Source organism: Hyla sarda, unplaced genomic scaffold (assembly GCF_029499605.1).
Source record: "Hyla sarda isolate aHylSar1 unplaced genomic scaffold, aHylSar1.hap1 scaffold_1643, whole genome shotgun sequence".
Taxonomy (NCBI): Eukaryota; Metazoa; Chordata; class Amphibia; order Anura; family Hylidae; genus Hyla; species Hyla sarda.
Genome location: NW_026608281.1, coordinates 17501 through 72500, shown reverse-complemented (window position 1 = coordinate 72500; position 55000 = coordinate 17501). Strand labels below are relative to the sequence as shown.

The window sequence follows — 55000 nt, the reverse complement described above, 5'->3', positions numbered from 1 at the left end:
TATATTTTTTCAAGAACACTTTACTTTTTTTCAGATAGGTTTGGTATCCATATGTGTACACGAATGGACGTTGTGCATGTGTGGATTTCAAACATACGTGGACACGTAATATTCACTTTTAGTATATGTATGTATCATTAATATCACGTCTATTAACACTATTTTCTCATTCACTACACATTTTACATCTATTTCTATACACCAACCTTGATCCGTTGGTCCTTAGACGTATGTAGATACACACACACACTACATCCTCTCTGTAATATTTTTTTTGGGTACAATGTGGAACTTTGATTCCACATTCTACTACTCACTTTTTTCCCCCCTTGCCTTTTGGCATGACGCCTCTGGATACACATCTGTGCATTTATGTACATATGTGTGCCCATTGACATATTCACTGACACACTTTCCTAAATATGTTTTTTTCCCCCTATACACACAATGCGTTTTTGATGCGTTTTTTGTATGATTGATAGGTCTTCCTGTCATCTACAGATGACTTTTTCTGATCTGCCCTGATCTTTGAACGTTATGATATTTTTTTTGCCCCTATATTTATTTTGTACATCACCATTCATTTCTTTAGATATGATCCTGTATTCCCATCCACTCTTTTTACATTGAGATTTGTGAGGTTAGTCTGGTCCCGGTGTTTGGGGCGCTCCCGGGTCTCCGCCAGGTCTCTTGATGCCCTTTTCGGCATCAAAGTGGCAGGTGCGCATGCGCGAGTGTGCGCTCCGGTCACGTGATGACGGGGCGGAACTTGGGATCGTCACATGACCGGGAGCCATATGACCACATGTGAGACGCCGTAATGGCGGCGTCCATACACAGGAGGTGAGTGGTCTGTCCCCATGGCAATATTGTTGTTGTTTTTAATCACTGGAAGACGTAGCTACAGCTGCGTCTTTATTATCTGCACTTTGTATTTTTAATAACAACGATGATCTATTGTATATACGGTGACCATTGTTGTTTCTAAACACACTGTCATCACTCGCACTTTTTACATTATGAATTCTGTATTGATTATGTCTTTTTTACTGTGTGAATTTTATTTGATTATATTGATTGGAGTTTGTAATTAACTTAATATGATACCATATAAAGGTTTGTCTTGCACATTTGTATACCATGCTTGAAAAAGGTGGTGGATATCACTGAAACGTTGCATCTGAACATGGTTTAATAAACACTGCTGTGTTTTTTACTTGATCCCGTGAGTGCTGCTGGACTTATTGCTGGAATATATACACACACATACACTCATATATATATATATATACACACACATACACTCATACATATACACACACACATACACTCATATATATATATATATACACACACATACACTCATACATATACACACACACATACACTCATATATATACACACACACATACACTCATATATATATATATACACACACATACACTCATACATATACACACACATACACTCATATATATATACACACACATACACTCATATATATACACACACATACACTCATATATATATATATATACACACACATACACTCATACATATACACACACACATACACTCATATATATATACACACACATACACTCATATATATACACACACATACACTCATATATATATACACACACATACACTCATATATATACACACACATACACTCATATATATATACACACACATACACTCATATATATATATATATACACACACATACACTCATACATATACACACACACATACACTCATATATATACACACACACATACACTCATATATATACACACACATACACTCATATATATATATATATACACACACATACACTCATACATATACACACACACATACACTCATATATATATACACACACATACACTCATATATATATACACACATACACTCATACATATACACACACACATACACTCATAGATATATACACATATATATATATACACACATACACTCATATATATATACACACACATACACTCATATATATATATATACACACACACATACACTCATATATATATACACACACATACACTCATATATATATATATATACACACACATACACTCATATATATCTACACACACATACACTCATATATATCTACACACACATACACTCATATATATATACACACATACACTCATATATATATACACACACATACACTCATATATATATACACACACATACACTCATATATATAAACACACATACACTCATATATATATACACACACATACACTCATATATATATACACACATACACTCATATATATATACACACATACACTCATATATATACACACATACACTCATATATATATACACACATACACTCATATATATATACACATACACTCATATATATATATACACACATACACTCATATATATACACACATATACACTCATATATATATATACACACATACACTCATAAATATATATACATACACACACATACACTCATATATATATATATATATATATATATATATATATATATATACACACACATACACTCATATATATATACACACACATACACTCATAAATATATATATATACAAACACATACACTCATATATATATATACACACATACACTCATATATATATATACACACATACACTCATATATATATATACACACACATACACTCATATATATATATACACACACACTACATATATATACACACACATACACTCATATATATATATACACACACATACACTCATATATATATATACACACACATACACTCATACATATATATACACACACATACACTCATATATATATACACACATACACTCATATATATATACACACACATACACTCATATATATATATACACACACACACATACACTCATATATATACACACATACACTCATATATATATACACACACATACACTCATATATATATACACACACATACACTCATATATATATACACACATACACTCATATATATATATACACACATACACTCATACATATATATACACACACATACACTCATATATATATACACACATACACTCATATATATATACACACACATACACTCATATATATATACACACATACACTCATATATATATACACACACATACACTCATATATATATATACACACACACACATACACTCATATATATACACACATACACTCATATATATATACACACACATACACTCATATATATATACACACACATACACTCATATATATATACACACATACACTCATATATATATATACACACATACACTCATACATATATATACACACACATACACTCATATATATATACACACATACACTCATATATATATACACACACATACACTCATATATATATACACAAACATACACTCATATATATATACACACATACACTCATATATATATACACACATACACTCATATATATATATATATATATACACACATACACTCATACATATATATACACACACATACACTCATATATATATACACACATACACTCATATATATACACACACATACACTCATATATATATATACACACATACACTCATACATATATATACACACACATACACTCATATATATATATATATACACACATACACTCATATATATATATATATACACACACATACACTCATACATATATATATACACACACATACACTCATGCATATATATATATACACACACATACACTCATACTTATATATATATACACACACACATACACTCATATATATATATATATACACACACATACACTCATATATATATACACACATACACTCATATATATATACACACATACACTCATATATATATACACACACACACATACACTCATATATATATACACACACATACACTCATATATATATACACACATACACTCATATATATATACACACACATACACTCATATATATATACACACACATACACTCATATATATATACACACACATACACTCATATATATATACACACACATACACTCATATATATATACACACACATACACTCATATATATATACACACATACACTCATATATATATACACACACATACACTCATATATATATACACACACATACACTCATATATATATACACACATACATACACTCATATATATATACACACACATACACTCATATATATATACACACATACACTCATATATATATACACACATACACTCATATATATATACACACACATACACTCATATATATATATACATACACATACACTCATACATATATATACACACACATACACTCATATATATATACACACATACACTCATATATATATACACACACATACACTCATATATATATACACACACATACACTCATATATATACACACACATACACTCATATATATATATACACACATACACTCATACATATATATACACACACATACACTCATATATATATATATATACACATACACTCATATATATATATATATACACACACACATACACTCATACATATATATATACACACACATACACTCATACATATATATATATACACACATACACTCATACTTATATATATATATACACACACACATACACTCATATATATATATATACACACACATACACTCATATATATATACACACATACACTCATATATATATACACACACACACATACACTCATATATATATACACACACATACACTCATACATATATATACACACACATACACTCATATATATATACACACATACACTCATATATATATACACACACACATACACTCATATATATATACACACATACACTCATATATATATACACACACATACACTCATATATATATACACACACATACACTCATATATATATATACACACACATACACTCATATACATATACACACATACACTCATATATATATACACACATACACTCATATATATATACACACACATACACTCATACATATATATATACACACACATACACTCATATATATATACACACATACACTCATATATATATACACACATACACTCATATATATATATACACACATACACTCATACATATATATACACACACATACACTCATATATATATACACACATACACTCATATATATATACACACACATACACTCATATATATATACACACATACACTCATACATATATATACACACACATACACTCATATATATATATATATACACACACATACACTCATATATATATATATACACACACATACACTCATACATATATATATACACACACATACACTCATACATATATATATACACACACATACACTCATATATATCTACACACACATACACTCATATATATATATATATATATACACACACACATACACTCATATATATATATACACACACACATACACTCATATATATATATATACACACACATACACTCATATATATATATACACACACATACACTCATACATATATATACACACACATACACTCATATATATATACACACATACACTCATATATATATACACACACATACACTCATATATATATACACACATACACTCATACATATATATACACACATACACTCATATATATATACACACATACACTCATATATATACACACACATACACTCATATATATATATATATACACACACACACTCATATATATATATATATATACACACACATACACTCATACATATATATATATACACACACATACACTCATACATATATATATACACACACATACACTCATACTTATATATATATATACACACACACATACACTTATATATATATATACACACACACATACACTCATATATATATATATACACACACATACACTCATATATATATATATACACACATACACTCATATATATATATACACATACACTCATATATATATACACACACATACACTCATATATATATACACACACACATACACTCATATATATATATATATATACACACACATACACTCATATATATATATATACACACACATACACTCATATATATATATACACACATACACTCATATATATATATATACACATACACTCATATATATATACACACACATACACTCATATATATATACACACACACATACACTCATATATATATATATATATATATATATACACACACATACACTCATATATACACACACACACATACACTCATATATATATACACACACACACATACACTCATATATATATATATACACACACTCTCATATATATATACACACACACACATACACTCATATATATATATATACACACACTCTCATATATATACATACATATACATGCACACACACTGTTCTCACTCTGCCCCTCCCCCATCATACACAGGCTGTTGCCCTTTTAAGAGTGTGGGCCCACTGGTAGGCGTCCCGTGTGACGTCATTGCCCATCCCATTCATATAAACTCCCTGTGGAGCGCGGAGGATTACACTGCAGTCACTCACAGGACATAATAACCGCGCACCGGACCGATCCGCCGGGAATGATCAGGATTGTGGAACCGGAACACGAAGGAAAAGGCGCAATAGTCCCGGAGGAGTAATCATGAGCTGAGGCCAGGTACGAGCCGCCGGACAGTGACGGACACCTCACACCGGGCTCTGACGGACACCTCACACCGGGCACTGACGGACACCTCACACCGGGCACCGACGGACACCTCACACCGGGCACTGACGGACACCTCACACCGGGCACTGACGGACACCTCACACCGGGCACCTCACACCGGGCACTGACGGACACCTCACACCGGGCACTGACGGACACCTCACACCGGGCACCGACGGACACCTCACACCGGGCACCTCACACCGGGCACTGACGGACACCTCACACCGGGCACTGACGGACACCTCACACCGGGCACTGACGGACACCTCACACCGGGCACTGACGGACACCTCACACCGGGCACTGACGGACACCTCACACCGGGCACCGACGGACACCTCACACCGGGCACCTCACACCGGGCACTGACGGACACCTCACACCGGGCACCGACGGACACCTCACACCGGGCACCTCACACCGGGCACTGACGGACACCTCACACCGGACACAGACGGACACCTCACACCGGGCACCTCACACCGGGCACCGACGGACACCTCACACCGGGCACCTCACACCGGGCACTGACGGACACCGGGCACTGACGGACACCTCACACCGGGCACTGACGGACACCTCACACCGGGCACTGACGGACACCTCACACCGGGCACTGACGGACACCGGGCACTGACGGACACCTCACACCGGACACCTCACACCGGGCACCTCACACCGGGCACCTCACACCGGACACAGACGGACACCTCACACCGGACACCTCACACCGGACACCTCACACCGGACACCTCACACCGGACACCTCACACCGGACACCTCACACCGGACACCTCACACCGGACACCTCACACCGGACACTGCCGGACACCTCACACCGGACACCTCACACCGGACACTGCCGGACACCTCACACCGGACACCTCACACCGGACACAGACGGACACCTCACACCGGACACCTCACACCGGACACCTCACACCGGACACCTCACACCGGACACCTCACACCGGACACCTCACACCGGACACCTCACACCGGACACCTCACACCGGACACAGACGGACACCTCACACCGGACACCTCACACCGGGCACTGCCGGACACCTCACACCGGGCACCTCACACCGGGCACCGACGGACACCTCACACCGGGCACCGACGGACACCTCACACCGGGCACCGACGGACACCTCACACTGGGCACCGACGGACACCTCACACCGGGCACCTCACACCGGACACCTCACACCGGACACCTCACACCGGGCACCTCACACCGGGCACCGACGGACACCTCACACCGGGCACCGACGGACACCTCACACCGGGCACCGACGGACATGTGTCTGACAGGAAAATAAAGCCCCGCTGTGCGGTCAGTAGCCTTATTGTACATTGGGATCTGAGCAGATCAGTTGTAGCGGAGCTGAATTTGTCATTGAAGTCTTTCCTTAAGACGGTAGGTTCACCTGTAATACTAGAGGTATAAATATATACCACACTGCTGACTGTATACGGAGGAGGAATGGTGGTTGTGGCGGTGGTGGTAGTACATGCGGACCCCCTATAGGAGACATCTACCCCCTGTATATAGTCTTCATATATATATATATATATATATATATATATATATATATATATATATATATATATATATATATATATATATATATATATATATATATATATATATATATATAGTACGTGAGGACCCCCTATAGGAGACATCTACCCCCTGTATATAGTATATTTAGTCTTCTCATATATACTGTACGTGAGGACCCCCTATAGGGAACACAATGTAATCCCTATATGTGCACTATATATAATATACAGGTAACACAATGTAACCCCCTATATGTGCACTATATATAATATACAGGTAACACAATGTAATCCCTATATGTGCACTATATATAATATACAGGTAACACAATGTAATCCCTATATGTGCACTATATATAATATACAGGTAACACAATGTAATCCCTATATGTGCACTATATATATAATATACAGGTAACACAATGTAACCCCCTATATGTGCACTATAATATACAGGTAACACAATGTAACCCCCTATATGTGCACTATATATAATATACAGGTAACACAATGTAATCCCTATATGTGCACTATATATAATATACAGGTAACACAATGTAATCCCTATATGTGCACTATATATATAATATACAGGTAACACAATGTAACCCCCTATATGTGCACTATATATAATATACAGGTAACACAATGTAACCCCCTATATGTGCACTATATATAATATACAGGTAACACAATGTAACCCCTATATGTGCACTATATATATAATATACAGGTAACACAATGTAACCCCCTATATGTGCACTATATATAATATACAGGTAACACAATGTAACCCCCTATATGTGCACTATATATAATATACAGGTAACACAATGTAACCCCTATATGTGCACTATATATAATATACAGGTAACACAATGTAACCCCTATATGTGCACTATATATATAATATACAGGTAACACAATGTAACCCCCTATATGTGCACTATATATAATATACAGGTAACACAATGTAACCCCCTATATGTGCACTATATATAATATACAGGTAACACAATGTAACCCCTATATGTGCACTATATATATAATATACAGGTAACACAATGTAACCCCCTATATGTGCACTATATATAATATACAGGTAACACAATGTAACCCCCTATATGTGCACTATATATATATATATATATATACAGGTAACACAATGTAATCCCCTATATGTGCACTATATATAATATACAGGTAACACAATGTAATCCCTATATGTGCACTATATATAATATACAGGTAACACAATGTAACCCCCTATATGTGCACTATATATAATATACAGGTAACACAATGTAATCCCTATATGTGCACTATATATAATATACAGGTAACACAATGTAACCCCCTATATGTGCACTATATATAATATACAGGTAACACAATGTAATCCCTATATGTGCACTATATATATAATATACAGGTAACACAATGTAATCCCTATATGTGCACTATATATATAATATACAGGTAACAATGTAATCCCCTATATGTGCACTATATATAATATACAGGGAACACAATGTAACCCCCTATATGTGCACTATATATAATATACAGGTAACACAATGTAATCCCTATATGTGCACTATATATATAATATACAGGTAACACAATGTAATCCCTATATGTGCACTATATATATAATATACAGGTAACACAATGTAATCCCCTATATGTGCACTATATATAATATACAGGTAACACAATGTAATCCCTATATGTGCACTATATATATAATATACAGGTAACACAATGTAATCCCTATATGTGCACTATATATAATATACAGGTAACACAATGTAATCCCCTATATGTGCACTATATATAATATACAGGTAACACAATATAATCCCTATATGTGCACTATATATATAATATACAGGTAACACAATGAAATCCCCTATATGTGCACTATATATAATATACAGGTAACACAATGTAATCCCTATATGTGCACTATATATAATATACAGGTAACACAATGTAATCCCTATATGTGCACTATATATAATATACAGGTAACACAATGTAATCCCCTATATGTGCACTATATATAATATACAGGTAACACAATGAAATCCCCTATATGTGCACTATATATAATATACAGGTAACACAATGTAATCCCTATATGTGCACTATATATAATATACAGGTAACACAATGTAATCCCTATATGTGCACTATATATAATATACAGGTAATACAATGTAATCCCTATATGTGCACTATATATATAATATACAGGTAACAATGTAATCCCCTATATGTGCACTATATATAATATACAGGTAACACAATGTAATCCCTATATGTGCACTATATATATAATATACAGGTAACACAATGTAACCCCCTATATGTGCACTATATATATATATAATATACAGGTAACACAATGTAATCCCTATATGTGCACTATATATATAATATACAGGTAACACAATGTAATCCCCTATATGTGCACTATATATAATATACAGGTAACACAATGTAATCCCTATATGTGCACTATATATAATATACAGGTAACACAATGTAATCCCTATATGTGCACTATATATAATATACAGGTAACACAATGTAACCCCTTATATGTGCACTATATATATAATATACAGGTAACACAATGTAACCCCCTATATGTGCACTATATATAATATACAGGTAACACAATGTAACCCCCTATATGTGCACTATATATAATATACAGGTAACACAATGTAATCCCCTATATGTGCACTATATATAATATACAGGTAACACAATGTAATCCCCTATATGTGCACTATATATAATATACAGGGAACACAATGTAATCCCTATATGTGCACTATATATAATATACAGGTAATACAATGTAATCCCTATATGTGCACTATATATATAATATACAGGTAACAATGTAATCCCCTATATGTGCACTATATATAATATACAGGTAACACAATGTAATCCCTATATGTGCACTATATATATAATATACAGGTAACACAATGTAATCCCCTATATGTGCACTATATATAATATACAGGTAACACAATGTAATCCCTATATGTGCACTATATATAATATACAGGTAACACAATGTAATCCCTATATGTGCACTATATATAATATACAGGTAACACAATGTAACCCCCTATATGTGCACTATATATATATATAATATACAGGTAACACAATGTAATCCCCTATATGTGCACTATATATAATATACAGGTAACACAATGTAATCCCCTATATGTGCACTATATATATATATATATATATATATATATAATATACTGGTAACACAATGTAACCCCCTATATGTGCACTATATATAATATACAGGTAACACAATGTAATCCCTATATGTGCACTATATATAATATACAGGTAATACAATGTAATCCCTATATGTGCACTATATATATAATATACAGGTAACAATGTAATCCCCTATATGTGCACTATATATAATATACAGGTAACACAATGTAATCCCTATATGTGCACTATATATAATATACAGGTAACACAATGTAATCCCTATATGTGCACTATATATATAATATACAGGTAACACAATGTAATCCCTATATGTGCACTATATATATAATATACAGGTAACACAATGTAATCCCCTATATGTGCACTATATATAATATACAGGTAACACAATGTAATCCCTATATGTGCACTATATATAATATACAGGTAACACAATGTAATCCCTATATGTGCACTATATATAATATACAGGTAACACAATGTAACCCCCTATATGTGCACTATATATATATATATATATATAATATACAGGTAACACAATGTAACCCCCTATATGTGCACTATATATAATATACAGGTAACACAATGTAATCCCTATATGTGCACTATATATAATATACAGGTAACACAATGTAATCCCCTATATGTGCACTATATATAATATACAGGTAACACAATGTAATCCCTATATGTGCACTATATATAATATACAGGTAACACAATGTAACCCCCTATATGTGCACTATATATAATATACAGGTAACACAATGTAACCCCTATATGTGCACTATATATAATATACAGGTAACACAATGTAATCCCTATATGTGCACTATATATAATATACTGGTAACACAATGTAATCCCCTATATGTGCACTATATATATAATATACAGGTAACACAATGTAATCCCTATATGTGCACTATATATAATATACAGGTAACACAATGTAATCCCCTATATGTGCACTATATATAATATACAGGTAACACAATGTAATCCCTATATGTGCACTATATATAATATACAGGTAACACAATGTAATCCCTATATGTGCACTATATATAATCTACAGGTAACACAATGTAATCCCTATATGTGCACTATATATAATATACAGGTAACACAATGTAACCCCCTATATGTGCACTATATATAATCTACAGGTAACACAATGTAACCCCCTATATGTGCACTATATATAATATACAGGTAACACAATGTAACCCCCTATATGTGCACTATATATAATATACAGGTAACACAATGTAACCCCCTATATGTGCACTATATATATAATATACAGGTAACACAATGTAATCCCCTATATGTGCACTATATATATATAATATACAGGTAACACAATGTAACCCCCTATATGTGCACTATATATAATATACAGGTAACACAATGTAATCCCCTATATGTGCACTATATATATATAATATACAGGTAACACAATGTAACCCCCTATATGTGCACTATATATAATATACAGGTAACACAATGTAACCCCCTATATGTGCACTATATATAATATACAGGTAACACAATGTAATCCCTATATGTGCACTATATATAATATACAGGTAACACAATGTAATCCCCTATATGTGCACTATATATATAATATACAGGTAACACAATGTAACCCCCTATATGTGCACTATATATAATATACAGGTAACACAATGTAATCCCCTATATGTGCACTATATATATAATATACAGGTAACACAATGTAACCCCCTATATGTGCACTATATATATAATATACAGGTAACACAATGTAACCCCCTATATGTGCACTATATATAATATACAGGTAACACAATGTAACCCCCTATATGTGCACTATATATATAATATACAGGTAACACAATGTAACCCCCTATATGTGCACTATATATATAATATACAGGTAACACAATGTAACCCCCTATATGTGCACTATATATAATATACAGGTAACACAATGTAATCCCTATATGTGCACTATATATAATATACAGGTAACACAATGTAATCCCTATATGTGCACTATATATATATAATATACAGGGAACACAATGTAATCCCCTATATGTGCACTATATATATAATATACAGGTAACACAATGTAATCCCTATATGTGCACTATATATATATAATATACAGGTAACACAATGTAATCCCTATATGTGCACTATATATAATATACAGGTAACACAATGTAATCCCTATATGTGCACTATATATAATATACAGGTAACACAATGTAATCCCTATATGTGCACTATATATAATATACAGGTAACACAATGTAATCCCCTATATGTGCACTATATATAATATACAGGTAACACAATGTAATCCCCTATATGTGCATTATATATATAATATACAGGTAACACAATGTAATCCCCTATATGTGCACTATATATAATATACAGGTAACACAATGTAATCCCTATATGTGCACTATATATAATATACAGGTAACAATGTAACCCCCTATATGTGCACTATATATAATATACAGGTAACATAATGTAATCCCTATATGTGCACTATATATAATATACAGGGAACACAATGTAATCCCCTATATGTGCACTATATATAATATACAGGTAACAATGTAATCCCCTATATGTGCACTATATATATAATATACAGGTAACACAATGTAATCCCTATATGTGCACTATATATAATATACAGGTAACACAATGTAATCCCTATATGTGCACTATATATATAATATACAGGTAACACAATGTAATCCCTATATGTGCACTATATATAATATACAGGTAACACAATGTAATCCCTATATGTGCACTATATATATAATATACAGGTAACACAATGTAATCCCTATATGTGCACTATATATAATATACAGGTAACACAATGTAACCCCCTATATGTGCACTATATATATATAATATACAGGTAACACAATGTAACCCCCTATATGTGCACTATATATAATATACAGGTAACACAATGTAATCCCTATATGTGCACTATATATAATATACAGGTAACACAATGTAATCCCCTATATGTGCACTATATATAATATACAGGTAACACAATGTAACCCCCTATATGTGCACTATATATAATATACAGGTAACACAATGTAATCCCTATATGTGCACTATATATAATATACAGGTAACACAATGTAACCCCTAGATGTGCACTATATATAATATACAGGTAACACAATGTAACCCCCTATATGTGCACTATATATAATATACAGGTAACACAATGTAATCCCTATATGTGCACTATATATAATATACTGGTAACACAATGTAACCCCCTATATGTGCACTATATATAATATACAGGTAACACAATGTAATCCCTATATGTGCACTATATATAATATACAGGTAACACAATGTAATCCATATATGTGCACTATATATATAATATACAGGTAACACAATGTAATCCCCTATATGTGCACTATATATAATATACAGGTAACACAATGTAACCCCCTATATGTGCACTATATATATATATATATATATATATATACAGGTAACACAATGTAATCCCTATATGTGCACTATATATAATATACAGGTAACACAATGTAATCCCCTATATGTGCACTATATATAATATACAGGTAACACAATGTAATCCCTATATGTGCACTATATATAATATACAGGTAACACAATGTAACCCCCTATATGTGCACTATATATAATCTACAGGTAACACAATGTAACCCCCTATATGTGCACTATATATAATATACAGGTAACACAATGTAATCCCTATATGTGCACTATATATAATATACAGGTAACACAATGTAATCCCCTATATGTGCACTATATATAATATACAGGTAACACAATGTAACCCCCTATATGTGCACTATATATAATATACAGGTAACACAATGTAACCCCTATATGTGCACTATATATAATATACAGGTAACACAATGTAACCCCCTATATGTGCACTATATATAATATACAGGTAACACAATGTAATCCCTATATGTGCACTATATATATAATATACAGGTAACACAATGTAACCCCCTATATGTGCACTATATATATAATATACAGGTAACACAATGTAACCCCCTATATGTGCACTATATATAATATACAGGTAACACAATGTAACCCCCTATATGTGCACTATATATAATATACAGGTAACACAATGTAATCCCTATATGTGCACTATATATAATATACAGGTAACACAATGTAATCCCCTATATGTGCACTATATATATAATATACAGGTAACACAATGTAACCCCCTATATGTGCACTATATATATAATATACAGGTAACACAATGTAACCCCCTATATGTGCACTATATATATAATATACAGGTAACACAATGTAACCCCCTATATGTGCACTATATTTAATATACAGGTAACACAATGTAACCCCCTATATGTGCACTATATATATAATATACAGGTAACACAATGTAACCCCCTATATGTGCACTATATATAATATACAGGTAACACAATGTAACCCCCTATATGTGCACTATATATAATATACAGGTAACACAATGTAATCCCTATATGTGCACTATATATAATATACAGGTAACACAATGTAATCCCTATATGTGCACTATATATATATAATATACAGGGAACACAATGTAATCCCCTATATGTGCACTATATATATAATATACAGGTAACACAATGTAATCCCTATATGTGCACTATATATATAATATACAGGTAACACAATGTAATCCCTATATGTGCACTATATATAATATACAGGTAACACAATGTAATCCCTATATGTGCACTATATATAATATACAGGTAACACAATGTAATCCCTATATGTGCACTATATATAATATACAGGTAACACAATGTAATCCCCTATATGTGCACTATATATAATATACAGGTAACACAATGTAATCCCTATATGTGCACTATATATAATATACAGGTAACACAATGTAATCCCTATATGTGCACTATATATAATATACAGGTAACACAATGTAACCCCCTATATGTGCACTATATATATATATATATATATAATATACAGGTAACACAATGTAACCCCCTATATGTGCACTATATATAATATACAGGTAACACAATGTAATCCCTATATGTGCACTATATATAATATACAGGTAACACAATGTAATCCCTATATGTGCACTATATATATAATATACAGGTAACACAATGTAATCCCTATATGTGCACTATATATATAATATACAGGTAACACAATGTAATCCCTATATGTGCACTATATATATAATATACAGGTAACACAATGTAATCCCCTATATGTGCACTATATATAATATACAGGTAACACAATGTAATCCCTATATGTGCACTATATATAATATACAGGTAACACAATGTAATCCCTATATGTGCACTATATATAATATACAGGTAACACAATGTAACCCCTATATGTGCACTATATATATATATAATATACAGGTAACACAATGTAATCCCTATATGTGCACTATATATATATATATATATATATATATATATATATATATATATAATATACAGGTAACACAATGTAACCCCCTATATGTGCACTATATATAATATACAGGTAACACAATGTAATCCCTATATGTGCACTATATATATTATACTGGTAACACAATGTAATCCCCTATATGTGCACTATATATATAATATACAGGTAACACAATGTAATCCCTATATGTGCACTATATATATATAATATACAGGTAACACAATGTAACCCCTATATGTGCACTATATATATATATATATTATACAGGTAACACAATGTAACCCCTATATGTGCACTATAATATACAGGTAACACAATGTAACCCCCTATATGTGCACTATATATAATATACAGGTAACACAATGTAACCCCCTATATGTGCACTATATATAATATACAGGTAACACAATGTAATCCCTATATGTGCACTATATATAATCTACAGGTAACACAATGTAACCCCCTATATGTGCACTATATATAATATACAGGTAACACAATGTAACCCCCTATATGTGCACTATATATAATATACAGGTAACACAATGTAACCCCCTATATGTGCACTGTATATAATATACAGGTAACACAATGTAATCCCTATATGTGCACTATATATAATATACAGGTAACACAATGTAATCCCTATATGTGCACTATATATATAATATACAGGTAACACAATGTAATCCCTATATGTGCACTATAATATACAGGTAACACAATGTAACCCCCTATATGTGCACTATAATATACAGGTAACACAATGTAACCCCTATATGTGCACTATATATAATATACAGGTAACACAATGTAACCCCCTATATGTGCACTATATATAATATACAGGTAACACAATGTAACCCCCTATATGTGCACTATATATAATATACAGGTAACACAATGTAACCCCCTATATGTGCACTATATATAATATACAGGTAAGACAATGTAACCCCCTATATGTGCACTATATATAATATACAGGTAACACCGCCGTACGAGCTCAAAGTAACTTTATCTGTAAATAAATTGTAAGTTTAATGAATTCCACATGTCGAGTAGATTTGGGGCTGTGTCCCTTTAAGGGGCGTGTCCCTATTGGAGGAGCACCGGCCACACAGGTAGGACAGGAACGGTTGCGAAGCAACTGTCAGGGGTGAAGGAAGGTGAGGCCGGTTCTCTCCTTGTTTATTTCAGGACGATCCTACAGTAATCGGCATCGCAAACATACGAGCCGGACTCTGACCCTGAGCGGCGCCGTATACACCCATACTATCTGCCCCTTATGGTAAAGAGTCTGGTGCCATTAACCCTTTGTAGTCATGACTGCAGCTGCCAGTAACAATACCTGCACCCAATACTGTGACTTTTTGTCCCCAGTCATGTTGGGGATCAGGGGATATCGGCTCCGTCATGTTGGGGATCAGATGATATTGGCTCCGTCATGTTGGGGTATTAGATGATATCGGCTCCGTCATGTTGGGGATCAGATGATATCGGCTCCGTCATGTTGGGGATCAGATGATATCGGCTCCGTCATGTTGGGGATCAGGGGATATCGGCTCCGTCATGTTGGGGGATCAGATGATATCGGCTCCGTCATGTTGGGGATCAGATGATATCGGCTCCGTCATGTTGGGGATCAGGGGATATCGGCTCCGTCATGTTGGGGATCAGATGATATTGGCTCCGTCATGTTGGGGTATCAGGGGATATCGGCTCCGTCATGTTGGGGTATCGGGATATCGGCTCCGTCATGTTGGGGTATCAGGGGATATCGGCTCCGTCATGTTGGGGTATCAGATGATATCGGCTCCGTCATGTTGGGGTATCGGGATATCGGCTCCGTCATGTTGGGTATCAGGGGATATCGGCTCCGTCATGTTGGGGATCAGGGGATATCTGCTCCGTCATGTTGGGGTATCAGATGATATCGGCTCCGTCATGTTGGGTATCAGGGGATATCTGCTCCGTCATGTTGGGGTATCAGATGATAGCGGCTCCGTCATGTTGGGTATCAGGGGATATCTGCTCCGTCATGTTGGGGATCAGGGGATATCGGCTCCGTCATGTTGGGGTATCAGATGATATCGGCTCCGTCATGTTGGGGTATCAGATGATATCGGCTCCGTCATGTTGGGGTATCAGATGATATCGGCTCCGTCATGTTGGGGATCAGGGGATATCGGCTCCGTCATGTTGGGGATCAGGGGATATCGGCTCCGTCATGTTGGGGTATCAGATGATATCGGCTCCGTCATGTTGGGTATCAGGGGATATCGGCTCCGTCATGTTGGGGATCAGGGGATATCGGCTCCGTCATGTTGGGGATCAGGGGATATCGGCTCCGTCATGTTGGGGGATCAGGGGATATCGGCTCCGTCATGTTGGGGGATCAGGGGATATCGGCTCCGTCATGTTGGGGATCAGGGGATATCGGCTCCGTCATGTTGTCTTCAGATTACTTCATTCAGTAAATAGTGATGGAACGTGCAGAGGTTTTGAATAGTACGGTAATCTGATTCTTTATCAATAGCTTCACAACACTGCGGGGGCTTATTATTGCTGCGGGGGCTTATTATTGCTGCGGCAAATCATGTTACTACAGAACGTGACTGCGGAGCATGTGACTTTGGCGCATATGACTTTGGTGCATGTGACTGCGGGGGCTTATTATTGCTGCGGGGGCTTATTACTGCAGTATAGTCCTATAGTCACCTGTTGGTCCATCATGGCCCAAGATGAGGGATATAGAAGGATTTATAAGCTGAACCACGTATATAGTGCCTATGGAAAGAGATTGTGGAACTCATTGTCATTATAAAATAGAAGATCAGATCTTTGCTGTAATGTAGGGAGACTGGACCTACAGTAGGGGTCATGTATGGCGGCGCTATATATATATATATATATATATATATATATATATATATATATATATATATATATATATATATATATATACTCTATCTTCTCCAGTCTGGCCATTGGTCGTCATAAATGGAGCAGATACAGTAAGTTACATGATGGTACCAGACGTTATAAAGTAAGTCAATGTTTCCCAACCAGGGTGTCTCCAGCCTTTGGCTGTCCGGGCATGCTAGGAGATGTAGTTTTGCAACAGCTGGAGACACCCTGGTTGGGAAACATAGTTGTGAGTAGATTAGGAAGGATGTAATAATGAAGTAGAAACTTTGTATCTCTCGCCCCATTATAACCCGTCTGGGTCTCAAATTGAGATATTATATGGGCCTGGTAATGTGTGGCTACTGCGATTGTATTATATTGTCTTATATGATTTATACTATAGTATACTGTATTGTCTTATGATTTATACTATAGTATACTGTATTGTCTTGTATGATTTATACTATAGTATATTGTATTGTCTTGTATGATTTATACTATAGTATACTGTATTGTCTTATGATTTATACTATAGTATATTGTATTGTCTTGTATGATTTATACTATAGTATACTGTATTGTCTTGTATGATTTATACTATAGTATATTGTATTGTCTTGTATGATTTATACTATAGTATATTGTATTGTCTTATGATTTATACTATAGTATACTGTATTGTCTTGTATGATTTATACTATAGTATACTGTATTGTCTTGTATGATTTATACTATAGTATACTGTATTGTCTTGTATGATTTATACTATAGTATATTGTATTGTCTTATGATTTATACTATAGTATACTGTATTGTCTTATGATTTATACTATAGTATACTGTATTGTCTTATGATTTATACTATAGTATACTGTATTGTCTTGTATGATTTATACTATAGTATACTGTATTGTCTTGTATGATTTATACTATAGTATATTGTATTGTCTTATATGATTTATACTATAGTATACTGTATTGTCTTATATGATTTATACTATAGTATACTGTATTGTCTTATGATTTATACTATAGTATACTGTATTGTCTTGTATGATTTATACTATAGTATACTGTATTGTCTTGTATGATTTATACTATAGTATACTGTATTGTCTTGTATGATTTATACTATAGTATACTGTATTGTCTTGTATGATTTATACTATAGTATACTGTATTGTCTTGTATGATTTATACTATAGTATACTGTATTGTCTTGTATGATTTATACTATAGTATACTGTATTGTCTTGTATGATTTATACTATAGTATACTGTATTGTCTTGTATGATTTATACTATAGTATACTGTATTGCTGTTACATTTGTTTTAGGTTTTCCTAGATGTAACCGGTGACATTATAGATAGAATGATGCAAGTTGTAGATCTATAGTTTTGTTTATAGGCCATAACTAGAACCCCAATAACGTGTACCCAATCAGTGCTCACAAATACATAAGGTCATTATAAATCCATATACTTTATTAAACTCACAAAGTTAAAACAAACATAGAAAAGTACAGAATGCGTAAAATAAGAGGCACTGGATCACTATAGAAAGGCAGGTATAAGTCTGTGTGTGATATAATATACCGGAATAATCACCTGAATAAATGGCAATAAGGGTTAAGAATACAGGTAAACCGCAGTATAAGACTGTGTCAAATGGGAGAGAACATAGCCCAATGCCCAAGCAAACTATCAAGAATGCCAGACCATACCTACCAACCCAAACGATCGTTTCGCTTCTAAAATGCTTCCTCAGGGGGTGTATTCCGGTATATTATATCACACACAGACTTATACCTGCCTTTCTATAGTGATCCAGTGCCTCTTATTTTACGCATTCTGTACTTTTCTATGTATGTTTTAACTTTGTGAGTTTAATAAAGTATATGGATTTATAATGACCTTATGTATTTGTGTGCACTGATTGGTACACGTTATTGGGGTTCTAATTTAGAAAGTGTTCTCGCACTTTTTATAGCAAGTTGGTTTTTCTCCTTTTCGGTGTTAATTATAGGCCATAACCCCAAAGGTTCGGTTTGGTAGGTGAGATGTTTATTGGTACAAAACTGACCAGTGGCTTCAGGGACTGACCGTGCTCCACAGATCAGTGGCTCCTGGGACTGAGTGGTGGCTCCTGGATTATACAATAGCCTTTTATTATCCGCAATCTGATGTCACTATTGGATTTCCTCCTGTCACATAACATGGTGGTTAAATATAAGCGATGGCTTCACTTATTGACTCCTGAAGAAACCGTCTGTGAGGAGGAGACCATGTTTCTTGCAGAGATTTGGACTCCCAGAGCACGGTTCAGGTTTGGGGATATAAGCGTCGGGTCTCTTCTTATCTGCTGTGGGAATAAATGATGATTTTTTATTATTGTAAAAGCCACAAAAAAAAATTAATTTCCACAGATGCACAGAACTGATTCCCGTTATGTATGGCAGCATATTAAATACATGTTATGTTAGGGCCCGCTTCCTATCACATTATAGGATAACAATGGGGTTTCACAGACCCCAGAAAAAAAAACACTGTTGGGGACCAACATGGCCCTTGTCACCTCAGGGAACAGTTATGGGGGTCACTTATCCCTGCCACATAAGAGAACAGTGGTGGAAACCCAGAGCCCCCCCTACCAGACAAGAGAACCGTAACGGGGTGACATATCACCCCACCTGCCCCATTTAAAAAAAAAAAAAAAAACAATGGTAGAGAACTACCGTCTCTGTACCAGATAAGAGAACAGTAATGGGTTCTCACATCACCCCTGCCACATAAGAGAACAATGGTAGAAACCCAGAGGCCCCCCCCCCCCAACCAGGCGAGAACAGTAATGTGGTCACATATAATGCCGCCACATAGGACAAACAGTAGGTACCCACAGGCTCCCTTCTAGATAAGAGAATAGTGGCGGGGACACATGTAATAGTGGCGGGGTCCCACACAACCCTAAGCACACATAAGAACCGCAATGGGGTCCTGCAGACTCTATAGCTAGGAGTAATGTTCCTACCACAAATATGTTAAAAATCAGGATAATATGAACAGTGACTTGTGTAAGGATGACATCTTGCCGCAGTGTGTTACATTAGACATGTTTTGTGGTTTCAGCAGCGTTTGGGACCTTCATGTTCCCCCCATTCTTCCTGGTGACTCTCACATCACTATTCTATGTCTTCTACCAGAACCGGCTGCAAATAGGTCACATAACTCTGACAGCACAAACAAGTTTGCAGGAGGATTCGTGCCTCACGGAGTCTATTGTGTCATTGTTTGCTATCTTCACCTCCATTACATCCAAATAGTCTAAATAACCTCTTGCTCATTCACTTAGTACAGTATTTCCTCCCCATTAGTCATAAAAATACTACAGCAAGTCCTGGGTGTGTAGGACAGGGTGATATAGGCGAGCTAAAAATACGCTGTGAGGACGGCGGGCAGGTGAAGACTGAGATGTCTGCATATTTATATATATATATATATATATATATTATATTATATTATACTGTATATACCTGAGAGGAGAACAAGTGATGGGCAGTGAAGGAGACGTCTCTGCCACCATCTATATATACTGTATATACCTGAGAGGAGAGCAAGTGATGGGCAGGTGAAGGAGACGTCTCTGCCACCATCTATATATACTTTATATACCTGAGAGGAGAACAAGTGATGGGCAGGTGAAGACTGAGACGTCTCTGCCACCATCTATATATACTGTATATACCTGAGAGGAGAACAAGTGATGGGCAGGTGAAGACTGGGACGTCTCTGCCACCATCTATATATACTTTATATACCTGAGAGGAGAACAAGTGATGGGCAGGTGAAGACTGGGACGTCTCTGCCACCATCTATATATACCTGAGAGGAGAACAAGTGATGGGCAGGTGAAGACTGGGACGTCTCTGCCACCATCTATATATACTTTATATACCTGAGAGGAGAACAAGTGATGGGCAGGTGAAGACTGGGACGTCTCTGCCACCATCTATATATACCTGAGAGGAGAACAAGTGATGGGCAGGTGAAGACTGGGACGTCTCTGCCACCATCTATATATACTGTATATACCTGAGAGGAGAACAAGTGATGGGCAGGGGAAGGAGACGTCTCTGCCACCATCTATATATACTGTATATACCTGAGAGGAGAACATGTGACTATTTAGCAGCCTATAGAGATAATGATGGACGCCCCATAGTCTCTATATATCTTGGCTGTGGAGAGCGTTGCGGCCCTATAGTCGGCCTTGTATATGAGGTGGGTGATCTTCCTCTTCTTCGGCCAAGTACATTGCGTTCCCAAAGAAAATGTCATGTTTTGACTTTTCAGCATCTGAAGACAAGAGCCAAGAGCCCGGTCTGCAGAACAACAAAAAAGACGCGTCCGATCCCTCGCTGTCCCTGATTCTGGACCCTTCTGCCGTCCGTCCCGTAAGCAGAGCGTCGCTCTTTTAACTCCTAACGTTGAATGAAATTTTGACTTAACTTGACTAAGTATTGTTGACACCAAAAAGAGAACCATACCACAAATTAAACAGAAAGGTAATAGAATGTAAAAAATAAACTTTATTAATGCAATTTAATAATAAAAAATAGATCGTAGAATTAAAACAAAGAAAGTAGTAGCAATAAATAGGCACTAGTGGACATTCAAAGATATAGGACAATGGTAGGACCCAAATACATCAAAATATACAAGTATAGGGAGTAAATGCCACAGTAGCTGGTAGGATACAAGAATAATACCTGCCAAAAGTAAACAGTAAAGGGTGCAAAACCATACCTACACCTGAACCCCAACGATCGTTTCGCTATTATGCCACTTCTTCAGGGGATGATGATAAATAATATGGATATTTTATGTAATTCAGGAAATCTTCCATTGGCCTCACTTCCCACGTTCCTAATCTGTTCCCTTCATCTCCAGTTCCCACACTTTTCCTATATAATGATCCCCCAGGAGTTATAGGATCATCGGCGAAGTGATTCACAGATGGTGCGGATGAATTTCACATAAAACTGCAAAAAAATCAGACCAAATAAAAATGTGTTATGTCCACTACTGACTAATAAGTGACTAAACAGAACGTGGGTTAGAAAACAAAGCGCGTCCTGGTGTAGATGGGGGTCTGGTCCTGGTGTAGATGGGGGTCCGGTCCTTGTGTAGACGGGGGGGGGGGGTCCGGTCCTGGTCTAGATTGGGGGTCCGGTCCTATGTACGGAGGGGGTCTGGAGATGTGTTCAGTCGTGTTTGTAGGGGGTGGTTTGTGTGTCTGGGGGGGGGGGGGATCTGCATGTGTTCTGAAGGGGGTGGTTTGTGTGTGTCTGGTGGGGGGGGGGGTCTGGATGTGTCTGGGGGGGTAGTGTGTGTGAGGGGAGGGGGTCTGGATGTGTGTGAGGGGAGGGGGTCTGGATGTGTTTGTTGGGGGGGGGGGGGGGTCTGGGTGCACGTGTGTGTGTGTGTGTGTGGGGGGGGGGGGGTCTGGATGTGTTCAGTCGTGTTTGTAGGGGGTGGTTTGTGTGTCTGGGGGGGAGGTCTGGATGTGTGTGTTGGGGGGTAGTGTGTGTTTGTGTGTGGGGGGGGGGGGGGGTCTGGATGTGTTCAGTCGTGTTTGTAGGGGGTGGTTTGTGTGTCTGGGGGGGGGGGGGGGGGAAGTCTGGATGTGTGTGTTGGGGGGTCTGGATGTGTTCAGTCGTGTTTGTAGGGGGTGGTTTGTGTCTGGGGGGGGGGGGGTCTGGATGTGTTTGCTGAGGGGTAGTGTGTGTCTGGGGGGGGGGGGGGTTCTGGATGTGTCCCCAATTGCAGATTGTGTGTATGTAGGGAGGTTGGTGCCAACTCTGTATTACACTGTGATGCACTAAGGATGTAGGTGCCAACCGAGGCCACGCGTAGATGAAGTGTCAGAGTTTTCGAGAATGTTCCTCGCTTTCCATTGGGCGCTTTGGTTAATAAAAACCTTCTGGTCATTATGTCGGCGTTTATCTGCATTTGTATGTCTGAGAGGAGTTTGTCAGTGTCCAAGAATCCTCTCCCTTGACTTTAATAGCTGTGGAACAAAAATTGGGCACTTCCATGGGTCCTAACATTGCCCGCTAATTACTCAAATCTATCATGGCTGGGAATGAGATCATCGTTTTCCAAACTGTGCGTCTCCAGTTAACTACAACTCCCAGACTGCAATCTCCATTGACTTCAATAGATGTGGAACAAAAATTGGGCACCACCATGGGTCTTAAACTCACCCTAACCAATACCAGATTACTGTTGTACCTCCAGCTGTTACAAAACTACAACTCCCAGCATGCCTCGACAGCCGAAGGCATATGGTTAGGAAAACACTGAATTGTATAAGTGATGGTGAATTTATTCATGCTTGGAGGGGGAGAAGAAGGGTTCCCAAATATATAGTACATGCCCCAGAAAATAATAATTTAACCTAAAATAAACTTGAAGCCCGCGCTCAGCATATCCGTCCATATTGGAGTGTCTTGTAGATGTGTAGTTTCTCCTTTAAGAGCCGCCTGTAATGAGAGGGAGATTAGGAAGGGCAGAGCATGATAATGATATGTGTCACAGGTATACGCCTCTCCTCCTTAAATTCACTACTGTCTTTCATTAATAACATGGCAGTGAGCGAAGGTGAGACCTTCTAATTACAGATCCCGCCCTTCATCATGGCCGGGTGACGGGAAGGAGCTTAGCAGACGTGTCGGGAATAATGCAAACTAGACACTTCGGCTTCTGGGATTTTACAGTGTCTGGGGGGGGGGGGGGGGCACAATGTTGTTGTGGGGGCAGGTAGGGGCACAATGTTGTGGGGTCCATCACCCTCCAAGGAACAGGTAGAGGTTGGGGAACACCATACAATAGGCCTGTATTAGGACCCTCAGCACCTTCCACCTCCAGAGTCCAGAGTGACCATCCAAGGCCGGGACCCTTGTTTCTAAGGGCCACATTACATCTGCATGGCTGCCCCTATGTAATACACCACATTGGATATTGTTCATCTCCCTACTTAATAGTTCAGTCCAACGTTTCCTACTTAGTAGTTGAGTCCCAAATCCCTTACTTAAAGGGGTTCTCCACTGCTAGGCATCCTATCCCCTATCTAAATGTCTATGGGCCGCTACACCCCCTCCCATAGACATGAATGGTGGGGGCATCACTAAAGGGTGTGGCGGGACGTCTTTACCACTGCAGTTGGACCCCGGGGTTCAGTTCAGGAGATCAAGGGGGCTCCCAGCAGAGGGACCCCCTGCGATCAGACATCTTATCTCCCTATCCTTTTGTATAGGGGATATGATGTCTAGCAGCCGAGTATCCCTTTAATAGTTCGGTCTAGAGTCCACTACTTAATAGTAGAGTCCATTGACTGAGACCCCAAGTCATCATTATGTGTGAGGAGACGGGCAGTAAGTGTTTGATTCCTCTGCAGCGCCACCACAGGGGAAACGAAGCATTACACGTTGTCCAATCCCAAAGAAAAGTCGGAGACGGCACTAATACTACTATCTTCCAATATGTGGCAAATATAGCAGTTACTTATCAAACAGTTGGATGTATGTAAATAGGAGGGAGCTATGATGTCTGGAGGTGCTCTACGTATATTACACTGGTTACAACTGTAGCAAACCTAGAAGGATACGGGGCACTCACACTGCGACTCTCGTGCGGGGGCTAGCGGCTGATACATGATCTCAGTCCCGGTCTTCCATGGCGGGGCGGTGACGGGTGTAACGAGAGGAGCCTCAGACGCCGGCCACAGACTGTATCGTGCCCACTGGCGCTTCATCAGGCCACATTGTCCATTTCACATCAATGGGTCGTCCGTGTAACGCAGGACGGGGCGGGTCCTCCAGAGATGGAGACGCTCTTTGTAGTCAATCTGATTAGGATCCCAACCTGAATCTATTAACTTATAAATAATCAGGTGTATGATCCTCTAACAATTCCTGTGTATATATAGAAGGTTGTATTACACTGAGCTGGGACGTAACTATAGGGGGCGCAGAGGAATCGGTGGTATGTGGCCCCAAAGTCACCTCTGCTACATGAGAAAACAGCCATATTATAAATGTCCCATGGTAGATATGGGGCCCTGAAGCCCCTGTGTTTGGTGTTTTTATAGATATGGGGCCCTGAAGCCCCTGTGTTTGGTGTTTTCTGGTAGATATGGGGCCCTGAAGCCCCTGTGTTTGGTGTTTTCTGGTAGATATTGGGGCCCTGAAGCCCCTGTGTTTGGTGTTTTTATAGATATGGGGCCCTGAAGCCCCTGTGTTTAGTGTTTTCTGGTAGATATGGGGCCCTGAAGCCCCTGTGTTTGGTGTTTTTATAGATATGGGGCCCTGAAGCCCCTGTGTTTGGTGTTTTCTGGTAGATATGGGGCCCTGAAGCCCCTGTGTTTGGTGTTTTCTGGTAGATATTGGGGCCCTGAAGCCCCTGTGTTTGGTGTTTTTATAGATATGGGGCCCTGAAGCCCCTGTGTTTAGTGTTTTCTGGTAGATATGGGGCCCTGAAGCCCCTGTGTTTGGTGTTTTTATAGATATGGGGCCCTGAAGCCCCTGTGTTTAGTGTTTTCTGGTAGATATGGGGCCCTGAAGCCCCTGTGTTTGGTGTTTTCTGGTAGATATTGGGGCCCTGAAGCCCCTGTGTTTGGTGTTTTCTGGTAGATATTGGGGCCCTGAAGCCCCTGTGTTTGGTGTTTTCTGGTAGATATGGGGCCCTGAAGCCCCTGTGTTTGGTGTTTTCTGGTAGATATTGGGGCCCTGAAGCCCCTGTGTTTGGTGTTTTCTGGTAGATATGGGGCCCTGAAGCCCCTGTGTTTGGTGTTTTCTGGTAGATATTGGGGCCCTGAAGCCCCTGTGTTTGGTGTTTTCTGGTAGATATTGGGGCCCTGAAGCCCCTGTGTTTGGTGTTTTCTGGTAGATATGGGGCCCTGAAGCCCCTGTGTTTGGTGTTTTCTGGTAGATATTGGGGCCCTGAAGCCCCTGTGTTTGGTGTTTTCTGGTAGATATGGGGCCCTGAAGCCCCTGTGTTTGGTGTTTTCTGGTAGATATGGGGCCCTGAAGCCCCTGTGTTTGGTGTTTCGCAGTATCTCCCCCCCCATTCAATACTGAACACAAGAGCGCGGCTGTGTCGTCTATTTACTACCATTACACAAGTATTCTGCTGCCCCTGGCAACCGGAGAGACCCCTCCATTCATGGCGGCCCCCCAGGGTATCAGGCTGATATTGATTGGTCGCCTTTGACATTGTATTGTTTACGTTATTTGACCTGTATTATGGATTTTCGGGGCCGGATAGACTTTTTGTACCATTCATGGTGGTGATCACCTCAGAGACGCATCTTTATTTTTCTTCCCACGATTCCCCCTGTTGACTTGTCACAGTATATAATTACTTTGTACCCCCCCCCCCCCCTGTTCTTTCCTGTCCGCGTTCCCCACATTCATAATACGGCCATTGACAATTCTCCGCAGGGACTGGAGGCCGGTCACCTCGAATGACACAAAGACTCTGTTTGTCTGTCATGGAGAAGGCCGGAGATGTTTCCTCCCCCGCCCCCCCCCACCCCCCCCCCCCCCTACGCTCGGAAGCTGCTACATTCTTAAAAGAGTAACAAAATAATCTTTTTTTTAGGACAAGTCTAAATATTTGAAGTGTTCATTAAAACTTTGGAATTCTGCAGCAAATTTTGGGTCAACCCGAGTTACACAATCAGGGGAGAGGGGCCCTAAAGCTGTGTGCAGGTGGGGGCTGGGACTGAATACCCAGAAGGCCCTGCTGCTATATATGACTGATAGGGCCGATTCCTCTGTCACATTGTGTGTTGTGTATTTTATGGAGCTGAGGTGTTCGCCGCCTTTCGTGTTTGTTTTCTTTTACGCCATAAATCTCTTCTGTATATAACGGAGAAACAGCGCCACCTAGTGGGCACATTATAATGGAGAGGTAAAGGGGAAGTGTATCCATAAGGGAGAAGACCCCCGTCCTCTCCTCCTGGGGGCACAAGGGCAGCAGTGCTGCTGTATGGAGGGATCTCTCTGTATAAGTGACTATTTCATCTGTAATACAGAGGGGAGACATTGCCGGTCGCTCCTGGGCCCAGGTCTAGTCTTCATGTCGGTCTCATCACCGGATTCCCGGCATTGTAATCCAGGAACTCGTATAATTCTCTCGAGACAATACATATCCCCTATATTATATATACTCCGGGATGGTGACGCATCAAACCATCCAGGGTGGTGGCCAGAAAGATTTGGGGGGGCTCTGATGTCCCCTATAGAGCATCAGCCCAGATCAACAGTGATGTCAAACATCATGTGACCAGATATGACCCCAGCAGTGGGGGGTCTCCATTCTGATGTGACCTCCAGCAGTGGGGGGGGGGGTCTCCATTCTGATGTGACCTCCAGCAGTGGGGGGGGGGGGGGTCTCCATTCTGATGTGACCTCCAGCAGTGGGGGGGGGGGGTCTCCATTCTGATGTGACCTCCAGCAGTGGGGGGGGGGTCTCCATTCTGATGTGACCTCCAGCAGTGGGGGGGGGGGTCTCCATTCTGATGTGACCTCCAGCAGTGGGGGGGGGGGGGGTCTCCATTCTGATGTGACCTCCAGCAGTGGGGGGGGGGGGGGGGTCTCTATTCTGATGTGACCTCCAGCAGTGGCGGGGGGGGGTCTCTATTCTGATGTGACCTCCAGCAGTGGGGGGGGGGGGGGGTCTCCATTCTGATGTGACCTCCAGCAGTGTGGGGGGGGGGGGGGTCTCCATTCTGATGTGACCTTCAGCAGTGGGGGGGGGGGGTCTCCATTCTGATGTGACCTTCAGCAGTGGGGGGGGGGGGGTCTCCATTCTGTGACCTCTACTGCTATGAAGCCTTTGTCTTCCCTCGTGTTCATCACAACTCCCAGCCTGACGTAAGGATCTGTACCCTGTCCCCATCGGGCCCCCCTGATCTCCTCTGTGGTATCTAAGGGCTCTTAGTGCTCACTAATGGACTCTCTCTAGACGTCACTTATCTGCTTCCTGCTCATCTAATGGCCCCTTACAACCCGTCTGCTTCTCTATTTCCTCTGCACTGACACATTTGTTCTGATCCTGGTTATTATTTGGCGGTGGGGGGTGGGGGCTGTTGCGGTGGAACCATAGGATGTAGCAATGTGTGAGTAGAGAGGGCCGGGAATGTAAGTGACCACTTTGTCATCACAATAAATTCCTGGTGTCTGGCAGAACATGGAGGGAGGGAAATCCTACAGGTCTATGGGGCTTCATTATATCCGGTGCTTTATAATGAGGAGTCCAAAGAGATATAGAGGGGATCAGTGAGGACCTCTCATTGGGGGGGGGGGGGGGGGAGGAGATCAGTGAGGACATCTCATTGGGGGGGGGGGGGGGATCAGTGAGGACATCTCATTGGGGGGGGGGGGATCAGTGAGGACATCTCATTGGGGGGGGGGGATCAGTGAGGACATCTCATTGGGGGGGGGGGGGATCAGTGAGGACATCTCATTGGGGGGGGGGGATCAGTGAGGACATCTCCTGGGGGGGGGGGGGGGGGACGATTCCATGTTAATGCCACAAAAACACAAGGACAGGGGACTCCGTATAGTTGGGACTATAAATAGGACAATAATGAGGACAGTAGTCGGCCATATGGTTCCCCCAGCCCGGCTGATAACAGGGAACAATAGATTAGAGGTTCTGCAACAGCTGGAGGCACCCTTGTGGGGAAACACTGATGTAGGCGCTTACAGCCTTAAAGAAGAGCCCAGTTCCAACAACCTCTGTGGCAAAACCACAACTCCCAGCATGCCCAGACCGCCTTTGGCATGAAGTTGTAGTTTTGCAACAGCTGGAGGCCCAGATAACAATACCTGAGGTGATCTCTGGGAGATTTAATGATTTTTTTTTCATTAACCCTTTCCCTGCCCAGCTGATAACTGGGAACAATAGATAAGAGGTTTACTGTCTCTTTATTTGGATGGCATTAACCCCTCATTGCCCCGTTCACACTTTTCTGCTCCGACGCTCCACTGCACGAGGTCAGTTTTTATTTTGCGCTGTTTACGCCCGTTTCTATGGATCTGTGGATGGGAATCATCACCGGTTCTGAATCATCCATCATGGAGTCTTTTGTTTTGACGGCCTCAGACCTCGCCGCCGCCGCCGCGCTCTCTTCCTTCTATGGGCTGAGATCAGGCTTTACCATCGCAATAACGTAGATGACATGGAGCGCTGCGCGTGTATATATGGGGGGGGGGGGGTAGATTTATGAGAACCTGTAGAGGAAGAGAGCGGAGCAGTTACCCATAGCAACCAATCAGATCACTGCTTTCATTTTTAAAAAGGCCTCTGAAACTTGAAATAAATGATCTGATTGGTTGCTATGGGTAACTGCACTGCTTTTCCTCTACACCAGTAGGGCCGCAGTCGCCTGGTGTGAGTGTACGTCGAGATGGTATATGTGGGCATCACTCGCCTGTATGGAATAGCAAAATACAAAAATACAGTGTGAACAGCGCCATAGTGCTGACCTTTACCATCTAGTTGTTCTGGGAAAGCTGGGTGACCACTAATATGGCCGCCGCCCCCCACATCACAAATACTCCGGACCCCAGGAAAGCTAGGTATGTCATAGCAGTCTTGGTTGTCACTCAGCTTTCCCAGAAACGGATAAAATGGCTGAATAAAATGGGGGGTGGGGAAACTAGACACCCGGCACGCACCAGCTTTACTGCGTGCACTGTGTGTTTTATTTTGCGCATTAAATTGCGTCTTTATAGTGTTTTTTTCATGTTGCCTGCGCTGGCTCCATCATTCTTCCTGCTGTACGCTGGCGGGGGCGCTGAATTTATCATTTGTGAAAGAAAAATATTTTATCATTGTGCAGCAACTGGAATAACACACAGGCTCTGCTTGTAATGGCGCAGAAGAGGAGAGCGCGGATCACGTCTGTTTGCACCCCCCCCCAAGTCTGTTACTGACGACCAGAGTCCATAACCTGATGTTGGCGGAAACGCTCGGGGTTATAATATGGGGGATGTGCGTCCCAACTAGGGGGCCCCCAGTTGTTGCAAAACTACAACTCCCAGCATGCCCGGACAGCAATCTCCATTGACTTTAATAGAGGTGGAGTGGTCTTAAACGTGCCCTTACCAATACCAGATTACACTGTGGCTTAAATCTGTCATAGCTTAGAACTTTCAGTGTTTTCCAAATGGTGTGCCTCCAGCTGTTTCAAAACTACAACTCCCAGCATGCCTGGACAGCCTTTGGCTGTCTGGGCATGCTGGGAGTTGTAGTTTTGAAAAAGCTGGAGGCACACCATTTGGAAAACATTTGAATTATATAAATGATGGTGAATTTATTCATACAATACCTCATATTAGGTCACTAGTATAGAATAGGCTGCATTTAAGTGTTAAGTGCCTCCAGCTGTTGAAAAACTACAACTCCCAGCATGTGATATCAGTCCCAGTTATAGGAGGTGCAGGGTGTAGTTGTACCCCGACCCTGGGGTCTGAGGGGTGCACAGACCTCTATATTATGAATGGTAGGTGGAGGCCACATGACTTATCTTCAGCACCCATTAGGATTAGTTTCAGCAGGGGACCAGTCTTATAAAAAAAAAAAAAAAAAAAGCTTGTTTTATACGACCGCCTGATATAAACCCCAAACCTAATGGATTTGTTCATCGTGAATCACGCGCTCCCAAGAAAAACGTCTCTCTTTAGGGTCATTGTCCATCACAAGGTCCCACTCAGGACCACGGAATAGTCAGGCAGTGAGGCCACGGAGCCGCCAGGATGTGTAAATAAAAGGCCTGACCATAAATGTCGGTAAATTTAATCCCACTACAGTCCCCTCTGTTCATTCAGGGGACCGGTTATACAGACCACCCCGTAGGTTTGTAATATGTCGGCGTCTGAACTTCAGACAGGAGTTAACGTTTACTTTACATTATATTGTGGGGATACTTCATTATGGCCTCCAAAAGTGGGCCCTAAAATATCCTTCACATATGGGCCTGATGGTGTCCTGGAAACATGGGCATCATGGTCCTAGAAAACCTTGGGCCTCGTGTTGTCATGAAAACATTGGCCTTTGTAGTGTCCCTCAGAAGGGTGGTCCTCTGTATCCTCAGAAGGTGGCCCCAAAGTTAATTTAGCAAAAACATTACTATAAAGAATTGAAGAGTACCTCAGTATGTCCCTCCAGACATGGTCCTTGTGGTGTAAATTGTCCCTCCCTAAATAATATAGGCCTCATAGTGTCCTCCCAATCTTGGCCTCAGAGGGTTCCTAATCTTGGCCTCATAGTGTCCTCCTAAATCTGGGCCTGGGAGGGGGGGGGGGGCCCTCCTCCTCCTCCTAATCTTGGGCCCTGGGGGGGGGCCTCCTCCTCCTAATCTGGGCCTGGGGGGGGCCTCCTCCTCCTCCTCCTAATCTGGGCTTTTGGGGGGGGCCCCTCCTAATTTTAGCTCTACCTCATCTCCCAGATAATTACTGAAGGGGCTGATGATGATTATTATTACTGTAGATCTGATGGCTTCATCCTCCTCCTCAGTGAACCGTCCTGGCACATCCAGTCCCATTAATGTAATTGATGGTCTAAGCTCTTCCTGATGGTGACTGATGCCCGGCTTATGTGTCTTATAAATCTGCATAAGTATGTTGGCGTGGCGGTATCACGCCCGTCCTGTATCCTCCATGTGTTTAGACTGTTATATCATCCTATAATGGCTGCTTTTCTTTCTTGCAGTGAAGTAATGACAGCTGCTGGTGGATCCACGTCTGGAGATCTTTGTGTATAGTCGACAGGGGACAAGACACAATGACAACAGCTGGGCTCGCAACGCAAGACGTCTCATTGAAAAACAGCTTCATGCACAGCGCACAGGGGTTAATGTGCGGAAAATCATGTTGGGCGAATCCTAGTGAGTACGAGAAGTAAGTGATGGATCCAACCAAGTCTCCTCTAAGGGATGTGTCGGCCAAACATCATGTATATGGGGGCAACCTTAAAGGGGTACTCCGCCCCTAGACATCTTATCCAATATCCAAAGGATAGGGGATAAGATGTCTGATCGTGGGGGTCCCCGTCGCTGGGGACAGACATCCGGTGCACAGAGTGAGGATGACTGGCGATGCGGGGCGGAGGGTCGTGACGTCACGGTCACGCTCCACTCGTGACATCATGGCCGTGCCCCCTCAATGCAAGTCTATGAGAGGGGGCGTGACTGCCGTAATGATGTTACGAGTGGGGCATGACATGACGTCACGAGCCTCCAGCGCTGAACCCGACGCTCTAAAGGAACGGCAGGTGCAGTGCAGAGATCACGGGTGTCCCCAGCGGCTGTACCCCCCACGATCAGACATCTAATCCCCTATCCAAAGTGGATATAAGATGTCTAGGGGCGGAGTAACCCTTTAACTCTTAGCAGTCACATGACCAGAACATGAATGGAGAGATAAATCCAGGTATTAACTGTTTCTCTGTTGCAGTACATTCTACGGGATGGACACTATGCCGTACGTCATGAAATCTCCCGCCCAACAGCAAACTTCCTCTATCGGTAAGTAGAGAAATCCCGGGGAGCATTCATACGTTATACAGGCCTCATATCTACATGTGGAGATGGGATCTGGTTGGTTATTGTGAGGAAACATAAAGTCTTAGGTTTATGGTCAGAACTTGACCCCAATAAATTATTTATTTCAGAGACAATTTACACAATGTATCTTCCCACTGCTGGTCAGTAGTTCTGCCCTCAAAGTCCATAGAAGAGACTTCAAAAAATGTTAGAACATGAGCCGTGTAGATGGAGAGAAGGGAAGGTAACCTTTCTGGTTTTCTCTTCCAGGTCAACATTCTAGGCCCGCCACCTTGAATGGACATTGCTGCTCGGAAAACTGCATGAAGAAATCCAACGTCCTTCACCTTGGCATGCCGATCATAGAACATTCTACAAACTGTGAAGATGACCAAGTTGTTCCTTCCTTTCAGAAACTGTCAATGAATGATGGGTCAGAGAGGACCCCTCCATTAACGCCTGTTAAGGGTGGACCACCACAATTTTACGGCATTCATCCTAGTGATCGGAGCTCCCGGCCGTTACCGCCGCTCCCCATTTCAGAAGATTATTCTCTGGATGAGGCGGACAGTGAGGTAGAATTTCTTACCAGTTCCGAGACAGACTTGCTCATACAAGATGGGAGATCTTTGGCATTTAAATATGGGGTTCCTAGTAGGCGAAGCTTCAGGGGATGTGGACAGATCAATTATGCCTATTTTGATTCTGGATCTGCAGCCAAAAAAAGCAGATGAAGTCCCGACCTGTCAACAGAATGGATGTGTACAAAACGTAAAACCTCAGAAACCTGAGCAATGTCACCGGAGGCTACGGAGGTCTCATTCTGGCCCAGCTGGATCATATAATAAACACGCTATTCGGATACTTGCAAATAGGACTTCTCCTAATTCAGATGAAGACAAACCGGAAGTTCCTCCAAGAATTCCAATCCCCCCAAGGCCATTAAAGCCGGATTACAGAAGGTGGTCGGCGGAAGTTTCCTCAAACACATACAGTGACGAGGACCGACCTCCTAAGGTGCCACCAAGGGAACCTTTGTCCAGGAGCAACTCTCGTACACCAAGCCCAAAGAGTCTACCTTCATACCTCAATGGCGTAATGCCACCAACGCAAAGTTTTGCACCAGACCCAAAATATGTGAGCAGTAAAGCTCTTCATAGACAAAACAGTGAAGGATCGGCCAATAAGATCCCTTGTATTTTGCCTATTATTGAGAATGGAAAGAAGGCCAGTTCCACACATTACTATCTTTTACCAGAGAAGCCCCCGTACCTTTATCGGTATGAGAAGTATTTCACGGAATCTAAAGACGCTTGCTCTGAATCGTGGTCTGGGGACAGTGGCCTAGCTACAGCTTCTACTAAGCCGGATGCTAAGGCTAAACTAGACAATAACCAACCCAAGCGTAAACCCCTTCAGGATGTCATCTCTCTGTAACGCGCGGGATGAGTAGGTCACTAGGATACTACAGGATGTTACTTTAGGCCTTCGCGGCTTGTTCGGAGGCGAGGAAAGGACAAGGTGGATTAAAACAAGGACTAAGATAATGGGCTCACTTCTACGTGACCATTTCTATGAAGAGAGGTGGAGTCCATGGTCTCCTGGAATAATGTGAGGTATAATTTAGGCGTTGTGTCAATGTGATGGGTGGGCAGAGGCCCAAGTCACTTCTCTACGTCCCGTTCTGTAGACCACGATGAGGACAGGTTGGGCATGACAGAAGATGACCCCATGACTTCCTACTGCTGATAGGTTATGAACGGTTTCCAGAAGAATAGTGCAGTATTTGTGTATCCTACTTTGTTTTTAACCCTTCCTCAAACATTTGCCTCTTAACTTGTCTGAAGATCTGGACTTTACCGTAGGCTGAAGCTCCACAAGCTGCTAGCTGTGTGTTCTCTAGGTTAGGACACCATTTTTATTTTATATCAGCTGTGTGTTCTCTAGGTTAGGACACCATTTTTATTTTATATCATTTCTAGATAGTAAAAAAACAAAAAGCACAAACAAATGGAATTTCTAAGATGTTCTGAATGGAAAGTCTTCCATGGACCTGTCTACCTAGCTAAAAATAGTGGAGGCAGCCATTTTCATGGAGGTCCAAGCAGTCAACCTTACTCTCAAGTAGGGCTTAAACCATCAGTACAAACTATGTGGTCACTGAGGTCCATCTGGTGTCTCTGACATCTTTAGTTCCGATAAGTTGGATGGTCAAGGTGAGAGACTGACAAAATGGCTGCTTCTACTATGTAGATGACTGGAATGATTGGCTCCTGTTCACATACATGTTTGGTGTTTGTCAGACTCTGCTTTACCCTTCTCTTCTGGTCCAAAGTGTGAAATGAAGAAAACCCAGTGTTCTTTTGTAGTGAAGTGTTTATTGTAGATGCCAGTAGGTTCTCTGTCCTTCTTCTTCTTCTGATATAATAGATCTGAGGCACGAGCGGGCCTCGTGTCACTTCTGTCTATTCAGTATTTTTTCCTTGTGCGTTGTATAAATCTGCAGCAGATCATACTGGGGCACATGGCGCCGCCGCTCTGCAAGTTATGCACAAACTAACTTGGGAGCCAGTTACGCCGCCCCAAACTTTTTGCCAAGGTCAATAGAAGAGTCGGAGTGTGTGTGGTTGTGTGGACCGTCCATGTGGATCCATGTATGGGGGGGGGGGGTTTCCCCATCAGAAGGACGTTCTGCTTTAGATAAGCAGAGGTCAAAAAAGTGTAGGAGCCATTAACTGATACATGGGTGAGGACTGAGCACCTGAGCAGACCAATGGCCTTCCCGCCAACAAGCCTCTACGTCAGGCGTGTGATATGGTGATTCCATATTGGTGACGAAGGGAAGGTCCAATAATACTGAGCTATAGGTTCAGCAAGGTAGGCTACAATAATGGCTGGGTGGGCCCCCAATAATGGCTGGGTGGGCCTCAAATATTTATGCTTGAAGCTCTTCCATTCTGAGAAGACCGATCCAAGGTTTATAAATAAACAGCATTGAGGTTCAGATTTGGGGACAGTGAAATTAATTTATAAAGTTTTTTTTTTTTTTTTTTTTTATAATAATGGCCTTTAATGCTATGTTCTATATTTTTTCCATTTTATAGTCTTCTAATTTTTAGCTAAAAAGTGTATTTTTTTTATTTGGAGAAGAAAACCATATAGCACTATCATCCATTCTAGAAATTCAATCTGATTTATAGATCATGAGAAAAAAATATTTGAGCCAATAATGAAGTGGCTCACATGGCGACGAACGCAGGGGGCGGCCATCTTGGCTTATTGTTTAACAAGCTCTAATCTCTATATAGCTCGTAATCTGTTTTAGTCACATAGAACTAGTTCTATCAGTTTAGACACTTCATTGCTGGTTTCAATACCCATTTTGCCATAAATATAATGGGCCAGACAGAAGGAGCTGGTAGGTGACCTCATGGTAGTGGTTCTCTCTGGTAAGAAGTGACCACTATTAGGCCCATAAGATGACAACCAGTAGGCTTATAAGACCTCTATTAAGTCTGTAAGTGCACCAGTAGGCCCGTAAGACCACCAGTAAGTCCATTAGGCCCATAAGACTGCCAGTAGGCCCATAACACCTCTAGTAGGCCCATAAGACCGCCAGTAGGCTCATACCACATCCATTAGGCCCATACAACATCGAGTAGTCTCATAAGACCTGTAGTAAGACCACACTGTCCCTACATTGGCCACCTCTGTTGTGCCCCTAAGGTAAATGTTCAGCGATGGCTGACAATATAACAGGAGTATTAATTGCACAGTAGGGCGGTGGATTATCTTCCCTCAGGCCACCAGGAGACGTATGTTTGTGACTTTTTTGTAAGTAAAAAAAAAAAATGCTTCTTTCCTCTCGTCTTTTATTTTTTTTTTAGGCTTCTTCTTTACCATAAATCTTAAGACAACTAAAGTGGCTTCCGAAGTCTTGCATACGGTGTCGGGGAATGGCGCAGAAGGAGTTGCGTCCTGACACTGTGCTTGACACTTTGATTGACAGTCCTTTTTTTTTTTTTTTATTTTAAATAAAGGTAGAGAGGTGCTGCTGGGTAAAAAAAAAAAACAGATACGACACTGTTGAGAAGATGTAGAAGCTGGCGCAGGTGTGAACAGTGGCGTAACCTTAAGCCAATCAGATCTCCCCAGTCACTGTGCCTCCAGCTGTTGCAAAACTACAACTCCCAGCATGCCCGGACAGCCAGCGGCTGTCCGGGCATGCTGGGAGTTGTAGTTTTGCAGTAGCTGGCGCCACCCTGATCTACAGGATGGAGTTAAATGTGAGGCGTGAGCTGATTGGCTGCCGAGGGTGACGCCCCCGCTTATCCCCAGCGTGTATACGTCGCCCCCGTATCTGTTTCTTCATTATCCGCTGATACACATACTGTTTACAGTTAAAAACTGATTTATAATTAACTATTTAAGTTACATTTTTATTTTATTTTTTTATTTTAATACAGACTAAATGAAGGTATAAATATTAGCATAAAATGCACTGATATTCCGGCATATGTACAGTATTGGATAAAGAATGATTCTGTTCGTTTTGTTATTTTTGGATAATACTGTGTGTTATCGTGTTGTGTCTTTTTTTTTTTTTTTTTGGAAATTAATAAAGCTATAATATACTTATTTATGACATAGCTTATGGTGCCAGTTTATTACCGCAATCGGCCGTGCATTTGTTTGGTCTGCTGGGGACACTAGTTTAATCATTTCTGGCTGGGTAAATAAACTTTACAAAGGGAGAAATGTTTAAAATAACCTGTGGAAGAAAGTTATACAGAGCTGCAGTGGCGTCACGAGGGGGTTAATGGGGCTGGAGCCCCAGGGCTGGTTAAGGCTCACTTGCTCATAGCGCTGCAGGACACTTGTTGCTGGATTCCCAGGTGAGCCAGTGCTGTTATCAGCTGTATGCTTACATTATAGGGGAGATTATAAAGGAGATCTGCAGTCCTAGACACTTATTTCCTATGCCCTGTCTGATCATGGGCGGTCTGAATGCTGGGACCCCCAGCCCCTCCCATGGAGGCCGACAACACGCACATTAGCTGTGTGCTGGGGGGGGGTCCTAATAGTTGGAACCACTGCTATCAGACACTTAGGGGGATAAGTGTGTAAGACTGCAGTACTACTTTACAGTATATATCCGTACACACATATATCTTAACGTGTGTATATAATATATATATACATAACTATAATATGAGTGCATATGAGGAGGGGGGGGGGGGGGGGGGAGGAGAGAGAGCACAACAGTTCTACTGTAGTGAGTACAGGAAGAACAAGCAGCCTACCACTGCTGGGAAAGCTGGGTGGCACGCAGTATGTGAGCCACCCAGTCTCTGGAAGAGTTTTTTTTTTTTTTTCCCCCCTCCCCCAAGATTTAGGTAGGTATACACTGCTCAAAAGAATAAAGGTAACACTTAACCAACACAATGTGACTCCAAGTCACTGACACTTGTGTGAGATCCCACTGTCCACTCAGGAAGAACACTGATTGACAATCAATTTCACATGGAACAGACAACACGTGGAAATTATAGGCAAGATACCCCCAATAAAGGAGTGGTTCTGCAGGTGGTGACCACAGACCACTTCTCAGTTCCTATGCTTCCTGGCTGATGTTTTGGTCACTTTTGAATGCTGGCGGTGCTTTCACTCTAGTGGTAGCATGAGACTGAGTCTACAACCCACACAAGTGGCTCAGGTAGTGCAGCTCATCCAGGATGGTACATCAATGCGAGCTGTGGCAAGAAGGTTTGCGGTGTCTGTCAGCGTAGTGTCCAGAGCATGGAGGCGCTACCAGGAGACAGGCCAGTACATCAGGAGACGTGAAGGAGGCCGTAGGAGGGCAACAACCCAGCAGCAGGACCGCTACCTCCACCATTGTGCCAGGAGGAGCACTGCCAGAGCCCTGCAAAATGACCTCCAGCAGGTCACAAATGTGCATGTGTCCACTCACACGGTCAGAAACAGACTCCATGAGGGTGGTATGAGGGCCCAGCGTCCACAGGTGGGGGTTGTGCTTGCAGCCCAACACCGTGCAGGACCTTTGGCATTTGCCAGAGAACACCAAGATTGGCAAATTAACCACTGACGCCCTGTGCTCCTCACAGATGAAAGCAGGTTCACACTGAGCACATGTGACAGAGTCTGGAGATGCTGTGGAGAACGTTCTGCTGCCTGTAACATCCCTCAGCATGACCGGTTTGGTGGTGGGTCAGTAATGGTGTGGGGGGGCATTTCTTTGGGGGGCCGAACAGAGGTAGCCTGACTGCCATTAGGTACAGAGATCCTCAGACCCCTTGTGAGACCATATGCTGGTGCGGTTGGGTTCCTCCTAATACAAGACAATGCTAGACCTCATGTGGCTGGAGTGTGTCAGCAGTTCCTACAAGAGGAAGGCATTGATGCTATGGACTGGCCGCCCGTTCCCCTGAATCCGATTGAGCACATCTGGGACGTCTCGCTCCATCCACCACAGACTGTCCAGGAGTTGGCGGATGCTTTAGTCCAGGTCTGGGAGGACATCCCTCAGGAGACCATCCTCCACCTCATCAGGAGCATGCCCAGGCGGGGAGGTCATACGGGCACGTGGAGGCCACACACACTACTGAGCCTCATTGGGACTTGTATTAAGGACATTACATAAAGTTGGATCAGCCTGTAGTGGGGTTTTCCTCTGTGATTTTGAGGGTGACTCCATATCCAGACCTCCAGGGGTTAATGATTTCCATTGATAATTTTTGGTGATTTTGTTGTCAGTGAATTCAACTATGTAAAGAGGAAAGGATTTCATACGATTAGTTCAGATCTACAATGTGTTATCACAGGGAGACCTTTTATGTTATTGAGCAGTGTGTATACAGTATATATATATATATATATATATGAAATAAACGCCAGAAAACCGACCCTTATAAAAGATAAACCTCATAATAGGATAAGAATTCCCGATCCACCACCTGAAATGGTTTTTTCCTCCCCCGTCCTCTTATTTATAGATCTGTCTGAGCCCATGAAACCATTTGGAGCCGTGAACGTTGTTATATTCGCCGTATTGTTCTCCCCGGTGCGGAGTTCAGGAGAGGTGTGAGGAGCTCCGACACAATTGCAGCACTTCAGGGAGGGGACGAGGAGTTTGTCATCGATGTGACACCCATTCTGGTGTAACCTCATTAAGCGTCCGCACCCCTAAGTGTATAATTGTGATGACAAAAGGTTCCCGCGTGTGTGTGGGCAGCAGGAGCTGAGTGTCCTAGGCGTGTGGCTGTAAACGGAAGGACGGAAATAAGTGACAACTGGGAGACGTAAGAGGAAGACGGGCGCGAAACGTCTGGTGTCACAGGATCCGCACTGGTTCATCTCTTCTATATCGGATGCAGCGCGCGTTTCACCTTTTAGATCAGAAACCAACAACCGCCCTGTAAGTGTCATCACTGTCCAGAGTTGGGTTACACACTAGAACATAAAAGAGAAGATGTTGCAAAACTACAACTCCCAGCATGCCTGGACAGCCAACGGCTGTCCGGGCATGCTGGGAGTTGTAGTTTTGCAACAGCTGGAGGCACACTAGTTGGGAAACACTGCCCTGGGGAATCACAATATGGTGGAAATACAGCAGAGTATTTAGTAAAAAGATATACGATCATAACTCTGCATTCAGATGTAAACTTTGATTTGCACCTAAAATAGATAAACCCAAAAGAAGTTCTCAAAAATAGGCAAAGTTCTGCCAAAAATAAAAGTATACACGTTAAGTCAATAATGAGACAAGTATTAGTAACTAAAATAATATCTGATACACACTGGGGGTCCAAAAGTGGACAATTGTGACCCTATAAATCACTCCTGTTAATTCAATGCCATATCCCGACATTTCTCCCCTAATAGATAGCAGGGTTCATCAGGGGACATAAGGTGACATGGCATAATAAAGACAACCCTGCCCAAAAATGGTTAAATACCAAGGTCCAAAATGGGACCCCCTCACACGGGCATCCCTCAGTTAAAGCGGCTCCTGAGGGGAACCCACTCCATGTATTATTCTGGTTGCCCGTCTTTGAGCCCACACCAGCACCAGCTCCACTATATATATATATTTCTTGTATATTGGTCCCCAGTACTCGACCCAGCTGGTCCGTGTTTCTGCGCTGGGGACCCTCCCTTTGTTTGTTCCATGGGGACCCTCTCTATACCTTTGTGCTAGGTCCCCTCTTTCTGTGTCTGCCCCAGGGCCCCTTCCTATGTCTCCGCACCGGGGCCCCTCCCTATGATCTGTGAACCCCAAGAATCACACAGGTTCGGGTAGGATCATGGTCCGTAGAACTTTATGAGGAAACCCTGGGCAATGGGACACTTTCCAATACTGTCACCCTAATGCCAATGAATTTGCCATAATGTGTTTAAACCAGGGGTCCTCAAACTTTTTAAACGGGGGGCCAGACTATAGATAACAAAACATGAACAAATTCCTATGCACACATACATCTTATTAGTGGACTACCACTTTAAGTACGCAGCACAGTTCCCCCCACATTAGGTTGTAGTTCCCCCACATTAGGTGCAGTATAGTTCTCCCCACATTAGGTGCAGTACAGTTCCCCCACATTAGGTTGGCAGTATAGTTCCCCACAGTAGGTGCAGTATATTCCCCCACATTAGGTGCAGTATAGTTCTCCCCACATTAGGTGCAGTACAGTTCCCCCACATTAGGTTGGCAGTATAGTTCCCCACAGTAGGTGCAGTATGTTCCTCCACATTAGGTGCAGTATAGTCCCCCACATTAGGTGCAGTATAGTTCTCCCCACATTAGGTGCAGTATAGTTCTCCCCACATTAGGTGCAGTATAGTTCCCCCACATTAGGTGCAGCATAGTTCCCCCACATTAGGTGCAGTATGTTCCCCCACATTAGGTGCAGTACAGTTCTCCCCACATTAGGTGCAGTATAGTTTCCCCCACATTAGGTGCAGTATAGTTTCCCCCACATTAGGTGCAGTATGTTCCTCCACATTAGGTGCAGTATAGTTCTCCCCACATTAGGTGCAGTACAGTTCTCCCCACATTAGGTGCAGTATAGTTCTCCCCACATTAGGTGCAGTATGTTCCTCCACATTAGGTGCAGTATAGTTCTCCCCACATTAGGTGCAGTATAGTTCTCCCCACATTAGGTGCAGTACAGTTCTCCCCACATTAGGTGCAGTATAGTTCCCCCACATTAGGTGCAGTACAGTTCCCCCACATTAGGTGCAGTATAGTTCCCCCACATTAGGTGCAGTACAGTTCCCCCACATTATGTGCAGTATAGTTCCTCCACATTAGGTGCAGTATAGTTCTCCCCACATTAGGTGCAGTACAGTTCTCCCCACATTAGGTGCAGTATGTTCCTCCACATTAGGTGCAGTATAGTTCTCCCCACATTAGGTGCAGTATAGTCCCCCCACATTAGGTGCAGTATAGTTCTCCCCACATTAGGTGCAGTATAGTTCTCCCCACATTAGGTGCAGTATAGTTCTCCCCACATTAGGTGCAGTATAGTTCTCCCCACATTAGGTGCAGTACAGTTCTCCCCACATTAGGTGCAGTATAGTTCCCCCACATTAGGTGCAGTACAGTTCCCCCACATTAGGTGCAGTATAGTTCCCCCACATTAGGTGCAGTACAGTTCCCCCACATTATGTGCAGTATAGTTCCTCCACATTATGTGCAGTATAGTTCCTCCACATTAGGTGCAGTATAGTTCTCCCCACATTAGGTGCAGTACAGTTCTCCCCACATTAGGTGCAGTATAGTTCCCCCACATTAGGTGCAGTATGTTCCTCCACAGTAGGTGCAGTATGTTCCTCCACATTAGGTGCAGTATAGTTCCCCCCACATTATGTGCAGTATAGTTCCCCCACATTAGGGGCAGTATAGTTCCCCCACATTAGGTGCAGTATAGTTCCTCCACATTAGGTGCAGTATAGATCCCCACATTAGGTGCAGTATAGTTCTCCACATTAGGTGCAGTATAGATCTCCACATTAGGTGCAGTACAGTTCCTCCACATTAGGTGCAGTATAGTTCCTCCACATTAAGTGCAGAATAGTTCCCCCACATTAGGTGCAGCATAGTTCCCCCACAGACATGCAGTGTTCAGTCATATACAGTGTATGCCTGTGTTCTGCCCCCACTTCAGTGCTCCGACCTCTGGTCCGGACATAGCAGTAAGTCCCGGGACCGAAGGAGCGGTGGTCGGAGCACCGAAGCTGACGTGCCGCTGGTAACACTTACCTAGCTGGCCAGCACACATCTTCATCGCTGCCCCGCTCCTCCGCGCTTCGTTGCTATGGGTGCACGCATGGCATCAGTGACGTCCCTGCGTGCGCCACCTTCCCGGCGGCCCCTGCGTTTTTAAAGTAAACGCGGGGTTTCCAAGAGCGCATCCCTTTGTCCCGAAAACATCTTTGGGGACACAGGGATATCCCAGGCAGTGGTGGCCCACATGTGGCCTGCGGGCCGTAGCTTGAGGACCCCTGGTTTAAACAATACCGCCATATGGTGCCAGATACACTTACCATGCATTGGTCATATAATACTGTCAATGAACACAGTGGCAGATAAATGGGTCTCTCAACTCCAGCCCTTAAAGGAGTGACCCCAAGATTAAAGGTGTCCCCTATCTACAGGATATCCACAGGATGGGGTAACTAGCCGATTGGTGGGGGTCAGACTGCTGGGGCCCATCGGTCACAAGAATGAAGGTTAGGTGTCTCCTGAGAGAATCGACCATGAATGAATGCTCGGCCACTGCCCCATGTACTATATATGGGACTTCCACACATGCCAAGCACAGTGCTGGGCAATGCACACAAGCCCCATAGGGGGTGAATGGAGCGGTGGCCGCGCGTGCGCTCTGTCTCTTCATTTACTTTGTTCTCATGATCTGTGGGGTCCATATCACCTTGGTGTCCCCTATCTATAGACCCCATGAAGTGTACTGATCAGCAGGGGGGGGGGGGGGGTGTCAGACTCCTTGGTCAGATGTTGACCCTTTGCATAGGCCCTCGATGTAAAAGTTCCCGAAACTGTAATAATAGCGCAACAGATGTGATGTAAGAGCCTCCAGTCCATCAACTGCCCGTCTGTCTCCATCTCCGTCCGTCTATCTCCGTCCGTCTATCTCTGTCCGTCTGTCTCTGTCCCTCTATCTCTGTCTCCATCTCCGTCCATCTGTCTCTGTCCGTCTGTCTCCATCTCCGTCCGTCTATCTCTATCTCTGTCCGTCTGTCTCTATCTCTGTCCGTCTATCTCTGTCCGTCTGTCTCTGTCCATTTATCTCTGTCTGTCCTGGCCTCAATGTGTTCACCTATTAGTGCCGGAGTTCCTCCTGTGGTGTAGGATTTGTGATGTGGCCTCCGCCCGCTCCTGTGCGGGGGTGGGGGGGCGGATGTAAGGAGGAGGGGATAACACTGCGCTGTGGTGTAGGGTTGGTGATGTGGCCCCTGCCCGCTCCAGACTGTACAGCCTCAGTCTCCTCATGTACATGGACGCTCAGCACAGCTAATCATTCATGTGTTCTGTGCGGGGAGAAAGCTGCTGCCAGACACCTCTGATGACCCCTTACCTCTCTGAGGGTCATTCAAAATCCAACATGGCCGATCCTTATCAGCCCTGACAGATGATGTCGGCCAATGGGATCCTAATTCTCTCACAGTCCAGTATAATCCGGTTATAGTCAGCACAGACGACGTGTAGGCCCCCCCTCATGTGTATGGGGGTCCGACGACAAGACGGGGGTCTCCTCCCATATACATGCAGCTGTTATACGAGGGTCTGAGATGTCCAGTGACCTGTAGGTAGATAGTCACCACCTGATGAAGCCCCCCGGGGACCACACCCCGCCCCCGCGGACCACACCCCGCCCCCGCAGACCACACCCCGCCCCTGCGGACTGTTATTACTTCTATAAGCTTCGTTCTTATCATTGATGACGACATTCAGACATTTTCCACCGAGTCCAATAAGAGGTAATAACGGTCTCCATAAGATTCTGATCTAAATGAAACCGACCAATAGGAGACGATCTAATAACATATTTATACGGTATTATATGTACAGAGTGCTGAGCCGCCGGAGGACTCCGACTATACCGCACACTCAGACTATACCGCACACCGAGTTATGGCGCACACTCAGACTATACCGCACACCGAGTTATGGCGCACACTCAGACTATACCGCACACCGAGTTATGGCGCACACTCAGACTATACCGCACACAGAGTTATGGCGCACACTCAGACTATACCGCACACAGAGTTATGGCGCACACTCAGACTATACCGCACACAGATTTATGGCGCACACTCAGATTATACCGCACACAGAGTTATGGCGCACACTCAGACTATACCGCACACAGAGTTATGGCGCACACTCAGACTATACCGCACACCGAGTTATGGCGCACACAGATTATACCGCTAAATTATAGCGCACACTTATTATAGCGCACAGACTATATAGCACACTGAGTTACAGCGCACACTCATTATAGCGCACACTCAGACAATATAGCACACTCATTATAGCGCACACTCAGACAATATAGCACACTCATTATAGCGCACACTCATACAATATAGCACACTCATAGCACACACTCATTATAGCGCACACTCATACAATATAGCACACTCATTATAGCGCACACTCAGACAATATAGCACACTCATTATAGCGCACACTCATTATAGCGCACACTCAGACAATATAGCACACTCATTATAGCGCACACTCATACAATATAGCACACTCATTATAGCGCACACTCATAGCGCACACTCAGACAATATAGCACGCTCACTCATAGCGCACACTCAGACAATATAGCACACTCATTATAGCGCACACTCAGACAATATAGCACACTCATTATAGCGCACACTCATAGCGCACACTCAGACAATATAGCACACTCACTCATTATAGCGCACACTCAGACAATATAGCACACTCATTATAGCGCACACTCAGACAATATAGCACACTCATTATAGCGCACACTCATACAATATAGCACACTCATTATAGCGCACACTCATACAATATAGCGCACTCATTATAGCGCACACTCATAGCACACACTCAGACAATATAGCACACTCATTATAGCGCACACTCATACAATATAGCACACTCATTATAGCGCACACTCATACAATATAGCACACTCATTATAGCGCACACTCATACAATATAGCACACTCATTATAGCGCACACTCATAGCGCACTCTCAGACAATATAGCACACTCATTATAGCGCACACTCAGACAATATAGCACACTCATAGCGCACACTCATACAATATAGCACACTCATTATAGCGCACACTCATAGCGCACACTCATACAATATAGCACACTCATTATAGCGCACACTCAGACAATATAGCACACTCATTATAGCGCACACTCATGCAATATAGCACACTCATAGCGCACACTCAGACAATATAGCACACCCATTATAGCGCACACTCAGACAATATAGCACACTCATTATATCACACACTCATTATAGCGCACACTCAGACAATATAGCACACTCATTATAGCGCACACTCAGACAATATAGCACACTCATTATAGCGCACACTCATACAATATAGCACACTCATTATAGCGCACACTCAGACAATATAGCACACTCATTATAGCGCACACTCAGACAATATAGCACACTCATTATAGCGCACACTCATACAATATAGCACACTCATTATAGCGCACACTCAGACAATATAGCACACTCATTATAGCGCACACTCATAGCGCACACTCAGACAATATAGCACACTCACTCATTATAGCGCACTCAGACAATATAGCACACTCATTATAGCGCACACTCAGACAATATAGCACACTCATTATAGCGCACACTCAGACAATATAGCACACTCATTATAGCGCACACTCAGACAATATAGCACACTCAGACAATATAGCACACTCAGACAATATAGCACACTCATTATAGCGCACACACATTATAGCGCACACACATTATAGCGCACACACATTATAGCGCACACACATTATAGCGCACACTCATTATAGCGCACACTCATTATAGCGCACACTCATTATAGCGCACACTCATTATAGCGCACACTCATTATAGCGCACACTCATTATAGCGCACACTCATTATAGCACACACTCATTATAGCGCACACTCATTATAGCGCACACTCAGACAATATAGCACACTCATTATAGCGCACACTCATACAATATAGCACACTCATACAATATAGCACACTCATAGCGCACACTCAGACAATATAGCACACTCATTATAGCGCACACTCAGACAATATAGCACACTCATTATAGCGCACACTCAGACAATATAGCACACTCATAGCTCACTCAGACAATATAGCACACTCATTATAGCGCACACTCACAATATAGCACACTCAGACAATATAGCACACTCAGACAATATAGCACACTCATTATAGCGCACACTCATTATAGCGCACACTCAGACAATATAGCACACTCATTATAGCGCACACTCAGACAATATAGCACACTCATTATAGCGCACACTCATACAATATAGCACACTCATTATAGCGCACACTCATAGCGCACACTCAGACAATATAGCACACTCATTATAGCGCACACTCAGACAATATAGCACACTCATTATAGCGCACACTCATACAATATAGCACACTCATTATAGCACACACTCATACAATATAGCACACTCATTATAGCGCACTCATTATAGCGCACTCATTATAGCGCACACTCAGACAATATAGCACACTCATTATAGCGCACACTCAGACAATATAGCACACTCATTATAGCTCACTCAGACAATATAGCACACTCATTATAGCGCACACTCATTATAGCGCACACACATTATAGCGCACACTCATTATAGCGCACACTCATTATAGCGCACACTCAGACAATATAGCACACTCATTATAGCGCACACTCATTATAGCGCACACTCATTATAGCGCACACTCATTATAGCGCACACTCATTATAGCGCACACTCAGACAATATAGCACACTCATTATAGCGCACACTCAGACAATATAGCACACTCAGACAATATAGCACACTCATTATAGCGCACACTCAGACAATATAGCACACTCATACAATATAGCACACTCATAGCGCACACTCAGACAATATAGCACACTTACTCATTATAGCGCACACTCAGACAATATAGCACACTCATTATAGCGCACACTCATTATAGCGCACACTCAGACAATATAGCACACTCATTATAGCGCACACTCAGACAATATAGCACACTCATTATAGCTCACTCAGACAATATAGCACACTCATTATAGCGCACACTCAGACAATATAGCACACTCATTATAGCGCACACTCAGACAATATAGCACACTCAGACAATATAGCACACTCATTATAGCGCACACTCAGACAATATAGCGCACACTCAGACAATATAGCGCACACTCATTATAGCACACACTCATTATAGCGCACACTCAGACAATATAGCACACTCATTATAGCGCACACTCAGACAATATAGCACACTCATTATAGCTCACTCAGACAATATAGCACACTCATTATAGCGCACACTCAGACAATATAGCACACTCATTATAGCGCACACTCAGACAATATAGCACACTCATTATAGCGCACACTCAGACAATATAGCGCACACTCATTATAGAGCACACTCATAGCGCACACTCAGACAATATAGCGCACACTCAGACAATATAGCACACTCATTATAGCGCACACTCATTATAGCGCACACTCAGACAATATAGCACACTCATTATAGCGCACACTCATTATAGCGCACACTCAGACGTGCAGCACAGTGTTGGTCTCCCCTGCACACACACGGACTGTATATCTGACCAGGTGAAGCATTAGTTGCAGTAATAGGACAATGTCTCCCTCTGGTGGCTGCTCCAGGTATTGCAGCACAGACAATATTATGGCCTTTTCCAATATCAGGTGACAACGTCGTAATCTTTCCTGCGCTCTCGTCGTGTAAGAGCCGCGGATTATACGGCAGAATATACAGCGGAGATCGTACAGGTCGCCCCCCTGAGAGCTATAGGCAGGTGAAGTGATTGTGGCGCACGCTTCACTCCTCTGCTGTCAATCAAATCAGATTCAACACAATAGTATAGGGCAGTGTTCCCCAACCAGTGTGTCTCCAGCTGTTGCAAAACTACAACTCCCAGCATGCCCAGACAGCCAACGGCTGGAGTTGTAGTTTTGCTGATCAGGAGCGGAGATGGTTGGAGGGCGGCTGTGCGCTTGGTGCCGGTGATGGCTCTGCTGTGGTCTCGGTCCGCGGACCTGCAGTCCTATGTAAACCCATAGATCAGACATTATCAGAGTGTTCTGTGAGAACAGGATGGAGGCGGAGACTTTAGATCACATGACCAGCGGGTTTATTTCGGTCTCCTACAGATCGGTAGAAGATCTAAGCGCAAAATCCTCAGGAGAAGCGATAAATCGGTCAGGATGAGCTGCACGTGACGCCGGCGCGACTACTAATCTCTAAGGACCAGCGGGGACTTGACCTGATCAGCGACGTCTTTTCCCAACAAGGTTTCTACGATGCTGAGCGCAAACTCAAAGCTGGTGCCGGGACCGCGGCTGGTGATGAAGTGTCCGTCACGCTCCACGCGGCTCTCAGAGTACTTGTAGTGATCTGAGGGGGAGGAGACACAAAAAGAGCCAATCAGTACACAGAAGGGGACGACCCCCGTACTACACACAATATATACTACACACAATATACTGCACAATACAATATATACTACACAACACAATATATACTACACACAATATACTACACAACACAATATATACTACACACAATATACTGCACAACACAATATATACTACACAACACAATATATACTACACACAATATACTGCACAACACAATATATACTACACACAATATACTGCACAACACAATATATACTACACAACACCGTATATACTACACAACACAATATATACTACACAACACCGTATATACTACACAACACAATATATACTACACAACACCGTATATACTACACAACACAATATATACTACACACAATATACTACACACAATATACTACACAACACAATATATACTACACACAATATATACTACACACAATATATACTACACAACACAATATATACTACACACAATATATACTGCACAACACAATATATACTACACAACACAATATATACTACACAACACACACACCATATACTGCACAACACACCATATACTGCACAACACAATATATACTACACACAATATATACTACACACAATATACTACACACAATATACTGCACACACCACCATATATACACACACCACCGTATATACTACACACACACACACCACCGTATATACTACACACAATATATACTACACACAATATACTGCACAACACAATATATACTACACACAATATACTGCACAACACAATATATACTACACACAATATACTACACAACACAATATATACTACACACAATATACTGCACAACACAATATATACTACACACAATATACTGCACAACACAATATATACTACACACAATATACTGCACAACACAATATATACTACACACAATATACTGCACAACACAATATATACTACACACAATATATACTACACAACACAATATATACTACACACAATATACTGCACAACACAATATATACTACACACAATATACTGCACAACACAATATATACTACACAACACAATATATACTACACAACACAATATATACTACACAACACAATATATACTACACAACACAATATACTACACACAATATATACTACACAACACAATATATACTACACACAATATATACTACACAACACAATATATACTACACAACACAATATATACTACACACAATATATACTACACAACACAATATATACTACACAACACAATATATACTACACAACACAATATATACTACACACAATATACTGCACAACACAATATATACTACACACAATATACTGCACAACACAATATATACTACACACAATATATACTACACAACACAATATATACTACACACAATATACTGCACAACACAATATATACTACACACAATATATACTACACAACACAACACAATATATACTACACACAATATACTGCACAACACAATATATACTACACACAATATACTGCACACCACAATATATACTACACACCACAATATATACTACACAACACAATATATACTACACAACACAATATATACTACACAACACACACACCATATACTGCACAACACACCATATACTGCACAACACAATATATACTACACACAATATACTGCACAACACAATATATACTACACACAATATACTACACACAATATATACTACACACAATATACTGCACAACACAATATATACTACACACAATATACTACACACAATATACTGCACAACACAATATATACTACACACAATATACTACACACAATATATACTACACACAATATACTACACACACCACCATATATACTACACACACACACACACCACCGTATATACTACACACAATATATACTACACACAATATACTGCACAACACAATATATACTACACACAATATACTACACACAATATACTACACACAATATACTGCACAACACAATATATACTACACACAATATACTGCACAACACAATATATGCTACACACAATATATACTACACAACACAACACAATATATACTACACAACACAAATATATACTACACACAATATACTACACACAATATACTGCACAACACAATATATACTACACACAATATACTACACACAATATACTGCACAACACAATATATACTGCACACAATATATACTACACACAATATACTACACACACCACCATATATACACACACCACCGTATATACTACACACACACACACCACCGTATATACTACACAACACACACACCACCGTATATACTACACAACACACACACACACACCACCGTATATACTACACAACACACACCACCGTATATACTACACACACACAACACACACCACCGTATATACTACACACACACACACACACACACCACCGTATATACTACACACACACACACCACCGTATATACTACACAACACACACAACACACCACCGTATATACTACACACACACCCCACCGTATATACTACACACACACACCCCACCG

At 41.4% G+C, this 55000-nt stretch overlaps 1 protein-coding gene and 1 long non-coding RNA gene across 2 annotated transcripts; one reads left to right on the top strand and one right to left on the bottom strand.

Moving 5' to 3' along the window:
- Window positions 1–6547: 6547 nt before the first annotated feature.
- On the top strand, window positions 6548–40709 carry ERRFI1 (ERBB receptor feedback inhibitor 1). The gene is given in 6 exon segments (XM_056552488.1): window positions 6548–6684; window positions 34850–35037; window positions 35593–35663; window positions 35952–36403; window positions 36405–37584; window positions 37629–40709. Coding segments are annotated over 4 exon segments (1353 nt in total). The 5' UTR covers window positions 6548–6684; window positions 34850–34921; the 3' UTR covers window positions 37119–37584; window positions 37629–40709.
- LOC130311528 (uncharacterized) lies at window positions 24637–28266 on the bottom strand. The gene is made up of 2 exons (XR_008859864.1): window positions 26526–28266; window positions 24637–25107 (listed from the first exon to the last, which is right to left on the bottom strand). It is a non-coding gene; the product is annotated as an uncharacterized LOC130311528 (long non-coding RNA).
- Window positions 40710–55000: the final 14291 nt, after the last annotated feature.